The sequence below is a fragment of the Scyliorhinus canicula genome, chromosome 17 (genome assembly GCF_902713615.1).
Source record: "Scyliorhinus canicula chromosome 17, sScyCan1.1, whole genome shotgun sequence".
NCBI classification, from domain to species: Eukaryota; Metazoa; Chordata; class Chondrichthyes; order Carcharhiniformes; family Scyliorhinidae; genus Scyliorhinus; species Scyliorhinus canicula.
The window spans coordinates 82,587,485-82,659,573 of NC_052162.1; the positions used below are offsets into that span (position 1 = coordinate 82,587,485).

Below are 72,089 nucleotides of genomic sequence, written 5' to 3' on the forward strand. Positions count from 1 at the left end.
GCGCAACTGCGGAAAGGGTAAAGGGGTGGGTAAAGGAGCCAGAAGCCGATTGGGTGGAGAGGGAGGAGGGCTCCTGCAGGGGGATCTCCCTCTGGGCCCTGGCCATGGCTGTGCTCCCATCACCACTGAACAAACACTCAACAGCCCAATGGTGATAGCAACACTCTGGTAGTAGAACCAACTGCGACAGCACTTCGGGCTAACCAAAATGTCCGGCAGGGCCCCCCATCTGCAATGACCACAGGTTCACACCCGTGACAACGGACGCTGCCTGAAAAAGATGGAGGCAGGATGGGGGGACGCTGACAGTGAGGGACTTCTACGCTGACAACAGATTGACAACTCTCGAGGACTAACAGAGAAGTTCGAGCTGACAGGGGGAACAAACTAAGATATATTCAGGTCAAAAACCTCCTACCTAGTGAAACAAGAACATACGCATGACCACCACAACAGTGGTTGCTAGAGGATCTACTGGACGCGGACATCTTACGGAAGGAGAACTGCGGCGACCTGTATGGGTGACGACTGGGGAGGGCAAAGACAACTGGATGAGACAAGAGAAAATGGGAGGAGAGCTTGGGGTTTGGAATAGGGTGGGGGCGCTGGAGTGAAGTTGACGTAGGGTCAACTCCACCTCCACTTGCGTAAAGCTAAGCCTCATGCAGCTGAAAGTGGTACACAGAGCCCACTTAACTAGAACCCGAATGAGCAGGTTCTTCCCCGAGGTGGAGGATAAATGCGAACAGTGCCTAGGAGGCTCGTCCAATCACGCTCACATGTTCTGGTCTTGCCCCAGATTTTTGGGTTCTGGACAGCCTTCTTTGAGGCAATGTCCAAGGTGGCGGGGATGAGGGTGGAGCTGTGCACGAGTGGCCATCTTGTATTGCCTTTGCTTTCCATAACTGAAAAATCCTGAATAAAGACACTTTGAAAAAAAGGAAAGCTGCCAAAGCAAAACCTGCCAAAGCATACATACTGTGGAGCCAATGGACCAAAATAATTTGACAGCCTATGCAGGCAGATGATCTCTGACGCCAGCGGATGTACTGGTCTCCTGCCATGGAGTGGAGTGGTGGGGGGAATGGGGGAGGTGGGGCATGCAGATTGACCAGACTATAGATGATGGGTAGCCGATTAGAGCAATTAAATAGCCTATTAACATAGCTCAGCAGAAGTCAACTGGAATTTTATAGTCAGTTGTGGGCCTAAACTGCCAACTGAAACATGGCCGGGAGGTGGGGAAGTGAGGGGGGCGGCCGGGGGAATGTGGCACCAGTGCTCCATCCAGCTTGGCAACTTCTCCACCACTCCACCAGACATGCCAGACCACAGCTGCAGCCTCTGGCTGTCCAGTCGAGAGGTTGCTCCTCCATTAATGAGAGATTGACATCTGTGGCCTTTGAATGAGCAAAACATTTACCATCTCTTCAGAGGGTGCCTCCATCATGAGTTGGCTGGATGGCTAATATATGAATCAAGTTAATGCCAACAGTATAGGTTTGATCCCTCTTCTGGCTGAGATAGGCTTGGGATCTGCCACCCTGGCACTGAGGATGGAAGGCAACAGCAAACCGCCGCTGACAAAGACTGTCAAGAAAATGGCTCTGGGTGAAGCATCAGCAGACAATGAACAAAATGAGTTTTAAAAAGGTATTTATGGGATTTGGGGGTTGCTGGCTAGGGCAGCATTAATGCCCATTTCCAATTGCCCTTAATTGCCTACCTTCAGGCAAGGAAAACAAGAACGATTGGGTACAGATGACCCAATGTCATAATGAGTTAGCTGAATGAGTTACGGGCAGCACGGTAGCACAGTGGTTAGCACAGTAGCTTCACAGATCCAAGGTCCCAGGTTCGATTCCTGCCTTGGGCCATTGCCTGTGGGGAGTCTGCACGTTCTCCCCGTGTCTGCATGGGTTTCCTCCAGGTGCTCCGGTTTCCTCCCGCAGTCCAAAGATGTGCAGGTTAGGTGGATTGGCCATGCAAAATTGCCCTTAGGTGTCCAAACATAAACGGTTAGGTGAGGTTATGGGGATAGGGTGGGGGTGAGGTGATAAGGTGAAGGTAGGGGCTTGGGTAGGGTGCTCTTTCCAAGGGCCGGTGCAGACTCGATGGGTCAAATGGCCTCCTTCTGCACTGTAAACTCTACGATTCTATGAACCAATGTGTAAGGCTCAAGAACATAGGGATATTGTTCACCAAATTAATAAAGAAGCACAGCAGCTTGATCACTTTATTCCGGACCACGGTTAATCTCTTGGCAGTTTACAAAGTGTTTGATACAATCCAGCAATAGTATAGCCCCAGGATGTACAGAGGAAACACTTGCATTTACCATTGCATATTATTATTATTATTATTATTATTATTACACAGTGCCTTTCACAGCCTCTGGTCGTCTCAAAGCATTTTCTTTCCATGGTGGTAATGTGGGAAATTTCGTCCCTCACCCAGCAAAGACCGAATCTTCTCAATTTATTTCCTGCCAAAATGGTGGGGGCGGTCAGCAGGTTGGGAATCCATTTAACTCTTCAGCGGGCTTTTCTCTTTAACTCAACCACAACATTAGCATCCCTAGGTCTCTCACTCTTACCTCATGTTCCTGCTGTGGGATCTGAGGGATTGCCGTGAGGTAATTATCGTAAGGATGAGATCAATCAAATAGTTGGGGTTGAAAGTGAGCAGAAGTGTTTTTCCTCCAACTTGCAGGCCTGGGGTTGGGGTTGGTGGGGGCCAGGGGCAGGTGTTGGCTCGCTATTGATAGGCAGTTTGTTGCTCTGACAATGGGTGTCCACCAGGTCCACTGTGAAGGGGGCCTTGTTCCAAAGGCTGCAGATGCCAGCAACAAATGGTCATGAATGGTGCAAGACAGATGAAGCAGCTTCCAAGAAGCCTGTCATACAGTAAAAGCATTCTCTGAGAAGGGGTACTGCGAGAAGCAAAGAAGCTCTCGCCCCTGAACCTTTGTCCTCAGGTCTTAGTCCTACTTTCTGGACAAAGGTTCTCCACCTTGACCAAGATTTGCCAGATCCCAACAATCTCACATTTTGCTGCTGGCTGTGGTCTTCTGCTGTCAACTTTCTTATCTGTGAGCAAGTAGCCTGTCAATCACGCTGTCTGCCTGCTAGAAAGCCCTCATTCTTCAGCGAATGTTTGTCCCTGGAACTTTCCCATCTGGAAGTTCTTTTCTGTCCCCTCCCTCCTCTTCTCCCGATGAATATTAAGCCCAATATTGCACTTAAAGTGATGTAGTTTGAGGGGTAAATGTTCCGTAGGACAATGTGGAGAAGGCCTCAAAATAGCACCACAGAGGGCGTAATTTTACGACCATGCTGCATCCCAAAAGCAGCTTGTAAGGATATGATTATATATACCAGTGAAGGGTTAATTATTGGGCGGGATTCTCCGACCTCGCGCTGGGTCAGAGGAATCGACGGGGAGGCACGAATCACGCAATGCCGGTCCGGTGATTCTCCGATGACCGGAGTATCGGCACCATTGGCGCCGGCAAGGTCGGCGCGGCACTGGTCAGTGCAGCACCGGTCGGTAGTCGCTCAACACGCCCCCCCCCCCCCCCCCCCCCAGGGATCCTCCCTACGCAATGGGCCGGGTGCCCGCCAAGTTAGGCCGAGTCCCGCCGGCGTCGTTTTCGTGTGATCCTACCCGGCAGGAACTTGGTGTTCATGTTGCGGGGGGCTGGTGGGGAGGGGAGTGGGTATCCAACCCTGCAGGTGGGGGGGGGGGAGGGGTCCTCCACGGTGGCCTGGCACGTGATGATTGGGGCCCACCGATCGGCAGGTGGGCTTATCCCAGTGGGGGACTATGTTCCTCCACGCCGGGCCCCTGTAGCTCTCCGCGATGTTGCATGGGGGCCGGTGCGGAGAAGGCAACTCACGCGCATGCGCGAATTTGCGCCGGCCGTGGCGCCCATCCTGACACCGGTATTGGCAGCTGTAGCTGTGTGAGTCGCTCCAGTGCCGTGCTGGACTCATGTATCGCTGGTCCTAGGGGCCCGATGATGCCGTCATAAAACGCGGAGGCATTTACGACGGCGTCAACACTTAGCCCCAAAACGGAGAATCCCGCCCATTACATCTCAATGTAATACAAACACTGGAGAGCACCACCCAGTTTAAATATCAAGGACGGAATTATTCGACCCCCCGCCGGTTCGGAGAATCGCCGGGTGGTGGGGTGGGGGCAGTGTGAATCCCGCCCCTGCCGGCTGCTGAATTCTCCGGCCCCGGGAATTTGGCGGGAATCGCGTTGTGGCCGCCCCTCCCGCCGATTCTCCGGCCCTCTATGGGTCGATTGCCCGATTGTTTTCGGCCGGTCCCGCCAGCATAAATTAGAGTAGGTACTTACCAGTGGGACATGGCTGCGCAGGCGGGCTCTAGGGTCTTCGTGGGTGGGGGGGGGGGGGGGGGGGGGGCGCAGGGGGATCTGGTGCCGGGAGGTGCCCCCACGGTTGCCTGGCCCGCGATCGGGGTCCACCTATCCACGGGCGGGCCTGTGCCACGGGAGCATTCTATTCCTCCGAGTTGGCTGGTGTAAAAGTCCACGATGGCCAACGCGGAGATGAACCCCCCCTGTGTATGCGCTGGGATGACGCCAGCACACGCGCTGGCGCTCCCATGCATGCGGCAACTAGCACCGGTGGTGGAGGCCCTTCGGCACCGGTCGGCATGACCAAGCCCCTTCCCCGCCAGCCGGTGGGTAGCAAACCACTCCTGTGCTGGCCTAGCCCCTGAAGGTGCAGAGGATGGGACCAGATCGATCAGCGCTTGTGGGGGCTCTCTCAGGGGATCCAAGGCTCCGAGGTGCATGCCCTTTGGGCAGTGTGGTACCCTGGCACTGCTGGTGCCACCTGGATACACTGGCAGAGGCACTGCCAAGGTGCCGAGTTGATGGTACCAAGAAAGCATTTCTTGCTTAATGGTGACCTGGCTGGGGTGGCCTGCATGGGTTTTTACATAGACTTTACAGTGCAGAAGGAGGCCATTTGGCCCATCGAGTCTGCACCGGCTCTTGGAAAGAGCACCCTACCCAAGGTCAGCACCTCCACCCTATCCCCACAACCCAGTAACCCCACCCAACACTAAGGGCACTTTTGGACACTAAGGGCAATTTATCATGGCCAATCCACCTGACCTGCACATCTTTGGACTGTGGGAGGAAACCGGAGCACCCGGAGGAAACCCACGCACACACGGGGAGGATGTGCAGACTCCGCACAGACAGTGACCCAAGCCGGAATCGAACCTGGGACCCTGGAGCTGTGAAGCCATTGTGCTATCCACAATGCTACCCGTTGCTTCAGGGGTTTGAGAGATCGGAAGGCCATTTACAAATGGCATCCCGATCCCGATCTCTCGCTAGCAGTTCTGGTGAGCGGAGCTCCTCCGTGCACAGAATGGAGTTATGTGTGGCCTGAGATGTGTGTTCCCTGCTGGGACCCCCTATCTAACATGAGTGGCGCTTCATAGTGTTGATTTCCACGGCACTGCAAGCGCAGGGAAACATCTAAACTCACTCTCTATGGGACTTTGTTCCCATTTCGTTAAATCCCACCCAGAATCTTTCCATTAATGAAATGAACGAAATGAAAATCGCTTATTGTCACGAGTAGGCTTCAAAGAAGTTACTGTGAAAAGCCCCTAGTCGCCACATTCTGGCGCCTGTCCGGGGAGGCTGTTACGGGAATCGAATCGTGCTGCTGGCCTGCTTTCAAAGCCAGCGATTTAGCCCAGTGTGCTAAACAGCCCCAAGCAGCCTTTGAAAACTGCACAGAACCTCGATGTTGTGCTCAAACATCTAGTGTGGGTCACAAACCTCTCGTCTCCTGATTCAGAGGTGCGAGACCCTTCCATTGAGCCACTGCTGACACTTTGTATCAATGCAGTGACGGGGGTGAAAGAGAGCCAAGTCACCCTTCGCCAGAATCTGGATCAGGCCAATCATAGCAAACAGCACTGACCAATCACCCAGATAGTCTCTCTCAGTCAGGAGAAGTTGCAGTGTGGAAGAAGACCCAACAAGGAGAACAAAAAATCAATTTATTATTTTCCTACTGAAGAAAGCCAACTCTAAAATAAAGATGCATGGTGAAACTTATTTAATTATAAAACATTCTGCACATATAAGGCCATTTAAGAAATATAAAAATAGACCTTCTGGCAGTCAGCATAGCAAAATTATGATTGGTGTTCCTCTAAGGCTATTATACCAACCAAAAAAAACAAACAAATTAGATCACATAAACAGAAATACATGCTTCACATTCTGATGTGTTGAATTTATAGTGAGTGCAAAGTGATGTTATAGAAAAGAGAATTATGATACAGGCTCCTTTACAAAGGAACTTGCTTTGTAATTCTTCCTTTTAACCTTTGGTTTTCATACTTTCCCCCTTTCAGTCCAAAATTATGTTTCTCTGCGCTGTTTATATATCGCACCTTCATGCAGAAGTATCACCACATGCAAGGTGATGTTCTGTGTGGAGTGCAATAAAGACGGAATTGACCAGCACCTCCTGTGACGTCTTAACACAGCATGGGTTCCACCAGTCAAATCTCTGACCTGTATGCACCCTTCCCCCCCTAAATCAAAGGCATCCAGAAATGTAATCATAACTTGACTTGCTGGGTCACCATTGGATGCGTGGCACCCTATCTCATCAGCTTTCCGATAGGGTGTGCTAGTAGGCATAATATGGGTACTATATGATTTTTGAGCATGTCTTAACATATAAAGCCACAGTTGCTTTGGCCCTGTTGCTGATTCTCTGAATCCATTCTGTGTTGTGATAAATGAACTGAGAAGACTAGCTAACCACGTATAAATGTGTCAGCAGTTTACTTTTAATTCAAGTTGGGCTGCTACATCAATTTAAGTCAGAGCATGTTCCTTTTGCAATGTTCTGATTAATTTGTATAAATTCCAGGGTGAGTTTACGAACAGATCTTGTTGTTTCAATTGGAGTTTATTCACCAACGGTGTAACAGTGCTGGGAATAATGATCCTGAAACCCCAAGGCCCACATAATTATAATGAGACAAACCCATGAAAAAGGAGGATGAGTGCAAATAGGACCATGTTGCCTGACTGTCAGGTCTGCAATCCAAGTGTTTGTGGGACAAAGAGGTATGGCAAATTTATAAACTGCTGTCAGTGCCTAGTTCTCTCATTTACAAAGAAACGGGTTAACTTAAATAAAAACAGAAAATGCTGATGAACTCAGCAGGTCTGGCAGCATCAGTGAAGAGAGAAACAGAGTTAACGTCTCAAGTCTGTGAGCCTTTATCACAGCTGACGAGGGGTAGAAATGTAATGGATTATATAGAACAAATAACAAAGAAAAGTACAGCACAGGAACAGGCCCCTCGGCCCTCCAAGCCTGTGCCGACCATGCTGCCCGTCTAAACTAAAATCTTCTACACTTCCTGGGTCCGTATCCCTCTATTCCCATCCTATTCTTGTATTTGTCAAGGTGCCCCTTAAATGCCACTATCGTCCCTGCTTCCACCACCTCCTTTGGCAGCGAGTTCCGGGCACCCACTACCCTCTGTGTAAAAAACTTGCCTCGTACATCTTCTCTAAACTTTGCCCCTCGCACCTTAAACCTATGCCCCCTAGTAATTGACCCCTCTACCCTGGCGAAAAGCCTCTGACTATCCACTCTGTCTATGCCCCTCATAATTTTATAGACCTCTATCAGGTTTCCCCTCACCCTCTGTCGTTCCAGTGAGAACAAACCGAGTTTATTCAACCGCTCCTCATAGCTAATGCCCTCCATACCAGGCAACACCCTGGTAAATCTCTTTTGCACCCTCTCTAAAGCCTCCATCCTTCTGGTAGTGTGGCGACCAGAATTGAACACTATACTCCAAGTGTGGCCTAACTAAGGTTTTATACAGCTGCAACATTACTTGCCAATTCTTATACTCAATGCCCCGGCCAATGAAGGTAAGCATGCCGTATGCCTTCTTGACTACCTTCTCCACCTGTGATGCCCCTTTGAGTGACCTGTGGGCCTCTACACCTAGATCTCTCTGACTGTCAATCCTCTTGAGGGTTCTACCATTCGCTGTATATTCCCTACCTGTATTACACCTTCCAAAATGCATGACCTCACATTTGTCCGGATTTAACTCCATCTGCCATCTCTCCGCCCAAGTCTCCAAATGATCTGACAGTCCTCATCGCTATCCGCAATTCCACCAACCTTTGTGTCATCTGCAAACTTTTTTTTTCTTTCTTTTTTTTTATAAATTTAGATTACCCAATTATTTTTTCCAATTAAGGGGCAATTTAGCGTGGCCAATCCACCTACTCTGCACATTTTTGGGTTGTGGGGGCGAAACCCACGCAGACACGGGGAGAATGTGCAAACTCCACATGGACAGTGACCCAGAGCCGGGATCGAACCTGGGACCTCAGTGCCGTGAGGCGGTTGTGCTAACCACTAGGCCACCGTGCTGCCCTTGTGTCATCTGCAAACTTACTAATCAGGCCAGTTACATTTTCCTCCAAATCATTTATATATACTACGAACAGCAAAAGTCCCAGCACTGATCCCTGTGGAACATCACTAGTCACAGCCCTCCAATTAGAAAAGCACCCTTCCATTGCTACTCTCTGCCTTCCATGACCTATCCAGTTCTGTATCCACCTTGCCAGCTCACCCCTGATCCCGTGTGACTTCACCTTTTGTACCAGTCTACCATGAGGGACCTTGTCAAAGGCCTTACTGAAGTCCATATAGACAACATCCACTTCCCTACCTGCATCAATCATCTTTGTGACCTCTTCGGAAAACTCTATCAAGCTGGGGACAAGAAGAAGTCTTACAACACCAAGTTAAAGTTTAACAGGTTTGTTTGGAATCACTAGCTTTCGGAATGCAGCTCCTTCATCAGGCATTAGTTGGGGAGAGAGGTGGATGGGTGAAATAGAATAGAAAGTCAGGGATAGGTAAGAACTAAGGAGATTGACAAGGATGTCGTGGACACAAGACAAAGGGAGTTCTAATGGTAGCATTAAGGACTAAAGAAAATGCTGATAGTGGCATAAAAATCGCAGAATGTGTTAAAGAGATTAACTTGACTGCTTTTATGTTGCTTATACGAATTAATATCTGGCTGACAGCTGGACAGTGAATGTTATGTTAACAAGTTATGTTGATCATTTATACAAGTTCTGCCAGCAGGTGGCAGAAAGGTGAGCAATTTACTTTACATTTCCTGCAGACCTTTAGAAAAATGCTCCCTGAACTTGAAAAGAAAACACGCCAAGGCACTTGACAGAAGGATAAGATAAAAAAATCAGCCCATCTGAAGGAGCAAGTCAGCTTCATCAATGCTGCAACATATCTGTTATACAAAGAATTTTCAGAATATTGCAATTAGTTCCCCTTCGTAATCCACCCCCCCCCCCCCCCCCCCCCGGTGCCTATTCCCCCACCCCAACAAAGTCTTGGCTTTGGAAAATTTAACTTAATGTGCCCTGAATTGCATACATTCTCAGTAAATTACAACTAGAAATTCGCTTATACATCTAGTACGTTCTTTCCTGTATCATTTGGCAATTGCTTCATGAAAAAGTGTTGAGGCAAATTCTATTTGTTTTTTTTAAAAAGGGTGCGGAAAAGGTGCCATATACATCACAATTACATCATACACTTTTCACTTAATTTTGTAGTTCAACGAAAAAGGACTGAGCATTTGAAAAATCAGGCCCCCTTCTGGCATCAATGATTCTCTTTTCAATTCGGGATGTTTTTTGCTCAGAATGGCTCATCTACTCACTGATCTCATGGGACCTTTATCTTCAGGTTGGCTGCCTGTTGTCGATAGGCGACAAGCAATCCTTTATAATTAGCTCTATAACTTGAATTTCATACGGTCAACTAGGGAGCTCCTAGCATTCTTCATAAAGGGTTTAGTCAATGATTCTGGTAACTGGTCCACCATTTTGAGGAGGAAACAACTCCATTATTATTATTGTTCAAAGGTGTGTTAATCTTAACTGCATTCTCTCTAGTCCCAGCTCAACATCCCCATCAAGCTGAAGTCTCTCAGAGTTTCAAAGGATTGGATTCTCAATCTGTCTCCAAAGAAAGAAAGTTGAAATGGTGGGACATTGTGCACATCAGCCTAATCGATCTCCAAGTCATGGAATCCTTGGCATCAACTGTTTTGAATCAAATTGAAGTCCATTGTGAGCGAGTGCCCTCATACATGTTTTCAGTAATCTACACATAAAATGTTCACTTCAGTTTAGGAGCTTTTCACACACCCTCGACATACACATGTGCTTGTAAACGAAGAAAATGTTTTTTCCCCCCCTTGGTGACAATGCCTCTTTAAAGAAGTGTGAATATTCATCTTTTGAAGACAGCAATGAGTTACAACAAAGGTTTAAAAAAATAATAATAAACACCATAATCAGGAAATGGCCGTTACATTTTGGTTTCTACACATTGAATTTAGGCACTTCAAAATTTTTTTTAAAAAGAGCATCCAATTCTTTTTTTCCAATTGAGGGGCAGTTTAGCGTGGCCAATTCACCTACCCTGCACGTTTGGGTTGTGGGAGCGATACGTACTCAGACACGGGGAGAATGTGCAAACTCCACATGGACAGTGGCCTGAGGCTGGGATGGAACCCAGGACCGTGGTGCCGTGAGGCAGCAGTGCTAACCACTGCGCCACCGTGCTGCCCCTGAATCTAGGCACTTAAGCAATTTTGGTTCACATTTGCTTTGTGCAACACTCTGCTGGCAAAAGGTATTCCACATTTAGAAGGCTCAGTCCTTTCCCTTGTGCCTCGCATTTTCGTTGCTGTTGCTTCCACTTGTCTGAGCAGGGTTGAAAGGGTCTTCATCAGATTTTTCAGGTCCAGCCGGCATTTGTGAGCGCTTCCTTTTGTTCGACAGCTGATTGCTCGAGATGGACGACTTTCTCGCGAAGGAGCTTGCGAGTCGTCGTCTAAAGTTCTCCGCAGAGAAGAAGTACAAGAGTGGATCGAAGCAGGTATTGGCAGCTGCCAGGCAGAGTGTGATCACGACTGACTTCTGCATGTAAACAATGTTTTCACAGCTCTTCTCCTTCTGCTGTATGGAATGCAGGTGTAATGTGCGCTGGAGGTGATACGGCATGAAGCAGATCAGGAAAGTGGCGAGCACGATTATGATCAGATGCACTGCTCTTTGATGCAATGTTTTTTTTTTGTGAATGGAGGCTGTGCTTTTCATTAAGGTCCTTATAATAAATATGTAACAAATAAGAATGACAAAGAACGGCAGGATGAAGCCCAAAATGAGTGAAACATAGTTCATGATCAAAAGACTTTTCAGCCCTCGGTTAACCCTATCATTTGGAGGTTCAAAGCACTTTGTTTTATTGCCATGGACATGCGAGCCTGAAAGCAGGAATGGGCTGCTGGTAACAGTGACAAAAATCCAAATCACGGCACAGACTATCTTTGCCTTCTTAACATTCACTATTTTCATGTTCTTTACAGGGAACACAATGGCCAGGAAACGATTAAAACTCATGGCAGTCATGAAGTAAATGCTGCAGTACAGGTTGACATAGAGAAAGTAAGAGGTGATTCTGCACAAGAAGTCCCCAAACATCCACTTGCCTTTGTTAGAGTAGTAGATGACGCGCAGAGGCAAGGTGCAAACACAAAGCATGTCCGACACCGCCAGGTTCAGCATGTAGACATTGAAGGCTGTCCTCTGTTTGAATGTTTTCACAAGAATAAACAGAGCGAATGCATTTCCAAAGAAGCCTACGAAAAAGACAAGGCTGTACACTGTCGAATAGACTTGATTTCGGAAATCGTCAATCGGTTGACATGAGAAGTTGCTTGGAAAAGTAGTTGGGAGCGACGTTGTACTGCCAGCCATTCTGAAGATTTTGCTGGACGGAAATGTCTTCAGAATCTACACAGGACAAAAAAGATGAAAAACAATTAAAGCAATGGAATCTGCACCACAACTGTGCATCTAACTTAAAGGTTAGCAGGATCGTAGTCCTTGAAAACTTGTCTGTTTGGAATATCTGTTCACAAAGGCAATTTTGAGTTGTCCATCAAATAAATATTATTGCAAAAATTTTTCTTAAACTACACTTGGGTCAGCTCATTGTATTATGGGAGCGTATTATGGGAGTGCAAGCGTTTTTTAAGAATAAGATAACTTGCAGTTGACCACACTTGCATATATGCAACACATTTAAAGTGCAAAATGTCCTAAAGTACTGTTGGAGAGAAGGTGCAAACAGTAAATGAACAGGAATTGGGTGAAAGGTTAGAGGAATTTAATGGAAGGTGTGTTCAAGGAGGTATAGGCTTTTGAAAGATGGGACTAGCATATGGACTGAGAGGATGCACAGTGGCTCAATGTTTAGCATTGCTGCCTCACAGTTCCAGGGACTCAGGTTCATAATAATAAATTATAATAATAATCTTTATTGTCACAAGTAGGCTTACATTAACACTGCAATTAAGTTACTGTGAAAAGTCCCAAGTCTCCACATTCCGGCGACTGTTCGGGTACACAGAGGGAGAATTCAGAATGTCTAAATTACCTAACAGCATGTCTTTCGGGACTTGTGGGAGGAAACCAGAGCACCTGGAGGAAACCCACACAGACACGGGGCCAACGTACAGACTCCACCAGACAGTGACCCAATCCGGAAATCGAACCTGGGACCCTGGAGCTGTGAAGCAACAATGCTACCCACTGTGCTACCGTGTTGCCCACAATTCTGGCCTTCTGTGTGGAGTTTACACATTCCCCTCATGTCTGCATGGGTTTCCTTTGGGTACCCTGGTTTCCTCCTACAGTCCAAAGATGTGCAGGTTAGGTAGATTGGCCATGGTCAATGTGCTCATTGTATTATGGGAGTGTATTATGGGAGTGCAAGCGTATCCCTATGGGGATAGGGCAGGGGATTGGGACTAGTGTGCTCTTTCAGATTGTCGGTGCAGACCCAATGGGCTGAATGACCCCTTTACACACTTGAGAGAATTCCAATTGGTTACTATTACGTTTAGAGACATTGCAAGTTAATTAAAGTTGACTTGCTGTTTCGGGAATTCTGAGGTGTATTAGGTGCTAACAGCAAAGTTGTAACTCCCTCTATTCTGGGATCAGGGGGCAGGAGAATTAGCAAGACCATTGCATTTTGCATACACAAAAAATGAGTTACAATTTCTTGTTGATCATAGGAACAGGAGGAGACCATTCAGCCCCTCAAGCCTGTCCGACCATTTAATGAAATAATGGCTGATCTCTGGTCTGACACCATATACCTGCCGTTGGCCTATATCCCTTAATATCTTTGCTTTACAAAGTCTATTTATCTCAGATTTAAAATTAACAACTAGGGGCAGCATGGTCATGCAGTGGTTAGCACTGCTGTCTCACGGTGCCGAGGACCTGGGTTTGATCCCAGCCTCGGGTCACTGCCCATGTGGAGTTTGCACATTCTCTCCTTGTCTGCGTGGGTCTCATCCCCATAACCCAAAAAAGATGGGCAGGGTAGATCAATTGGCTACGCTAAATTGCCCCTTAATCGGAAAAAATGAATTGGATATTCTAAATATATTTAAAAATATTAATAACTGATCAAGCTTTAAGTGCTGTTTGTGAGAGAGAGTTCAAATCTCTAACACCCTTTGAGTGAAGAAGTCCAAAGATGTGCAGGTTAGGTAGATTGGCCATAGTATGTTGTACCTTAATGTTCAAAAGGTTAGGTGGGGTTTATTGGGTTATGGGGATAGGTTGGGGGTGTGGGCCAAGGTAGGGTGCTTTTTCAGGGGGTTGGTGCAGACTAAATGGGCTGAATGGCCTCCTTCTGCACTGTAGTGATTCTATAATTCTATTATTCTGTGCTTCCCAACATCTCTCCCGAATGGTCCACCCCTTATTTTTAGACGATGACCACTAGTCTTAGAATCGCCAACCAATGGAAATAGCTGACCATGAATATGCCTGAAACAGTTAGGCGCAGGTGTGACACCCCCAGAAAGAGAGATTTGTTTGGAGGAGTTTTATACACACACATATGTGCACACACCAGGCATGTGTCACGTTAGTTTGGCAACAAGCCTCACTGTTTTGTACTACACCATTTTATGAAACCATTTATATGTACTGCACCATGACCTTCACCATTCAGTTACTGATTCAGGATAGAACCTGAAGTTGGGTGAGCGATGCGCTAAGAAAATAGTTAAAATTAATCTGATCAACCAACCCAAGTCAACAGGGTGTGTACACGCGTGGTAAGGAAACTATTTATAAGAGGACCGACCATCACGGTTCAAGGACTGGGTGAATTTGAAACCGCCACTTTTATCTCTTTTGTTGTTTTTACAAGTCTCTCCTATTTTAGGTGACAGCACTTTGTTGGTTTATGCATGAAAGCTTTTCAGTTTAACCACCTTATAACTATCATTCATCACACCTCTGACCACAGTTTATCTGTGATCTGTAATCCATCTATTATTACCAATAAATTCTCTTAAACTTTCCAATTTGTGCAATCCTGAATGATGCTTGTTGGCAGGCATTTCAATTTGTGGGCCCCAAGCCTGATTCTGCAATGTCGACGCATTAACTCAGCTGGAATTAGTGCATACTCACAGGTGAAGAAATTAAAATTAAATTTTTAAAATTCATTTACGGGATGCGGGTGTCGCTGGTTTGTCGCTGGTTGGGCCAGCATTCAATGCCCATTCCTAATTGCCCTTGAGAAGCTGGTGGTGAGCTGCCTTCTTGAACCGCTGCAGTCCCGGAGGTGTAGGTAGACCCACAGTGCTGTTAGGGAAGGAGTTCCAGGATGTTGCTCCAGCGACAGTGAAGGAGTGGTGATATATTTCCAAGTCAGGGTGGTGAGTGACTTGGAGGGAAACCTCCAGGTGGTGGGGTTCCCAGGTATCTACTAGTCTTGTTCTTTTAGATCGTGGTGTCCGTGGGGTTTGGAAAGTGCTGTCTAAGGAACCTTGGGGAGTTCCTGTAGTGCATCTTGTAGATGGTACACACGGCTGCCACTATTCGTCGGTGGTGGAGGGATTGAATGTTTGTGAAAGGGGTAACAATCAAACGGACTGTATTATCCTAGATGGTGTCGAGCGTTTTGAGTGTTGTTGGAGTTGCACTCATCCAGGCGAGTGGAGAGTATACACTCCTGACTTGTGCCTTGCAGATGGTGGACAGGCTTTAGGGGGTCAGGAAGTGAGTTACTTGCCGTAGAATTCCTAGCTTATAACCGGCCATGGTAGCCACAGTATTTCTATGACTCGTTAGTCCTGTTCAATTTTTGATCGATGGTAACCCCCAGGGTGTCGATTGTGGGGGATTCAGCTGTGGCAATGCTATTGAATGTCAAGGGGCAGTGGTTAGATCCTCTCTTGTAGGAGATGGTCATTGCCTGGCACTTGTGTAGCGTGAATGCAACTTCCACTTGTCAGCCCAAGCCTGGACATTTTCCAGGTCTTGTTGTATTTGGACATTAACTGCTTTGTTATCTGGGGCAGAATTCTCCGACCCCCGCAGGGTCGGGGAATCGCCTGGGGCCGGTGTAAATCCCGCCCCCGCCGTGGCCAGAATTCTCCGCCACCCGGGAATCGGCAGGAGCAGGAATCACGCCCCGCCGATCGGCGTGCCCTGACAGGCCAATCCTGCCGACATGGTTTAAACCACCTCTGTGCCGGCGGGATTGGCGACGCGAGCGGGCCCCCGGGGGGCGCACGGGGCAATCCAAGTGGAGCCGTGAATGGTGCTATGCATTGTGTAGTCATCTGCAAACATTCCCATTTCTGACTTTATGATGGAAGGGACGTCATTGATGAAGCACCTGAAGATGGTTGGACCTAGGACACTACCCGTAGGAAGTCCTGCAGTGATGCCCCAGAGCTGAGATGATTGACTTGCAACCACCACAACCATCTTCCTTTGTGCCAGGTATGATTCCAACCAGCGGAGAGTTTTTTCACCGATTCCCATTGACTTCAGTTTAGCTAGGGCTCCTTGATGCCATACTCGGTCAAATGCTGCCTTGATGTCAAGGGCAGTCACTCTCACCTCAGCTCTGGCATTCAGCGCTTTTGTCCATGTTTGAACCAATGCTGTAATGAGGCTGAGTGACCCTGGCGGAACCCAAACTGAGCGTCCGTAAGCAGGTTATTGCTGAGTTAATGACTCCTTTTATCATTTTGCTGATGAGAGTAGACTGATGGGCAATAATTGGTTGGGTTGAATTTGTCCTTTTGTGTACAGGACATACCTGCACAAAGTGGTGCGTGGTCAATTCTAGCCCCACTTTTTTTTAAGAATTAAGGGGCAATTTAACATGGTCAATCCACCGAGCCTGCACACCTTTGGGTTATGGGGGTGAGATTCACGCAGACAGGGGGAGAATGTGCAAACTCTACACAGACAGTGACCGGGACCGGGATTGAATCCGGGTCTACTGCACCGTGAGGCAGCAGTCCTAACCACTGCGCTACCGTGCTGCCCTAATTCAAAGCCCCACTTGAGCTAGAGTTGCGACACAGTTAAAATGAGATTTTATTTAAAATACCCAAGATCCTTGGTTGATCCGAATAAACGGCAGTCACCAGTGGCGGGATTCTCCGTTCTCCGATGCCAAAATCACGTTCGGTGATTGGCCGGATAATCCCCGTTGGCGACGGAATCAGGGGCAGCGGCGCTTTTGCAATGCTCCGCCCCCTCCAAAACAGCGTACTCGCAGAGTATGCTGAATGCCATTGGGGCGGCCTCAGGACGTTGCCCGAGGCCCTCCCCTGACGCTCCGCCTTCGATGGGCCGAGTTCCCGCCACGTGGGGCGCGTATGGTATTTTTCTTTCGGGAACCCGGCGTGGCGGCTGCGGATTAAGTACAGCGCTGCCACAGTCGGGGGGTCAATCCGCAGGCAGGGGGGCTGTGGCGGGGGCTGGGGGCAATGTTGTGGGTCTGGGAGTGGCGAGCCTTGCCAAAGGGGGGCACTATTTGGCAGGCCAGGTCCACGCGCACCAGACGCCATGTTACACAGCGCGGCTGATGGCATGTTGCACAACACAGCTGCTGCAGGCCGCCGTCGTGCGCATGCACAACCACGGTTCTGGCAATTCTCCAGCCGTGTCCGCAGCTAGAGCAGGCGGCTCTACGCTGCATGCCTGCTAGCCCCACACCAGATGGAGGATTGGTGGAGGTTTTGCGTCGGTTTTTCGGACGTAAAATGCCACTGTTCCCACGCCGGCATCAGCACATAGTCTCCCAAACGGAGAATCCAGCGCCAGGTTTTTTAAAATTTTAACACAACTATTCTTTTATAATGTACAGTATTGTAAGTGAACTGACAGAAAAAGTAACTGACTATCTTATGCTCCCTTCCAATCCCACCCTTCCTAACTACCCCCACTCTCTACTTCTCTTCTTGGGAAGTCCTTCAGTGTCGAGGATGACTTGCTTCCACTCTGGGGAGATGGGTTGTGCGGTGACTGAAAACTCTGACCCTGGATCCACTGACTGCTACAGGTTTGGCAAGTGGTGTTTGATGAGGTAGGTGGGACGCTCTGGATTCTGCTCTCTCTACCCACTGTTTACGTTTTACCTCCAAGTGCTTCACCCTGCCGATGCTTTTTTTCCGCATTCTAGGACAAGCGACTCCCACGTTTTGGTGGGGATGTTGCTTTTATTTAAGGAGGTTCGTGAGTGTCCTTATAGCTTTCCCTCTGCATGCCTAATGATCGCTTGCCGTTGCGGAGCTCAGAGTTGAGCCATTGTTTCGGGAGTCATGTGTTAGGCATGCGGGCAATGTGGCCTGTCCATCGCAGCTGGTCGAACGTGACCAGTGCCTCAATATGCGAGAGGATCCTCATGTTGATGCTCTTATCCTGTCAGTGGCCTTGCAGGATTTGGAGGAGGCAGCATTGGTGGTATCGCTCCAAGAATTTTAGGTGTCTGCTGCACATTGTCCATGTTTCTGATACAAACAGGAGGGCAGGGACCACAGCTGTTCTGCAGATGAGCTTGGTGCTGGGTTTTGAGGTCTCAGTCATCGAATACCCTGTTCCTCAGGCGACTGAAGGAAATAAATAGGAAGGACTCTGGGCAGCACGGTAGCCTTGTGGATAGCACAATTGCTTCACAGCTCCAGGGTCCCAGGTTCGATTCCGGCTTGGGTCATTGTCTGTGTCGAGTCTGCACATCCTCCCCGTGTGTGCGTGGGTTTCCTCCGGGTGCTCCGGTTTCCTCCCACAGTCCAAAGATGTGCAGGTTAGGTGGATTGGCCATGATAAATTGTCCTTAGTGTCTAAAATTGCCCTTGGTGTTGGGTGGGGTTACTGGGTTGTGGGGATGGGGTGGAGGTGTTGACCTTGGGTGGGGTGCTCTTTCCAAGATCCGGTGCAGACTCGATGGGCCAAATGGCCTCCTTCTGCACTGTAAATTCTATGATATCTATGATAACTGTCTCTGGGTCCAGTAACACCCCATCGAACAGCACTGAAATAAAATGAAATGAAAGTTCATTGTGGGTTATTACACTGTGGGTGTACCCTCACCATAGGGACTAGTGGTTCAAGGAGGCAGCTCACTACTACCTTTTCAAGGGTAATTAGGGACGGGCAATAAATGCTGGTCTTACCAGCGACACCCATATCCACTGAAACAATTAAAAAAAGTTTGGTGAGAGGAAACTGTTGCTGGAGGGGAGAGTGAATGGCAAATCTCAACCCCAGATATGAAATGCATGACAAATTCGAGATGTGTTTCATTAAGCCCATAATTAGCATTTATCATCTATTTTTAATCAGTAAAATATTCTAAGTTTTCTTTAGGAATCTGCTCCATTATGTTGCATTCACAGTTACCAGTTGCAGACTAATAGCTGCAGTTTCTTGCCACATACTGGACTGGAACTGTCATTCTCCTGCACAGAAGAGGGAGCTGCACTCCACAGCAACGTTACATTGAGTTACATCGAAAGCACAATACAGAAACAGATCATCAGGCCCCACTGGTTAATGACAGCATTTAAGCTCCATGGAATCGTAGAATCACTCCAGTGCAGAAGGAGGCCATTCGGCCCACTGAGTCTGCACCGACCCTCTAAAAGAGCATCCTACATAGGCCCACTCACCCACCCTGTCCCCGTAACCCAACCTAACCTTTGGACACTAAGAGGCAATTCAGGATGGCCGATCCACCTAACCTGCACATTTTTGGACTGTGGGAGGAAACCGGAGCACCCGGAGGAAACCCACGCAGACACGGGGAGAACGTGCAAACTTCACACGTTCAGTCACCCAAGGTTGGAATCAAACCCGGGTCCCTGGTGCTTTGAGGCAACAGTGCTAACCACTGTCCTTCTCCTACCCTTTTTATTTAATCCTACCAGCATATATTCATTTTGTAGGTTCTTTTGCTCCTTCAAGCCCAGTCAGACTTTGGGAGGAACCTTCTGATCTGAAGTCTTAGGTTTGGTGATTTCTGCTCGGAGGGAAGCCTGTGCCAGCCTTTCCACCTCTGCCTGGACACAACTCCGCACATCCCCGCTAACTCTTCCTCGGCTATCCTTCACGTAACATGCACTGCCACCCCCCGGTCTCAAACATCGGCTGGTATGTACAGACAAGAGGACAATGCAGTGTTAACTCACTACTAATCATGGAAGAACTCAACTTCCTGGGCACGCCACTTATGTGCAGTCATAAAAGTGAACACTACGTTTTCACTGGTGGAGAACTTAATTTGGAGAGTGAACTTAATTCTAGCCTGCGTGACATTCTAATGCGTGCAAAAGGTCTTCCCGACATCGTTTGTCGGGAAGCTTGACTGACCTTTAGCTCCCGAGGACAATATTTATACAGTTCATCCCAATGTCTGGAAACAGACTTATGGCCTCTCGCCAAACTAATGTCCCCCACCCGCCAAGCTTTCCACTGCTTGTGGGGCCAGAAGATTCCAGTCACAATATCACAACATTACCTGGCCTCTTTATTCTTCATACTAAAATACGCAACTCCAACACTCAGCAATTTTGAAATTCATTTGGCCGTTGTGCAAGTTTATTAAAGCCATCCTGTATGTTGTCATATCGTCCTTTGCAATAACTACACTTCCTAATTTGTTGCCATCTGATAATATTTAAATTTCGATTCCCTGATCCAAATTGCCAATGTAAACAGTGAAGAACATTGGACCCAGCACCAATTGCCGTGATTAATGTAATTCTGATCTTGCAACCGGATTAGCTACCCTTAACCATTGCTCTCGGTTTTCTATCTATTCTGCTCTTTGACTTAGCAGACTCCCAGCTCATATCCACTGTACCCCCTTATAACCCCATGCTCCGCAATGCCTCTCATAGCCTTCATGCCAGCCTATCCCCCCCCTCAAACCCCCTCTATGTCCCCCCTGTATTCCCAGTATCTTTGAAATGGTCATTAAAAAACTGAATAGATCTATCATGTTCAAAGACACTGAAAAAAACTCTCCTCCATAAAATTTAAATACTTCTAATTAGCAGGAATTCAAACCTAATACTAACTGAATCACTGGTGGTTTAGTACTAATTACGATGAATTTAACTCCCAATTAATTAGGAATTTATTACTGATGTTTAGCAAACATCTATTTGATGCAAATTTAACGTTAGTTTTCATCACTTAGTCTATTGTGTCCTCCTGAGATGCCTTTAGAGTGGGGTCTTGTGGTCCTGTAGGTAGTGTCAATACAAATAGTCAAAAATATTGGGCCCAGCACCAATAACTGTGAAAAATGTAATTCTCATCTGCTTTCAGCCTGAGTAACTACCGGTAACCATTGCTCTCTGTTTGCTATCTATCCTGCTCCTTGTCCTGTGACTCCGCAGACTGCCAGCTCATATCCACCATGCCCTCCATGGCCCCTTATAACCCCCATACCACCCCTCTGAGCCAGAATCTCTGGGCTCAAATCCCACCCTCAGACTTGGTCACCCTGGAAGGTTTCATAATGTGGCCAAACCCCATTGTAGGCTCAGAAGATTGTAAATGACAGGAAGTGAGAGCAGGAGAATCTCCTGGTCAGACATGCTGGATGCAGAGTGGTGTACCATAAGCTCTGGTGATCTGTTCCAGGAAATGCTAGCCATGGAAACGGACAGAAGCATGTGCTTTTTCCACCTCGCGTGTCACTAGGCTTGACACAGTTCTAGGCTACTTAGAACTTGGCTACTTAGCTTTCTCGTTTACCTAAATGATATTGTGCTCTTAATCTTCTCTTCTCGTAAGCTGGCGCCGCTGATGGTGGGAATGTTTGAAGAGGCGATAGGGAACGGGGTGTTACCACAGACTTTGAAGAGGTATCGATCTCCTTGCTGCTCAAGAAGGATAAGGATCCGACAGTGTGGGTCGTATAGGCCCATATCACTCTTGAATCTAGATGCAAAGGTGTTGCCGAAGGTGTCAGCGGGTAGGCTGGAGGAGTGCACCCCGAAGGTGACAGGGGAAGATCAGACGAGGTTTGCAAGAGGGAGGCAGCTTTTTTCAAACAACGGAGGGTTCTGAATGCAGTTATGGCACCGGCGGAGGAGAGGGAGACAGAAGTAGTAGTGGTGCTGGACGCCGAGAAAGTGTTTGACTGGATAGAGTGGAGGTATTATTGGTGGTTTTGGAACGGTTTGGGATTAGGCCACAATTTGTGGATTGAGTAAAATTACTTTACAGGGAGCTGAGGGCGAGTGTCCACTCGAATAAAATGAATTGAGCATCGAGGGACCAGGCAGGGATGTCCTATATCCCCCCCTGTTGTTGCGCTTGCGATCGAAGCTTTGGCTACCGTGTTGAGAAGATCAAGAGCATGGAGCATAGGGTATCTTTTTACGCCAAAGACTTGTTATTGTATGTGTCGGAACCAAGTGTGTCGTCGGTGGTATATCGGAGCTGCTTCGAGTGTTTGGGTCTTTCTCGGGGTATAAACTAAATTTGGACAAAAGTGAATATTTTTTGGTGTCCCAGCCAGGGGTAGGGACAGGGGTGGAGGGAGGGGGGGCTGCCATTCCGGAGGGCAGTGAGCCACTTTAGGTACGTGGGAGGTGCAGGTGGCACAAAATTGGGGGGGAGCTCCGTCGACATAATATCACTGGGGAGGGTTAAGTGGATTTGGCAAGATGGGATTGTCTTCCTCTATCGCTGGCAGGTCGGGTGCAGGCACTTAAGATGAATGAATTGTCATTCATTGATGAATGTACTGTATTATTCCTTGTGTCTGAATAAAGCTCATAGTCTTACAGTTGAAGTAGATGCTTTATTATGTGCGTTCGTTCTCTCTCCTGTCCTTGTACTATGTTACATCTGAGCAGCCTGTCTGTGTCCTGCTCACCAGCTGCTGTTCCTGTGAAGAGTGCTCCTTGACTTCCTGTTTTATACTTGCTTGTTTTATACATCTCTGGTGCTCCCTCTAGTGGTTACTTAGTTGTGGTGTATTTACATTAACCCCTTGTGTATACACAGTGATGCATATCACTACAGCGGTTTTTTTTTTCATTTTACAGTGCCTGCCGATCTTTTTATCAAAGGCATTTTTTAAGGAAGTAGAAAAGATGATTACCTTGTTTATTTGGGGTGGGGGGGGGGGGGAAAGTTGGCCAGGATTAGGAAGGAGCTGTAGCGAACGCTGAGAAGTTGCTGGGCTGGGTAAGAGGGGGGACTCCCACTGGGTTAGAATGGAGGAAAGTCTATCCAGGGGGTCAGGGTTGAGGGCGTTGGCAACAGCGCCGCTCCCGATGGCCCCAGGGAAATACTAAGGGAGTCTGGTGGTATTGGCGACGCTCATCTGGGGGCAGTTATGCCAGCACTTTAGGTTGTGGGCGGGTCAAGGGAAACGCCAATTCGGGGGAATCATAGATTTGAACCTGGGAGGTGAGATGGGAATTTTTGGAGATGGGAGTTAGGGTTTTAAAGGATTTATTTCTGGGAGGTCGGTTTGCGAAGTTGGAGGAGCTGGGGGAGAAATATGGGTTGGAGCAAGGGGAGATGTTTAGATATATGCAAGTCCGAAATTTTGCCAGGAAGGATATACAGAGCTTTCCAATTGCACCGGCCCCCAAACTGTTGGAAGTAATATTGAAGGCGGGGTGATTGGAGAAAGGGGTGGTGCCTGTCAAGGTCTCACCTCCTTTCATAGATGGATGGACAAAGTCCCCGGGTTCTATTTCACAGAACAGTTGTGTTATCCCTGGCCCTGGTGAATATTTATCCTTCAATGTCACTGCAAATGACTATCGTGGCCACCAAGTGCATTGTGACATCCTGAAGTCGTGAATGTCTAAATTAATGTGGGCAGGCTTGAAAGCCTGCGCTGCTGGCAGGGTGATATGGTAGCACAGTGGTTAGCACTGTTGCTTCACAGCACCAGGGACCCGCGTTTGATTCCCGGCTTGGGCCACTGTCCATGTGGAGGCTGCACGTTCTCTCCGTGCCTCCGTGGTTTCCTCTGGGTGCTCCGGTTTCCTCACACAGTCCAAAGATGTGCAGGTTAGGTGGGTGGCCATGATAAATTGTCCTTAGTGTCCAAAAAGGTTAGGTGGGGTTACTGGGTTATGGGGATAGGGTGAAGGTTTGGGCTTAAGTAGGGTGCTATTTCCAAGGGTCGGTGCAGACCTGATGGGTCGAATGGCCTCCTCCTGTACTGTAGATTCTATGATCCTCCCCTGGGACCATTCTCCCAGAGGTGGGATGGGGGTCAGTAATAATGGAAATTAAGGCCTTTTGACAGAAAGGTCACTGAGGACCAGGGCAGCTGCCTGGAGCTGTCTCACAGTGACAGACATGGAGAGCAGCAGCACATCAGGCCCTCTCTCCCTGCCTGGTCATGGTTGGAGCCACAGGGTGACCTGTGGAGGGCATCCCCTCTGCAATGGTGGCCTGGCAGCTGCGACCATTATTGAATTTTAAAATTTCATGAGCTGGAGATGACGCCTCAAGGTGGAGATGCCCCCCCCCCCCCCCCACCCCCGACGCCTCGCCCCCTTCTCTCTCCTCGACCTGAAAAGGCAGCTGGTTCTTCAGTGCTGGAGGGCCTCCAATTGGGCCTCTGGCTTTGACAGCCCATCCGCAATCCTCAATTGTTTGGTGAGCTCACCTTCTGGCCATGAGTTCAGTTATCTGGTGCGTTTTAAAACAAAGGTTATTCACAAAGGCCCACCTTCTCAACCTTGCCCCTCGCCTGAGGTGTGGTGATCCTCAGGTTAAATCACCACCAGTCAGCTCTCCCCCTCAAAAGGGGAAAGCAGCCTCTGGTCATCTGGAACTATGGTGACTTTACCTCACCTTAAACAGAAGTATTAAAGTATTTGAGCAGATGCAGTGCAATACTCAAAGATCTGTGTACATCTTAGTTCTGTACAAATTATGAGCCAACGGAAACATCACAACACACAGTAGCCAATCCTTCCTGCTTAATATTGCTCCAACGTATTTCTAATGGGTTTCTCACCGTTACTTCGTCGAATATTTTAGGCAGGTTAGCCTAAAAGAGCAGAGAGAATAATTTAACATGAATAGGTTGATCATTTGTCTGATCACGTTATGCAATAATGTTTTCTTCCTGTTAAACTGTGCCTTACCTTGAGACACTAGGATGAAGGGAGTTCAGGTAAAAGGTATGCGGATATAGTTGTTCATTTAAAGTAATGTTTAACTGCAAAAAACAATGTAAAAAGTACCCTCCAGGATGCAAGTGAAGGTTTGAATTAGCAAAGAAAGTTTATGGCTTGTGGACTGACTCTGGTCACCACACTATAGGAAGGATGTGGAAGCATTGGAAAGGGTGCAAAGGAGATTTACCAGGATGCTGCCTGGTTGGGAGGATATGCCTTATGAGGAAAGGTTGAGGGAGCTAGGGCTTTTCTCTTTGGAGGAGGATGATAGGCAACTTAATACAGGTTTATAAGATGATGAGGGGGATAGATAGAGTGAATGTTCAGAGACTATTTCCTCGGGTGGATGTAGCTGTTACAAGGGGGCATAACTATAAAGTTCAGGGTGGGAGATATAGGAGGGATGTCCAAGGTAGGTTCTTTACTCAGACAGTGGTTAGGGTGTGGAATAGTCGGACATTTGAGGAACTTCCAAGCTGTTATTGGATAGGCACATGGAGCACAACAGAATGACAGGGAGAGGGATAGTTTGATCTTGGTTTCGGACAATGCTCGGCACAACATCGAGGGCCGAAGGGCCTGTTCTGTGCTGTACTGTTCTATGTTCTATAAAATGAACTGACATTTGCAGAAGGTTCAAACAGCATCCCCCTTAAAGGTTAGGGATAATGGTGTCAATTTTAACAAAAATAACAGGACGTTGAGGAACGTTACTGGAAGCTGGTTACCCCAACCTCTTTGTGCCCTGGGAAACAGGTATCAGAACTCATAGGCACATCGATTAGAGAGAAGGATTCAAAAGTGAAAATATAATCAACTGCCTGACAAGCATTAGTTGAACTCCCTATACCTCCAAACGTCATAACAAAGAGATTACAAACCATACACTTTCTTTGCTGCTTTAAATCTTCACTTGCGTCCTGGAGGGTACTTTTTAAAGTCTGTTTTGCAGTTAAACATTACTTTAAATGAACAACAGGGACTGAGATTAGGAGAAATTTCCTCATTCGATAGGTTGTGAATCTTTGCATCGATGACACAGTAGCACAGTGGTTAGCACTGTTACTTCATAGCGCCTGGGACACAGGTTTGAATCCCGGCTTGGGTCACTGTCTGTGCGGAGTCTGTACATTCTCCCCATGTCAGCGTGGTTTTCCTCCTTTTGCTCCTGTTTCCTCCCACAAGTCCCGAAAGACGCGCTTGTTAGGTGAATTGGACATTCTGAATTCTCCCTCAGTATACCCGAACAGGCGCCGGAGTGTGGTGACTAGGGGATTTTCGCAGTAACTTCATTGTGGTGTTAATGTGAGCCAACTTGTGACAATAATAAAGATTATTATTGGACTTGTATAAGACACTTTTTCAGCATCTGTTGGAGTATTGACTCCAGTTCTGAGTGCCTTACTTTAGGAAGAATGTGAAGACATTGGAGAGAGCTCAGAAAAAATTCGCAACAATTGTTCCCGGAATGAGGAACTTCAGGTACGCAGATAGTTTGGATAATTTGGGACTTTTGACTATTCTGCTTGGGGAATTGAAGACTGGGATGGGATTTGGAAGAGATGTTGAAAATCATGAGGGATCTGGACTGAGTAGATAAAAAGAAAGTACTGGCACAGTCCCATTGGCTGTTTTTTCTTTGAGACTGAGCTGCTTAGTGGTGATTTAACCTGAGGGTCGCCACACCTGAGGCGAACGGCAAGGTTGAGAATGAAAAGCCTTTTACCCATCTGAATGAATGGCCTCAACCGGTATGAGGATTGAACCACTGCTGTTGACGTCACTTTGCATCATGAACCACCTATCCAGCCAACTGGGCGACACAGCAGCACAGTGGGTAGCATTATTGCTTCACAGTGCCAGGGACCTGGTTCGATCCCCGGCTTTCTGAGTCAGCGTGTTCTCCCCTGTCTGCGTGGGTTTCCTCCGGATGCTCTGGTTTACTTCTACAAGTCCCGAAAGAAATGCTTTTTAGATGAATTGGACATTCTGAATTCTCCGTCAGTGTAACCGAACAGGCATCAGAGTGTGGCGACCAGGGGATTTTCACAGTAACTTCATTGCGGTGTTAAGGTAAGTCTACTTGTGACACTAATAAAGATTATAATTTTTTGAGGCCGAGGTAGAAAGATTTTTTTTCAAGAGATGCGAAGATGGGCAAGAAAGTGGAGTTGAAGCCCAAGGTCAGCATTGATCATACTGGATGGTGGAGCAGGCTCGGGGGGGGGGGGGGGGGGGGGGGGGGGGGGGGTCTCGAGTGTGCTCCTGCCCATATGTCTAATGTCCCTCCTCCCATGGCAGGTTGAGAATCTGCATTCTGAAAAATCTGATCATTTGTGGGCTGCAACCAGAAAATAACTAAGGAAGTTGTTGAATTAAAAACTCAACATTGTTCTCTCATGCCCTCCAGCAAAAGAGAATTCGACACGCCTAAGTGGTTATGTGACTCTAGTTTCTCACTATATGGTTGAGTTTTATTGCTCCCAGGACACCTAGGTATGGGTAATAAACACCGTATTGCTGGTGTTGTCCATTTCCCGGGAACATCAATTAAAATGAAACAGCTTGCTTTCCCTCATGGAGTCGAGCTCTTTTGCTTCACGGCAGAATCCAAAGCTCTTCGTCTATATCCGAACTATGTTGCATGATGTGTGCACAGCCGTTTGCCTACTCGTGTCATTGTGCCAATATTTGTAGTATGTGGGCGTACTGGGGCCCTGTTACTCAAGGAAATTGAGCAAATGGACAGTATAACCCAGGGCAATGTTTCCACTGTGTTATCAAGTATGAAGAGGTTGCAAACCAGTAAAAGCAATTTGACGGCAATTGCAGTGTCTACTGGCTGAACATAAATTTATTTCCGTGAATAGGGGGAATTTTACAAACTGTTTGGAAACATGGCCCAAGAAACGAAAACGGCACTCGCAGGAAATAATGAAAGGCAAAGCAGGAACAGACCTTAGAAAAATAATATTCTGACCAGGCTAATTTTAACCAATGGTTTTTTTTTCTGCACTATGTCGATTTTAATTGGTAACTTTGTTGCTCCTCTCTTATGAATTCAAAATGGTTCTGATATGTCAATACTCTTTGTGCTGAATTGGATATATTTGTGAACTCCTTGCATCAGTCAATTAGCAGGATTTGGGACCACAGTGGGGTTGGTCGTGTGTGTGGGAAGCGAGATTAAAAAGAAATGTGACATCCCAAAATCCCGCACTAATGCAATGAATGGGGACCCATGCTACCTTTTATTTCTAGTTTTTCATTGAGCTCCATTTAAAATTTCTAGCTTTCCTATTGAGCTCCATTTAAAATTTTCCGAATTCCCCAACTGCTCCTCTCGCTGGTTTGCTGACACTGTTCAGATCTTCTAGTCCTTAAATTCAGATCCTCACCAAAAGTAAAATGTTTCAGTTATTTCAACTCATTACTGCCATTTCTGACCTGGAACAAATAAGTTCACTGAGCAGCTTTGGAATGCTGCTAAACGTTCTCTTTAATAATCTCACTAAGGCCATTAAAAATAGTCATGATGTGGAGATGCCGGCGTTGGACTGGGGTGGGCACAGTAAGAAGTCTTACAACACCAGGTTGAAGTCCAACAGGTTTGTTTCGAATCACTAGATTTCAGAGCGCAGCTCCTTCCTCAGGTGAATTCAGTAAGAGTTGGACTTTAACCGGGTGTTGTAAGACATCTTACTGATTAAAAATAGTCAATGTTTCCTGATCTCTTGGCTGGTTGTCATTACATTTTGGGAGCGGCAAGAATCTCCATAGCAAAATAAAACTGTTTGAACAACACTTAGTGCTTCTTGAAGACACTTGGCAATTGTTTTTCACTATAATAGGAAACCAAGAGAACATATAGCCTTCAAAGGATACTTTAATATTGATGAGATGTACTTCATACTTAATTATGAGGGCTATGACATAGAAAAGGCAAAGAGAAAGTGATGGAACCATCAATTCACCAGACACGTGTTTCCGATATGAATATAAGCTTTAATCTACTTACTACAGAGCCAGCCTGTTACCCTGTTGAGGGACTCTCGGTGAACTGCAGGCTGACTCTGGACAAGGGTATTTATACAGCAGCACAAGGGGAGGAGTCGTGGGCGGAGCCAAGGGTGGAGCCCTGTACAAGCTCCTGAGCATTCCCAGAGCTACTCCCCGTAGTGGTCGGATAACGCTACTGAATTACCATGTTACATTCACCACAGAAAGACATCAGGATAGGCACTAAATTGAAGGAAAACCTTACGGCCTGAATTTTCATCTTTGAGGCAGGGTGTGGGAGACAGGAAAATACCCGTCTCAGCTCACCCGCCTCGGGAGAAAATCCCCATAGAAGACGGGATTTTCATTACCAGGGAGATTGTGAGGGCTGCGTCTGGTCAGGTAATCCAGGAAGTAGTTTTAGGGCAGCTACAGGGGCTACGCATTATGAGGCGGGCTGTTTGAATGGCCTGTCTTCATTCCAGTTCAAATAAAAACAGAAATGCCCTCCAGCCCTCACAAACTGCGCATGCCATCTTATGCGCCACAGGCCTCGTGCTTGACTGAGAGCCCAGACATCTATTAATATTACAGTGGTTAGCACTGTTGCTTCACAGCCCAGGTTCGATTCTCGGCTTGGGTCACTGTCTGTGCAGAGTTTGCCTGTTCTCCCTGTATCTGCGTGGGTTTCCTCTGGCCGGTCCGGTTTCCTCCCACAAGTCCCAAAAGACGTGCTGCTAGGTGAATTGGTCATTCTGAATTCTCCCTCTGTGTACCCGAATAGGCGCAGGAATGTGGCGACTAGGGGCTTTTCACAATAACTTCATTGCAGTGTTAATGTAAGCCTACTTGTGACAATAAAGATTATTATTATATTGTTAAAATTGCTGTGCCCCAGGAAAAACATTGCTCGACTCACAGTTCAGGCTCTCAATTTTATAATGATTATTTACACAAGATTATGTGGTTTCAACGGCTTGTGTTTTCGATTATTGGTGCTTTAAAGGGTCTGGATGATTGACACTTTTATTGCTTAGCAGTGAAATGAGTCGTATTAACAAAGTGGAAAGTAATGAATTAATTACTTTTTTTACGCTTAAAAAAAAAACACATCCTACTGTGCCTATAGGGTTCAATGGCTCTATAAAGTATGTAGTGGGTCAATGGGCATGGAGTCATGGTATAGAGGTATGGGGGCCAGGGGATCTGTGGTGTAGAGTGCCCTATTTAGCATAGGTGGCATAATAATAACCTTTTATTGTCACAAGTAAGAAGTTACTGTGAAAAGCCACATTCCGGCGCCTGTTCGGGTAAGCTGGTACGGGAATTGAACCCGCACTGCTGGCTGTGTTCTACATCACAAACGTGCTGTCTAGCCAACAGAATTGAACCAGCCCAGCCAAGGGGTTACGTGGGTGAACTGAGGGACATAGCTCGTCATGGAGGACATAAGGGGCCACTGGGTGGGAGGGGAGGGGAATAATGGGTGAGGGGTCTTACCTTGACATAGGGGGCATGAGGAGGACTTTTGGAACATATCTTTTAAAAAAGGACCCCTCATGCAGACCAGGGTTCATGACTCCTCTGAGGGGCCGTGAACCAAGACACTTTGAAATCTGCCCCACCTCTGCACTGGTGCTGGCTGAGTTGGGAGTGCTGGATGCAGACTTTTGACAGGATCCAGCCCACATCTTTAAAGGCTCTCCAGAAAATCAAATAGTCTGGGAATGGGATGGGGAACCTGGAATAGGGACCTGCCCACTATTCTATAAAGGGCTCCTGAGTCACCCATGACTGGGTGAAAATTCAGGAAACTCAAATATATTTATTTGGGTCGGAGAATCGCCGGGGGGCTGCGTGAATACCTTCCCCGCCGGCTGACAAATTTTCCAGCGCCAGGGATTTGGCGGGGTTGGGAATCGCGCCACGCTGGTCGGCGGCCGCTAGCAGCGCCTCCCCCCCCCCCCCCCCCCCCCCGGCTATTCTCCGGCCCATGATGGTCCGAGCGGTCGCCCGTTTTCGGCCGCTGGCATAATTTACCACAGGTACTTACCGGCGGGACCTGGCTGCGCGGACGGCCTCCGGAGTCCTCGGTGGGGGGTGGGGGGGGGGGGGGGGGGCACAAGGGGATCTGGCCCCGGGAGGTGCCCCCACGGTGGCCTGGCCCGCGATCGGGGCCCACCGATCGCGGGTCTGTGCCGTGTGCCTTGCTGTGCTCTTGGCGTAGCATAAGCGGCTTCCTTGATGTGCACTCTGACAAAGGAAGGTTCAGACGTTTATTGAACTATTTACAATTCTCCTACTCGGGTTTGCCACTACTGTTAATCCTTCTACAGCTACTCAGACTGACAAACCAGTCTGCTACAATCCACGTGGTGTCTCCACTAGAAAGAGGAAGATCATGTATGTTATGTCCTTTTTATATGGGTTGGTGTAATCCTCCCTGTGGTAGTGTCACCTCTGTGTGTATCGTGAATGCCCATTGGTCATGTCCTATCTAACTGACGTATTGATTGAGTGTCTATGTGTCATGTCTCTGGTGCTCTCTCTAGTGTCTAGCTAGTCTACATGTATTTACATTAACCTCTTGTGTATTTACAGTGATGCGTATCACCACACTGTGGGGGCACTTTGTTCCTCTGCATCGGCTGCTGTGGTCCTCCGTGACGGCCGACGCGGAGATGACCCCCCCCCCCCCCCGTGCAAGCGCTGGGATGACGCCAGCACATGCTGGTGCTCCCAAGCATGCAGCAACTCGCGCTGGCTGCGGAGGCCCTTCGGCGCCGGTTGGCGTGATGCTAAGCCCCTTCACCGCCGGCCGATGCGGCGCAAACCACTCCGGCGCTGGCCTAGCCCCTGAAGGTGCGGAGGATTCCGCACCTTTGGAGCGGCCCAATGCCGGAGTGGTTCACGCTACTCCTTCGTGCCGGAGTTGCCCGCCCCGCCGATTCCCGCAGAATCCCGCCCGAGATATTCTCTGCAAACAAAAGAAAAACCCACCAGGCAAAAAAATGGATGAGCGATCTTTTAGAGTTGGCACATAAAGTAATCCCACTTGAAGAAGAAGTTTAAAAAAAAAATATTTTGATTAAAGCATTTATAAATAAACATCAAACACAACCAAAACCAAGACCAAAAATATAACAAACAGGAGATTTAAAGAAGTCGTTAAATTGGTGGTAAAGCACTGTCCATTGATTCAATATTATCGTGGTTTTCAGAAGGCATATAGCTGAGTTACAAATCTGGGATTTTAAAAAGATGCTTAAAGGTGATGGAAAGTTAGCTCTTGCTGAAGCTTGCTTTGGCAAGGAGGAGGCTGGTGTTATCAATTCAAAATCAAGTTGAGTTTGGGAGGCATCACATTAGAGCCTATCCTGTCCTAACCTGACATCAAGATGGTGGGCAAGATGTGGGAGGAAGGTGACAGCCGTCATTAGTAATTGTACTTGGGAGATCGCCCCTAACTAATACTGTTGTAATACAAAATTTTCCACACTGGGTTTTACTGAGTTAAACACTCAGTCACAAAATAATGTTGAAAGAATATTATTTTCACAAAAAAAATCTGATGAACTTTTATTCTGTCCATTTGTTTGCAGGTGACAACATGCTAAGGCACACCATGTTTCAACAGAGCACAACCAAACTTATGTATGGGAACATTGTGCCAAAAATGATGCTCTTGCAACAAATGTTTATTTTCCAAATAAAAGACAATTCTCTTTTGAGTGGAAAACAAGTCTTAGCTTATTTACACAAGGTTTAGAATGCCCAATGGGCAAATCACAAGCAAGAACAGGTTAGGCCACATACCTGTGCATGCTAATTTCAAACAATTGACAAAGTTCCCGGGAAAACAAAATGTACAGAATCTAGCTCGAGCCCCTTCAGTGTCTTTGCACATGAACTATGGTGATTAAAATATTTACCCGATTATTTATTTGAAGTTGATTAATCCAAACTTTATGAGACAATGCAAGACAGGAATCCATCGGTCACTAAACCGCAGTGTCCACCACTGTATTGATGATTCTCAGTGGTTTTAGAATTAGGCATAGGGCTGCTAGAATGCTGTGACATCTGGGACAAAATATGTTCTTTTGACTCAGTGTGGTTTGGAGCCCACTGATTACAGAGGTAAGCAGTCAGACAAACATACCACATATCCTCTAAAGATTCAGCTTGATTGAAAGGTTGTGCATTTCAGAATGCAACAGGAAAGATTTGTCCACTTGAATGGAACATTTCAACCAATGATTCTGATGTCAGTGAAGTGACATGTGAGCCTTTCCTATGACAGCGGAGTTGATTTTCTCTTTTGAGAAGGCCTTCCATACACCTTTCCTTAGGCCAGGAGTCTCAATCAGGCATCCAGTGCCTTTGACCGAGCCCCCCCACCCAGTACTCTCCATGCAAACATGACATGGTTTGCTTGTGGTTCTCTCCACGTGGCAAGCACCCGTGCCTACTGCTGGGGTTAATACAGCAGTGATGGGATGAGGCACTTAAGTGGGCATTAATTGCTGTCCGTATGTCTTCCCATCACAGGCGTGATTGAGGTGAATGTGGAAAGGCGGCGGAGTCAGCACCCATCCGACTGATTAAATGCCCCCGCACCATCAAACGCAAAACAGGGGGTTGGGAGGGGGGGGGGGGGGGGCACTGGATTCTGCCCTTGGTGTGGAACTCCCCCTCTGATGCGATATTGGGCTATTCTTCCCCAATGGCATCACAAAGGCCCTGATATTCCATTCCCACCATAGGCAGGTCGCGCTGCAGGGGATGAAATGGGCCAGCCAAAAGGTCATTGACTTCTGGCGCGACCGGATGATCCCGATTGCAGGTGGGGCTGGAATTTCCCATCCAAAGAGAGCGATGGCCTCAGTGCAGATTTTTCATTCATGGTGCCATTGAGCAGCATTTTATAATGTGTACAGATGTATTTTATATCAAAGCAGATAGGCTGTCCCGCCTGATAGAAAATAAATGCGTACGCGTGTGCTGATTGAGGAAGTAGTGGGTCAAGTGGAGATTGGGAAGGAAACATAAATAAGAGTGGTATTCAATGGGGATTTTACAGCCTTACTATTTACTGCTAAATGCTATTGAGTGATACATGGGTAGATCAAAGGCAATCAATTTGAATACCTTTATTCTGGCTTCTTTAACCTTCCCGATTTTAATCTCTCCAGTGATCATGCCTTCAGCTGCCATTGCTCTAAACTCTGGAGCTCTCTCCATAAACCTCCCATCTCTCTTGAATTCCTCTTTTAAGACATTAGGCTTCAGGCCATTTGTCCTAATATCTCCTTCTGTTGCCCACTATCATATTTTGTTTGATAATGATTTTAATTAAGAAACATCTTGGGATGTTTTACTGCATTATAGGTTGCATATAAATACACGTTGCTATTGTCCAGTACCACAAGGTTTTATAATACAAATAAACCAGGTTACAAATCATTCTCAGTAAGAACCTTGTCAATTTAGCTCCGGTAGTCGCACTCTTTTTCCGGAATCATAAAGTGTTGGGTTTGAGCCCCGTTGCAAGTTGGAGGCTCACAGTGTTAGAACATAAGAACTAGGAGCAGGAGTAGGCCATATGGCCCCTCGAGCCTGCTCCACCATTCAATGAGATCATGGCTGATCTTTTGTGGACTCAGCTCCACTTTCCGGCTCGAACACTATAACCCTTAATCACTTTATTCTTCAAAAAACTATCTATCTTTAGCTTAAAAACATTAAATGAAGGAGCCTCAACTGCTTCACTGGGCAAGGAATTCCATAGATTCATAACCCTTTGGGTGAAGAAGTTCCTCCTAAACTCAGTCTTAAATCTACTTCCCCTTATTTTGAGGCTATGCGTCCTCGTTCTGCTTTCACCCGCCAGTGGAAACAACCTGCCCGCATCTATCCTATCTATTCCCTTCATGTTGGCTGACATTTCAGTGCAATACAGAAGAAGTGCTGCATTGGGAGATGTGTCACCTTTTTTGGGTGAGATATTAAAAACAGGAGCTGCTTGCCAGTTCATATGGATATAGAAAATTCCATGGTTTTTGCTCAAGAAAGGACATGGCAAATCTGCTACTATCCTTCAATCAAGATCACCAAATGCAGACTGGATTCGAGCTTCCATAGAATCCTAATAGAACAGTACAGCACAGAACAGGCTCTTTGGCCCTCGATGTTGTGCCGAGCAATGATCACCCTACTCAAACCCACGTATCCACCCTATACCCGTAACCCAACAACCCCCCCCCCCCCCCCCTTAACCTTACTTTTTAGGACACTACAGGCAATTTAGCATGGCCAATCCACCTAACCCGCACATCTTTGGACTAATGTCCTGTAAAAAGTCATCACTGTCAGTGCAGGATTAAAAATTCAGAAGAGAAAAATATTTCTCTTGGTTTGAGTTTACTGTGTGTAAATCCTCCCCTTCTAACCCCCTCTGAAAGGAGTTTCCAGAATCCATCCCTGTCAGTCCAGGAGAGTAATTCACAACATTCTCTCCTCCTGCTGACAGGACGGGGAGCACCGCGCATGCGCACTGTCCCCCCCCCAAACAAATGGGTCCAGTCTCATTATCCTGGCATCTCCACAGTGTGTTTATGGAGCCTCCACATCCATTCCGCCACCTCAATTAGCCCCCCCCCCCCTCCCCTTTAATCAGCCGTTATTTACCGCTTGAGGCATTTCCCATCCATTAGCAGTTTGAGATGAAGATCAACGTGTCAAAGTTTTTCTCTCCTGGTCACTGGGATCCTGAAGCCCCGCCCACTCCAGCTTGGTACACAAAATAGTCCCGCATGTGCACTGCTCCTGCTGAAACAAGATGGTTTTTAACCCTGGGCCTATTCTCAGGAAAAAGCCTCCGACCTACAAACCCCGGACCTGCGGGGTTATATTTGGGCTTAGGGCCTATCCCGGGTGTTTATGAAGCCTCCGCTCCCTCCCCACCCTCACCTCCCGGCTCCATTCCTCCCTCCGCCCCACCCGCTCTCTCCCATTAATCCATAGAATTAACAGTGCCGAAGAAAGCTAGTCAGCCCATCTCGTCTGCACCGATCCTCTGACCATACTTAGCGTCAATCCCCCACCCTATTGTCTGGTTTAGCTCACTCAGCTAAATCGCTGGCTTTTAAAGCAGACCAAGCAGGCCAGCAGCATGGTTCGATTCCCGTACCAGCCTCCCCGGACAGGCGCCGTAATGTGGCGACTAGGGGCTTTTCACAGTAACTTCATTGAAGCCTACTCGTGACAATAAGCCATTTTCATTTCATTTCATTTCATTTCATTAACTCCACCTAACCTGACATTTTTGGACACTAAGAGGCAATTTCAGCAGGGCCAATCCACCTAACCTGCACATCTTTGGACTGTGGGAGGAAACCGATGCACCTGGAGGAAACCCATGCAGACACGGAGAGAACGTGCAGACTCCACACAGACAGTCACCCTAGGCCGAAATTGAACCCTGGTCCCTGGTGCTGCGAGGCAGCAGTGCTAACCACTGTGCCACCCTGTAGATGTGCCCAGAGGCACATAAAATTGTTGCTTGGAGAAAATACCAGATAGAAAAGATCGAACACATCTCACACATGTCCAAACCCATGACCATTACCACATAAAAGGACAAGAGCAGCAGATACATGGGAACACCACGATCTACAAGCTCCCCTCCAAGCCACTCACTGTACAATTTTCTCTTTTAATTCATTTATAGGATATGGCTAGACCAGCACTTATTGCCCATCCCCAATTGCCCCTGAGAAGGTGGCGTGAGCTATGCTGCATTCCATTTCATTCTTTTATTTTGAGTAATTACTGATACTTGTTAAGAGTTTGTGTGAACATCAGACCTACCACATGTTATGCTGAAAATAGATTCAGGGACTTCTGATTGCTTGTGAAGCATCTAATTAAATAAAAAAGTGTGCCGCCCACATATTGTATGTTGTTCTTTTGCATGCTTGAAATACTGGAAAATCCCTTCCTTGGGGGCAACACGGTAGCATGGTGGTTAGCATAAATGCTTCACAGCTCCAGGGTCTCAGGTTCGATTCCCAGCTGGGTCACTGTCTGTGCGGAGTCTGCACGTCCTCCCCGTGTGTGCGTGGGTTTCCTCCGGGTGCTCCGGTTTCCTCCCACAGTCCAAAGATGTGCGGGTTAGGTGGATTGGCTATGCTAAATTGCCCGTAGTGTCCTAAAAAGTGAAAGGTTGGTTGGGGTTGGGGGGGGGGGGGGGGGGGGGGGGGGGGAGTTGTTGGGTTACGGGTATAGGGTGGATACGTGGGTTTGAGTAGGGTGATCATTGTTCGGCACAACATTGAGGGCCGAAGGGCCTGTTCTGTGCTGTACTGTTCTACTTCTACTTCTACTTATATCCACTGGGATATAGGAAACTATGGGTCACAGTGGTTAGCACTGCTGCCTAACTTCGAGATTAGCAACAGTATCATTTACATTGTGTTACACGATCCAATGTTCCTCATCTTCTAAAATAATGCGTCTCAGACTGGGGTCCATGGAACCTAAAGGGGCTGTCTAGACTTTCCAGGAAATCTGCTACGTGGAGCTAGCCTTATGGATGTGCAATGTGAATAACTGTCTTGAAATGAAATGAAAAATGAAATGAAAATCGCTTATTGTCACAAGTAGGCTTCAAATGAAGTTACTGTGAAAAGCCCCTAGTCGCCACATTCCGGCGCCTGTTCGGGGAGGCTGGGACGGGAATTGAACTGTGCTGCTGGCCTGCCTTGGTCTGCTTTCAAAGCCAGCGATTTAGCCCTGTGCTAAACCAGCCCCTTCTTCGATGCCATGGTCAAGAGTAAGAGAAGGTGTGGCGAATAGAGGAATGCTCCGGTTCTCCCTGGGCCCCTACTCTCTCCATGCTCCTCCCCCTACTCTCCTAGTGCCCTGTGATGTTCCTCCTCTCTATGCCAAGGTTTGACAGACCCTGCAATGAGCAGCAAATGCACCCATTTTACCGATATTTGTAAGTAAATACACAGTTTCTTAAAAATATTATTGAAACACACTTATTGTAGCCCATTCATATCATGAACCGCTGTTCTATAATGCCATATCCTCAGGTTTTATGTCATAGGGCCAAAGAATCCTACAGCACAGAAAAAGCCCTTCGGCCCATTACGCCTGCACCGGTCAAAAACACCCACTTAACTCTTCTAATCCCATTTCCCAGCATGCGGCCCATAACTTGGTATGCCTTGGGATCGCAAGTGCACATCTAAATACTTCATGCATTTCATGAGGTCTCTGCCTCCACCACTCTCTCAGGCAGCAAGTTCCAAACTCCCACCAACCCCTGGGTAAAAATGTTTTGCCTCACATCCCCTCTTAATCTCCTGCCACTGACCTTAATTCTATGCGCCCACCCCCCCCCCCCCCCCACCCCCTCGGTCATTGATCCCTCCACCAAGGGGAATGGTTTCTTTCTCTCTACTCTGTCTATGCCCCCCATAATTTTATACATCTCAATTATGTCCCCCCCCTTAAGCGTCCTCTGTTCCAAGCAAAACAACCCAAGTCTAACAATTCCTCTTCATAACTAAAACTCTCCAGCCCAGGCAACATACTGGTAAATCTCCTCTGCACCCGTTCCAGTACTATCACATCCCTCCTATAATGTGGATTGCAGAATTACACACAATACTCTAGCTGTGAACTAACCAACGTTTTATACAATTCCAGTATAACCCTCTTGCTCTTAAACTCTGTGCCTCGGCTAATAAAGGCAAGCATAACATAAGCCATCTTACTGTATCCACCAGCTCTACTATTAAGGGACCAGTCTATATGCACACCAATGTCCCTCTGATCCTCGATGCTTCCTAGGGACCTGCCATTTATCATGCATTCCCTTGCCTTGTTTGTTCTGCCCAAGTGCATCACCTCACACTTATCTGGATTGAATTACATTTGGCATTGATCAGTCCATGTGACCAGCCCATCAATATCCTCCTGTAATCTAAGGCTATTCTCCTCACATACTTACCAGCCCACCAATTCCCATACCATCCGCAAACTTATTGATCAACACTCCTACATTCATGTCTAAATCATTTATATAAACCACAAACAGCAAAGGCCCCAACACTGATCCCTGTGGGACGTCACTGGACACAGTGAGAAACTCCATGGGCTTTCCTCCTGTAACTAATAGCATAGCACATTAAAAAGGTGAATCAGTTAAGAGCCCACATTTAAGTACATAAGAGAGAGCCAATTAAGGGAAGGTGATTTGTTCCTCTCGTGTGTCCCTTGTGCAGATTATTTTCACTTTTCCCTATTATTAAAAACTCCAGCTTTCTGAGAGTTTAAATTGTTCTGTGGTAAACCTCATATGGTTATTTAGTTTCAAACCTGCATTCCGAAGGGCCTGTTCTGTGCTGTACTGTTCTATGTTCTATGTTCAGTTTGTGACATCCAGGCTCCAACACTAAAATTGCTCTGGAGAAATGTCGGCAGCCATGGAGATGAGCCAACGACGGTTATCTCATCTTTTCAGTTCATGTCATTGTTTCAAGATTAACTGCATCGAATAACTAATCACAAAGCTGACTATTTACCAATTAGCTGAGCTGAGGTCGAATTCTGATGTTATCGTGCAAATTCTTTGAAATTTGTTGCTAGCAGTAATTAGTTGGAATTTTACAACACTTCAGCTGAAAAATGTATTTTATTCATTAATGCTTCAAGAGTTTAAAGAAAGAACAAACTTGCAATTCATAGAGCCTTTCGTTACCTTGGGATATTCCATTTTAAAAAAAATTTCCAACTAAGGGGCAATTTAGCGTGGCCAATCCACCTACCTTACACATCTTTGGGTTGTGGGGGTGAGACCCATGCAGACACGGGGAGAATGTGCAAACTCTACACAAGCAGTGACCCAGGGTCAGGATCGAACCTGGGCCCTCGGTGCCATCAGGCAGCAGTGCTAACCACTGAACCCCCATGCCGCCCTGCTTAGGATATTCCAAACTACAGCCAAAGAAGTACATTTGTAAAAATGGATGTTGGAATCTGAAACAAAAACAGAAAATCTTAGCAGTTCTGACAGCATCTGTGGGGAGAGAAGACAGCTAATGTTTCGAATCTGGATGACTCTTTGTTAAAAGCTTTTGACAAAGAGTCATCCAAACTTGAAACGTTAGCTCCCTTCTCTCTCCACAGATGTTGTCAGAAGTACTTTTATAAATATAGTTACTATTGTCATGCAAGAAATGTGGCAGTCAATTAATTTGCGCATAGCAGGGTTCCATGAACAGGAATCCAATAATGACCAGATCATCTGTTTAGGGATTGAATATTGGCAAAGACACTGGGGAGAACCTAGCTCCTCCTCTTCAAAATATGGGGATCTTATAAATCGACTTGCAACGTCTAATCTGAAAGATGGCACATCCGACAGTGCAATGCTCTGTATTGCAATGGAGTGCATGCCAGCCTAAGGCTCTGTAATTTTGAACCCTTGGCCTTCTGACGTAGAGTGGAGTGTATTTCTCACTGAACCACAACTGGTGCAATCAAAAGCAGGGCGGCATGGGGGTTCAGTGGTTAGCACTGCTGCCTGATGGTGTTACAGCTCGCAGACTGGCATGAGCTAAACCCACAAGATGGCATGTGGTCAGGCCATAGGAATTAGTCAGCATGGCTTTGTCAAGGGGAGGTCATGTCTGGCAAATCTGTTAGAATTCTTTGAGGAGGTGACAAGGAAGTTAGACAAAGGAGAACCACTAAACGTGACCTCTTTAGATTTCCAGAAGGCAATTACAGTATGGGAGACTGTTAAATAAGTTAAGAGCCCACGGTGTTAAGGATAGGATACTGGCATGTATAGAGAATTGGTAGAAGGCAGATAATGGGGGAAAAAGGTTTTTTTTTTTTAGGATGGCAGCCGGTGACTCAGTGGTCGGTATTGGGACCACAACTTTTCTCAATATGCATTAACGATCTGGAAGAAGGAACTGAGGGCACTGTTGTTAATTTTGCAGATGATAGAGAGTTATGCAGATGGCTGCAGAAGGACTTGGGCAGGCTAAGAGAGTGGGCAAAGAAGTGGCAGATACAATGTGGAAAAGTGTGAGGTTATGCACTTTGGTGGGGAGCATGGAGGCATAGACCATTTTCTAAATGAGAAAAGGCGGAGGAATTTATTTATTTTATTCTTTCATGGGAATTGGGTGTCACTGGTTGTGCCTGCATTTATTGCCCATGCCTAATTGTCCTTGAGGGGGCAGTTAAGAGTCAACCACGTTGCTGTGGGTCTGGAGTCACATGTAGGCCAGACCAGGTAAGGACAACAGATTTCCTTCCCTAAAGGGCATTAGTAAACCAGATGAGTTTTGCGACAATTGACAATGATTTCATGGTCGTCATTTGACTTTTAATTCCAGATTTTTTTTATTGAATTAAAATTTCACCATCTGCAGTGGCGGTATTGGAATCTGGATCCCCAGAGCATTACTCTGGGTCTCTGGTTTACTAGTCCAGTGACAATACTACTACATCACTGCTTCCCCTATCAGAGGCAGGTGACTCCTGGGTGACAGAGATCGTCGTGCAGGGTCCGGAGTCGGTCCGCTTGTGTGCTGGCACATATACCTCGGGACAGGGCATCGGGAGGCTCGTTGAGCTTACCGGGGCGATACAAAATCTCGGAATTAATGGTGGAGAGCTCGATCCTCCACCTCAAGATTTTATCATTTTTCACCTTGCCCCGCTGTGTGTTGTTAAACATGAAGGCAACCGACCGTTGGTCAGTGAGAAGAATGAATCTCCTGCCGGCCAGACTCCGCACAGACAGTGACCCAAGCCGGAATCGAACCTGGGACCCTGGAGCTGTTGAGTGTCATAATATCCCATCTGCTTCATTAATGTCCTTTAGGGGAGAAAATCTACCATTCTTCCCTAGCCTGGTCTGTCCTACAGATGATGTGACTTCAGATCCACAGCAATGTGGTTGACTGTGAAACGCCCCAGCATGCCACTCAGTTCATGGGCAATTAGGCTTGGGCAATAAATGTTAGCCCAGCCACTGATGCCCGCATCAAATGAAGAAAAAATAAATGAAAGCGAAAGTAATGGTGATAATCTGACAAGTGCTTGAATCCCCAAGGTTACGAATTTTTAATGACCCTTCTCCGGGGTGAAACAACTCGGGAAATACTGGGCACAATTCTACTGAAACTCGGGCTCCAGCTCCGAGAAGAACCCCACTATCCAACAGCACTTGACCGTTTTTTTGGCCTCGGTGAGGAACACCCTGTTGAGGCCGGACTGACATCATTTCCTGCACTGGTGAGCTCAGCTTGTCAGAGCACGAAGACAACTCGCGGATCGCAGAGTCGTTTCCAAAGGCAACCCAATCTTTCCACCCAACTTCAGCGACCCCACTGGGGCCTCCAGACACCTCCCCCACCACCACTTCACACAACTTACCTCTTCTGGGGTCTTCGAGCACCCCCTCACCCCATCTCTTATGGACAAGGGAGCCCTGGGTCTGACCCCTGGAACAGGTACTTGGCACCCAGACACTGCCATCCTGGTGCATCTAGGCATCTCACCAGTTAAAATGAAAAAGCAATTGCTGTAATTGGTAATATATTGTGCTCTTTTTCTTGACACCTTTCTGAGTCACAGGCTTTATTCACTTAATAGTCAACGTGAAAGTGTCAAAATAAACATGTTTTTTTAACTGAAGTGCTATATTCAGCATTAGAGCATTATCACAATGGTGTAATCATGATCACTTCCGTAAGTTATAATGGTCGATCTTTAAGACCCTGAAGCACTCATGCATAGACATTGCTTTCGCTAATAATTTAATAAAGCATATTGTCAGCTTGGAAATTTCAAATCGATGAAAATTTAAAAAACAGCCAAAATCATGATTTTGGTCATTCTTATTCCCTGTCAAGAGATGCTGTCTTTTAAATGAGATATTAATCTGAGGCCACATCTGCCTCAGCACCTGCATGCAAAAGATCCGATGCCACTATTTCAAGAACCGTGAGATGTCTAGGCCAACAACTAATAATCTTTATTGTCAAAAGTAGGCGTACATCAACCCTGCAATGAAGTTACTGTGAAAAGCCCCGAAGGGCCACATTCCGGCGCCTGTTCGGGTACACGGAGAATTCAGAATGTCCAAATGACCGAACAGCACATTCCGCCCTTGTGGGAGGAAACCGGAGCACCCGGAGGAAGCACACGCAGATAAGGGGAGAACGTGCAGACTCCACACAGCCAGTGACCCAAGCCAGGAATCGAACCTGGAATCCTGGAGTTGTGAAGCAACAGTGCTACCCACTCTGCTACCATGCCACCCATGAGCTACCGTGCAGCCCAAATATCCTCAAGCAAAAACAGATTAATGCATGATTTAGGTCACCTGCTGTTTGTGAAAATTGGTAGCCTTCCTTGCCTCCACTTAACAAAAAAGATTTAGAGTGCCCAATTCATTTTTTACAATTAAGGGGCAATTTAACGTGGCCAATCACCTAACCTGCACATCTTTGAGTGGTGGGGGCGGAACCCATGCAAACACAGGGAGAATGTGGAAACTCCACACGGATAGTGACCCAGAGCCGGGATCGAACCTGGGACCTCGGCGCCGTGAGGCAGCAGTGCTATCCACTGCGCCACCGTGCTTCCCCTTCCTTGCCTCCATAACTACAAAGTTTGACAGGAAAGAAAATGTATTGGGCGGAATTTTCCCAAAATGCGTCAGAGTGACTCTGATTGAAAACTGATGTGCTTGTCTCCGGCACAATCCAGTAACACAAGCTGGATTTTTGGGCCAGATTTTCTGGCACTGACTGCACAGAATATCTCGGGGGTTTGGGGAGGGGTGTCACTCTGGTGGGGCCTGATTGGAGCCAGCAAGTCCGGCTCTAATGAGAACGGGTGCCACCTTCAAAGGATGCCCCGACCTGCATTTAAAACAAGTTCTCATAACCCCCCACGCACATGGAGGACCACCCCTTACCACAGATGTATTGGGGGGCACTCTCATATTCCCCCCACACCGCACCAGGCAAGTATTGTGGGCACCCCTCCTCCCCCACCACCGTGTCAAGCACTCTCCCCCTTCACAGCCATGCCACTCCCTCTCACAGGCATTGGCACTCTCACCCCAACCACAAAAGGGGAACACCCCCCCCCCCATGGAAGACGGTCACTACCCCTCTGCCAGAGTCACATGCTCTGCAGTGCCTCAGCCATGCCCACCTGAGACTGGGACAAGCACCGCAGCGTCTCTGCCAACCTCATCAAGGTCAGCCTGGTACTGGTGACATTCCCCAGCGAGGCGGTCATAAGACCATAAGACATAGGAGCAGAATTAGGCACTTGGCCCATCGAATCTGCTCCGCCATTCAATAGCCATCACCGACAGCATGATGCCTTGGACACCTTCATCATGGTGCCGATGTCGTGTACCAGGCTTTCCACTGCGGTCGCCACCCTAGCAGTGTTGGCCTTGGTGCTACTCATTGCCAATGCCATCTCCTGCACTCGTAGCCTCCAAGCAGCTGTGGCTCTGCTGGAGCAATGCTGACACTGACGTCTCCCTCTGAACGTCCCGGCCGATCCCCATCAGCTCTGGGTAACCCACTTCCAGAGGCTCAGCATCAGCCTGGGACTCAGCTGGGAGAGGGGCCGCCCGGGATGGGTTGGCTCCGTCGGCTGCAGGAGAATGGACATGTGGTCAGTGGGAGGGATGGGTCAGTCAGTAAGGCAATAACAACTCAGATTTGCCAGATCCCCCGGTGGGGCCTGGTGGTTCCTCACCTCTGCGGCATCTGCCCGCCTCCTCGTGGGTGACCTCCCTGTTCTCGGCCACACCGGTTACCTCCAGGGCCCGCTCCTCAAAAGAGGTGAGGATTCTTAAGTCCAGCACCCCACCGCCAGTCTGGGCCCTCTCCCGTCGATTGTGGGAGAGCTTTTCTTGAGGAGACACAGAGGGCCTTGTTAGCCACACGCGTGGTTCACTGTGGTGGGAGAGGAGGTGTGAAGGATGGGTTGGGGGGGGGGATTGAGGGGAATGGATGCCTCCCATGGTGTTTGGCGGGAGGGTGGGCGCGGTTGCGGTAAGCATTGGTATTTACTCGCTCATGCTGCCCAGTGTAGGTGGTTGACCTTTTTCCAGCACTGGAGGCCAGTTCTCCTGGTCACACACCCCGAAGCTGGCCTTCACTGCGTCTAAGAGCCTCCCTAGGTCAGTGTCCCCAAATCTTGGAGCCGGTCTCCTACGTGCCATTATTGTGAGCTGGCTGGATTTGGTTGAGCAAGTGTTGTTTAAGTGTTGCTCAAATGTGTTCGGGGGGGTGAGGGGGTGTTGGGGGGAGGGGGGTGGCGTCTCCTGCCAGGAGAAGCCTGCAGCAATTCCCACCCGTTACCACACTTCAAAATCTTTCCGGAGATTCACGCCAGCAATGTCAAAAGCTTGGTTATTGAATGTGTATTCTGCAAATTACTTGCATAAAAATAAACTAATTAATGATCAGCTGAAGGATAGGAATCTTTCTTTTATGTACTGCCCATGTTCTTTTTGCTACACATCTTCTGGGAAACCTCAACTGTTAATTCTTGCACAACTCATTAATAGTAACTCTATGCTGAGTCACTTATTGATATAAACCGAAGTGTGTAACGGGCCACTCAACTTGCAGTGTTACTGTGAACTTCAAACTGTGGCAATCTAATTAATTCCCATTTACCTTACCTTTTACACCCATGCCTTTTAATATTTGGCCAGCAGATTTGGATGGAGCATATTACCTGTTTCTCTCACACTTCAATGTTATACTCCACGGAGAAAAATCACCAAAAGTGAACAAAACAAACTCACCCCACAAAAGGAAAATGAGCCGGTATGGCAGGCAGATTTATGTTATTCCCCTTTCTTCAAAATGAATATTGGGCCAAGATGAATGGGCTGAATGGCTTTTTCCAGTTACTGCATCAAGATCAAAATCTAGTATATGGATGAATTCCTGCTGTGTATGTTAGGTTTGAGTTTTTTCTGTGGAAATTCTGTATTGCCAATATTCGCAGGATGTTTTTCTGAGACTTTAGATTGCTGCCTAAGATAAGAACCAGGTGGCAAGATCAGTAAAGGTAGAGGTTTTTAAATCACTATTCTCACTGATAGCACATTTCCTGATAGCTGGGATAGTATGTAGAAGGTGGTGATGTTAACGATTATGAAAGATTAATTACAGTCATGGACAAGATAGCAATTTCTAATTGCTTGCACATGGCTGAAGCAATTAATTGTAAATTTGAACAAATACTTCAGGAAAGTTGTAGAAACCTGTATAAATGTATGATTTGTCTCTGACATCAGAACACATAAGCCACCTTTCTTGAGTCAGTAAGCCGGGGACGGGGAAAATATTCGGAGAGAGAAAGAAAGTTTTGAGCCGTATGTAAAAGTGGACAAAAGGAAGAATTATCGAGAAATTAAGGCCCAAAGTTTCTGTCAGCAGCAGAAACTCCAGGAAAGACTCAGAAACATTTAAAAAGCTTCAAAAAGGGAAAGTAATCGAGATAGTACAACAGATGAACAATAAAGCGCATTTCAATAAAGAGAAACCAAAACATACGTTAAGAAAGCAAATGGAATGGAAACGTGCAGGATTACGATGCCAATGCAATGAATTCACTGGCAGGTATAAATCTGGAGAATGAGCACAGATCCAATTATTACTTAACAAATACCTAATTTAAACTAATTGCAGAAAGGGCCTCTGAAAGAATCTGAAAATTGACTATTGTAACAACTTGCATTTTTAAAGTGCCTTTAATGTAGCATAGCATCCCAAGTGGGCACAGTAGCACAGTGGGTAGCACTGTTGCTTCACAGCTCCAGGATCCCAGGTTCCATTCCCTGCTTGGGACACTCTCTGTGTGGTGTCTGCGTGGGTTTCCTCCGGGTGCTCCGGCTACCTGCCACAAGTCCTGAAAGACGTGCTTCTGAGGTGAATTTGACATTCTATATTCTCCCTCTGTGTACCCGAACAGGCGCTGGAATGTGGCGACTAGGGGCACAGTAACTTCATTGCAGTGTTAGTGTAAGCCAACTTGTGACAATAAAGATTATTAAAAAAGTCACTTCACTGAAGCATTATCAAAAACAATTTGATATCAAATCACAAAGGGAGATTGGACAAATGACAAAATGCTTTGTCAAAGAGTTAGGTTTTGAGGAAGGAGAGAGAAGCTGAAAGGACTAAGGGGGGGGGGGGGGGGGATCCGACGCCTGATTCACCTGAGGAAGGAGCTATGCTCTGAAAGCTAGTGATTCGAAACAAACCTGTTGTTGTAAGACTTCTTATTGAGAAACTGAGGGCATGACCGCAAATGGGAGGAGCAGTTCAAATCAGGAACATGCAAAAAGCCAGAATTGGAGAAGTTCAGATTTCTCGGAGCAATGTCGGGCTGAAGGAGGTTACAGAAATAGGGAAGGGTGAGGCAATAGGAATTTGAGGACAAGGGTGAGAATTTAACAATGATGGGGGCGGGGGAAGGCAATATAAGTCGTCGAAGAGAGAGGTGGGCGGGTTAAGGTGACTTGGTGTAATTCAAGAAGTAAACTTGAAGCTAGTTGTGCAAAAATAAGGCAAACGACCAGCACAACGGTGAAAAAAGTATTGTTACAAATAGTAGATGTAATTCTATTGCTGACGCTGAAATAAAAATGCCAAAAGGAGATTCAGTTGGACAGAAAGGGGCATTAGGTAGGAACCAAGTTTCTGACTGAGGTTCATTTGTAGGGAAACAGCTGGAACATTGACAGCGCAACTGTCCAACTATGGTGGTCCCTATGAGATTACAATGTTGCTCCCAGAAACAAAATACTGTTCCTCATTTCCTCCACTTCAATAAGGTTCAACACCTTCAAGCAATTGCACACCATTTTGCATAATATTAATTCCTGGGCTGTGAACCCAGGTAGAACGTAAGTCAGATCATTTCAATAGTTAAGATAGTTTGAGGAGTACTGTGGCAGCATCTGAATGCTTGTAGTACACCTAGTTATTTAAACTACTTCATACTTTTAGGCTTTCTTTTAGTATTTTCAAAAATTCAATTCTGGGTAAGTGCCTCAAGTCTGAGTATCTATGTTGATATTTTTGTTGACTTCACTGTGGAGAGAGATGGGAGCTAATGTTTCGAGTCTGGATGACTCTTTGTCAAAGCTCCAGACTCGAATCATTAGCTCCCTTCTCTCACCACCGATGCTGTCGACCTGCTGAAATGGTCCAGCATTTTCTGTTTTTGCTTCAGGCTCCAGCATCCGTGGTAATTCGCTTTTATATTGACGTTACTTTCTTCCTTTGGTGGCATCTAAAGCCTGAGCAGGAAAACAAGTAAAACTAACTATAATTGAATCAGTGCATCATAACCACGATGTTTGCCCTGGCCAGAGATCTGCTCCCCATTATGATCTGGGTACATTGTGTCGCCACCCCTGGGTAAGTGAAAAAAAAAACAACCAGACTTCCTCGCCCTGTTTGTCATTCTGATAGGGGGCAAGTGCAAGTGTTAACATTCACCAAGCGCCAGATCAAGTTTAACTTCCACATTATCCAAGATTGATCGAAGCAGAGATGGAAGCACCTCTGTAAGTTGGTGGGCAGGCAACGTGGCAACTGGCAAAACAAAAACATACTGTAGAAGGCAAAATCTTCGGGGAGGGGGGAATCGAACGCCCCCGTAAAAGAGGACTACGTAAAAGAAACGTGAATAAAGATACATATAGAAAATATATTTTATGACTGTATTAATTCAATTCTCTTTGCCTTTCCAATCCATCAGAATTTCTCTAACCCCCCCCCCATACTCTCTTATATTGCTATTTTTTTCCTTCCATTAAGAGTCCGCACCACAAGGTCTTGAGGTAGTAGCTGGGCAACCAAGTGTTTTGTTTCAGTCATTAAGTGGTGTGCCTGGGCAGGGCCCAATTTGACTCAGTCTTTCAATTCTCTTCCTTTTCTGTGGGGAGATTTCCCCACTTTCATTTAACATTTTCCTTGCTCATCCAGCTAAGAGAGCAAATTCTCTGCCACCACAACACTGCAATGTGAGTTGTAGGGTGACTGTACTCTATTAGATTATTCCACTCTCATGTTCAAACTGTGGATCTTCCATGAATACAGACAGCAACATTTGGGCCGAATGGCCTCCCTCTGCACTGTAGAATTCTAAGAACATTTAATGCCCCAAAAGCTAAAATTGTCCAAAAAAAAAGGTGTTACTGGTGTAGATCATATTTCACTTACTAAAACTGAGTGATTTCTCCATTAGTAAATTTTGAAATCAGAATAAACATTGCGAGCTCTGAATACAGAGATACACTTGATATAATAATGCGCACTGTAAAAGATTCGGCTGAAGAAGACTGTTGGACGTCTATGACTTAGACACAACTAATTCTGTAACTTGTAAATGAGGCCGGCGGCTCAGTTTACTGGTTTACACGTTTTAGTTCCAAAGAGATGCACGAAATTCTAACCCTATCTTTAAGAGCATAACCACCCTTCCCACCCCTGAGATTCTTACCTTTTCACCAAGTCTCAATTGACTAGCTTCCTCCTCACCATTTTCAGCTGAAATTCGGGAAGAGACAAGGCTGAGAGGAGAGACAGCTCCCCCGTTTCTCCTCCTCTTTCGGCTGTGCAACGTGAAGATAAAGGTGCCTGGACACACCAGCAGGAAACCCCTCCAATCTGCCTTCTTTAAACAGACTGTAACATGTAGTCAACTGCTGGCCAATATTGAGAGAGAGAGAGAGAGACACGCCCTTTTTGGGTAATAGTGGATAGGATTGGCGAAATGTCAGATCGCAGGGACGATTACAAAACAAGATCTGAGGCAGCCTTCTCCAGCACACCAAAAAAAAAGTCACACAAACAAGCAAATCATTCCCTTTACTATGAGAAGCACTGTCAAACCCCCCCCCCCCCCCCCGCCGCCAAGCAATCTCACTAACCACAGATATGCAAACTGGGGCATTTAAATTCAAAGGGGGCTGAGAAAGGATATTTCACAGGATCATAGAATTGGCAGTGCAGAAGGAGGCCATTCAGCCCATCAAGTCTGCACAGTCCTACCCAGGGCCGGCTCAAGGCACCGGCAACTCGGGCAGTCGCCCGGGGCGCCATGTGCGAGGGGGCGCCAGAGACTCGGGTCCCGCGCATGCGCAGTTGGGCCGGTGCCAACCAGCGCATGCGCGGTGGCTGCCCTCCCCAGGGCTGCCCCCCCCGGTCCGCCCCCCCGCTCGGTCCGCTCCCCCTCTCGGTCCGCTCCCCCCGCCCCCCCCCCCTCGGTCCGCCCCCCCCCCCGGGCCCGCCCCCCCCGCCCCCCCCTCGGGTCCGCCCCCCCCCGCCCCCCCCTCGGGTCCGCCCCCCCGCCCCGCCCTCGGGTCCGCCCCCCCCGCCCCGCCCTTGGGTCCGCCCCCACCGCGGGTCCGCCCCCCCTCGGGTCTGCCCCCACCCCGGGTCCGCCCCCCCCTCGGGTCCGCCCCCACCGCGGGTCCGCCCCCCCCGCCCCCCCCCTCGGGTCCGCCCCCCCGCCCCGCCCTCGGGTCCGCCCCCCCCGCCCCGCCCTTGGGTCCACCCCCACCGCGGGTCCGCCCCCCCTCGGGTCTGCCCCCACCCCGGGTCCGCCCCCCCCTCGGGTCCGCCCCCACCGCGGGTCCGCCCCCCCCTCGGGTCCGCCCCCCCTCGGGTCCGCCCCCCCCTCGGGTCCGCACCCCGCCCCCCCCCTCGGGTCCGCCCCCCGCCCCCCCCTCGGGTCCGCCCCTCCTCGGCCCCGCCCCCCTCCCCGGCCCCGGCCCCCCCCCCCCCCAAGGGCGCCGAAGTTCAGCTTGCCCGGGGCGCCAGCAACCCTAGGGCCGGCGCTGGTCCTACCCTATCCTCGTAACCCAGTAACCCGACCCAACCTAATGGACACTTTTGGGGCAATTTATCAAGGCCAATGCACCTGACCTGCACATGTTTGCACTGTGGGAGGAAACTCACGCAGACAGGGGGAGAAACTGCCAACCCCACACACTCACCCGAGGCCAGAATTGAACCTGGGACCCTGGAGCTGTGAGGCAGCCGTGCTAACCACTGTGCCACCGTGCCGCCCAATTTATGAGATGTCTCTCATGTGTTCTTTATTACTCACTGTATGTTGAACTGTCAGCATCATTATTTATGTTGCTGTTTGCGCACCACACATACTTCTGCAAAGATAGCGCTGTTGTCCTTTGCTTCGATGAGACAATCTTTTAGGCGATAGCACGCAGAATCCTCAGGACTGGGCTAAATTTACCGAGAACTGAGTCAGAGCTCCCAAGGGCCCCCTGCAAGGCTACAGGCATGGAGAGTGCATCCTGAGGAGTTACTTCTTGGCTGCTGAAAATGTGTCAGCACTTGCCCGATGACAATGCAGCTGGGGAGGACTTTGAAGAAGGGGAAAGGGTGTGAGGCTTTTACACTTAAACACATCTAGTGGTGGCCCACATTTAACACCTTTCCTGCCAGCTTTCTCACTCTGGATTACTATCCCTATTGCTGCTCGCTCCCCTCATAACTTCACTGCTCCTGTACCAATTACGCAGAGGGTGACTAACCTCTTTAAAAAAATATGTATTTTGTGGAATGTGAATGTTGCTGGCAAGGCCAGTGTTTATTGTCCATGCCTAATTGCCCTGGAACTGAGTGGCCATTTTGAGAGCAGTTAAGCTTCAACCACAACGACATGTAGGCCAGACCAGGTCATCATGTAGGTCGCCATGAAGCTACTGAGGCTAGTTTTCAATTCTACATTTTAAAAATTAATCATAGAATTGGAAACTTAGAACCCCTACAGTGCAAAAGGAGGCCATTCGGCCCATTGAGTCTGAACCGACTCTCCGAAAGTGCCAACCCCCCGCCATAACCCCGCCTAACATGTCCCCACCCTGGACACAAAGGGGCAATTTTAGCATGGTCAGTCCGCCTAATATTTGAAGGAAACCAGAGCACCCGAAGGAAACCCATGGTGCTGTCCATGAAGACTAGTTGGGCATGGAGGTGGGGGTCAGGATCCTCCCAAACCCCTGCTGCCTCTCAGCACTTTATGGATTTTGACCATTACGCCCTAGGCCTGCATTTCGTGTCCATCCCTAATTGTCGTTGAACCGAATGCCTTGCTTAGCCATTTCAGGGAGGGGGGTGGGTGGTTAAGAGTCAGCCACATTGCTTTGAATCTGCAGCCATGCATAGGTCAGCCAAGGTAAGGATGGCAGATTTCCTCTGTGAACCAGATGGATTTTTACGGCAATCGATTCATGGTCATCATGAGACTGTTATTTCCAGATTTTAAAATATCAAATTCAAATTTCACCATGTGCCATGATTTCAGTAATAGCATTAATGGGCCTCCTGACTATGAGCCCACTGACAACACCATTGCACCACCCAGTGCCTGAATTTCCTGCATGACGTACACCGTCACAGCTTTTCTGGAGCTTCTCAGTTGCACCCAGTTTCTGTTAGCTATCTGCCACTGCACCTAGTATCACCCATTTAACCTTTCTCTTAGAAAAGTTAGGTCTTTCTCCCTTGCAATAGCTCCTACCTTTTCTGCTTTGCAGAAGTGACTACACTTGAAAACAAAAAGTACTCATAGACCATGAGGTGCGGAAGGAGGCCATTTGGCCCATTGAGTCTGCACCGACCACTTAAGCCCTCACTTCCACCCTATACCCATAACCCAATAATCCCGCTAACATTTTTGGTCACTAAGGGCAATTTAGCATGGCTAATCACCTAACCTGCACATCTTTGGACTGTGGGAGGAAACCGGAGCACCCGGAGGAAATCCACACAGAAACGGGGAGAACATGCAGACTCCGCACAGACAGTGACCCAGCAGGGAATCGAACCTGGGACCCTGGCGCTGTGAGGCCACAGTTCTATCCGCTTGTGCTACCGTGCTGCCCTACCCGCTGTGAAAGCTTTGGGTGCTCTGATACTCTGGAAGGAATGGGGAGGATTCCACTGCTGGGGACCTGAATGCTTCCATTTGCAATGCCCAGTGTCACGATCAGTGTCAGATACTCTTGCGTCAGTTAGCAGCAGATTAAGGTTTCCTCAACTCTGTTATATGCTGAGAAACATGCACTCTATGATTGTGCCACTGTTCCTCATCTCACATCCTGTGGCCTCTCACAGTGGCACTTTGCCCCAAATTAGATGTAATTCTCCGTGTGGACCTGGATTATGATTAAGAAAGTTAACTTATTGTTTACTTCAATCAATGTACGTAAAATATTGTTAGAGTTCGTCACTAAAATAGATGCCTGAGGAACGCTGGAATTCAGAGCTGTCAGAAACAGAATGGAGTAACGTAAACTAGCCAGACACTTTGTTTTATTTTTTCATACTTTAGCCACTGCTGGGGTGTGTCTCAATGTAGACTTGACAGTTTCCAATCAATGCCCTTCCTGACAACTTCCTTTCCCTTCTGGCTTTTTCAATGTGACGAAACCAGGTAATGATGTACAACAGCAACAAAAGAAACTGCTTGCACGATATAAGCTCCATCAATGCAATAAAATGTCCCAAGGCACTTCACAGGGTGTTGTGAAACAAAGGTTGGCAGTGAGCCACATAAATCTATGTCGATTTCAATTTTACCAGTTGCCTGGTGACGGGTAGGAGGGAAGAAAAGGGCGGGCCACATGGAATGTTGAATGAAGGCAGGGCTTGCTTGGACTGTGCATTGCTCTTCTGCTGCTGTGCCAATTGACCACCATGACCAATAACAAAAACCAGTTCAGACTAATATTCTTATTTCCCTGGTTTTACTAGTCCACCACCCTCACCACTCTAGCTGGCATGGGGGGGGGGGGGGGGGGGGGGTGATTGGCAGGAGGTCAGTGCCTGTGGATCTCATGAAAGGACCTCCTTCCAGCACCGGAAAATGACAAATGGTCTCATCCACTCCACCAGGGAAAGTTAACCTTCTCCTCACTCTCAACTCGCACTCTCATAACGCCGTCAGAAATTCACAGGGTTACAGTGCACAGGGATCTCACATACACTATTGGTAGAAGGGCCATCGCCACTGATTTGCTCATATACGTTTTAGCATCTCTTGTGGCATTCTGCACAATCACGTCTTCAGTCCCGACGGAGAACCACTCAGCACATCATCTGCACTTGCATCTGTCCTGCTCACAGTTTGCCCATCTGTCTTTATGCAGGACAAGGTAACTCACAACAAGAGGGGGAAATCCCAGACCAGAGAGGGATGCCGGAGCTCAGGCCACTCACCCACCTTTAGGAGCATGCTGCAGAGCTGGTGAAAAAAGGGAGCATTCCTGTACTCAAGGTGAGGTTACCCCACCGGCCCCAGCATCCAGAGCACCTCTGATGAGGAGGCTGAGGAACCATCTCCGGAAGGCCTGTCACTGCGTTCACCTGCACCTTCCAATTCCTCAGGCACTCACAGGGATGAGGAAGACCATGAGCTGGACACCCCGGGGGCACCCACCCAAGCCTCTCCAAGGGTGTCCACTGGCTCCAAATCCCCTCTGCCCATGACACCAGCAGCTCCAGCTGCTCAGGTCAAGGAGAGTGCACCTGCCCCACAGCAGGACACCCTAAGCAGACAGGGGCCCTCAAAGCCTTGGGCCTCCAGAGGGCATCCACCGAGATAATCTCAGACTACAGGGTATAGTGACCAACAGGCTGCCTCCACCCCAACTGCGGATGTTGTGGATGCACCTAGATGTAACGGTACAGTTAGGAAAATTGAGAAGTTCAGAGGACACAGTGGTGGCATGGGTGGTCACTCAATGTAGATACTTTGCACATCTGTAAATATATTTTGCTTTTCTGTCTCAGTATCTCATCTAATGAATGACTGTTCCAGCTGACTCAGTGCTCCAAGGTCATCCAAACTTCCCGACCCACCCCCCACCTCCTCATTTATCTCCCATTGTGTCCCTCGGGCGTGTCGTGACTCAGTCAATCTCAGTTGAGTAAGTCACCCTTGTGCCCACATGAACGACGGGCGCGATTTAAACAAATGGGAACAGAGTCCCACAGTGAGCATGTTCAGCCGCATTTTTCATGCTGCTCGCAGCAACCGGAAACATAATTTGGGATAGATATGGGGCCTCAGCGGGCAACGCGATGTCGAGGTTGCACCTTAGTCCCGTTTCCTGCACTGACGTGCCCCGCTTGCCAAAACTCCTCAATGCAGGGAGAGATACGTATGCCATCTTTAAATGGCGCTCTGATCTCGAGCAACAGACGTGACCCCTGACCCATCCCCAAGCCCCAACTTATTGTAAGGCGGTCCCCAGGTTCACATCACTCACCTCCCCACACCCCTCTTCTGATTATACCGTGCATGAAATTCCAGCTTGGCCCTGCCAGCCTGGTGCCCAGGCAGTGCCCCTGCCAGCTGGCAGTGCCACCTGGGCAACTTGGCAGAGCCAGGCTGGCACCCAGGTGACACTGCCAGGGTGCAGACTGGCACTGTGAGTGCCATTGTGCCCAGGTGGCACCAGCAATACCAATATACCACCCTGCTCAGAGGGCATGCATTGGGGGGGGGCCTCTAATCCCCTGGAAAACCCCCATGGGCAGCAGGGTAGCACAAGTGGATAGCACTGTGCCTTCACAGCGCCAGGGTCCCAGGTTCGATTCCCCACTGGGTCACTATCTGTGCGGAGTCTGCACATTCTCCCCGTGTCTGCGTGGGTTTCCTCCGGGTGCTCCAGTTTCCTCCCACCGTCCAAAGACGGGCAGGTTAGATGGATTGGCCATAAATTGCCCTTAGTGACCAAAAAGGTGAGGAGGGGCTATTGGGTTACGGGGATAGGGGGGAAATGAGAGCTTAAGTGGGTGGGTGCAGACTCGATGGGCCGAATGGCCTCTTTCTGCACTGTATGTTCTGTGTTCTATGATTACGTTCTGCTGGTCCATGTTTGTGGAGACGAGTACTGAAGGGCGCTCGTTTGAGTTCTCCAAGGCGAATGGCTCCCAACACCTTGGTTACCTCACGGAACTGCATAATAAAGTGAGAATAGCTGTCTCGCTCTAATATCCAGATTTGCCACAATGGACAGGCTTCATATTGCGATGTCTCGAGCCGGGCAGATTCCGGGAGCGGCGTCTCCTGCCATTTACCAGCCACATTGTGCCATGGCACAATGGACAGCGCGGTAACACAGTGGTTAGCACTGTTGCTTCACTTCGCCAGGCACCCGGATTCGATTCCCGGCTTGGACACTGCCTGTTCCGAGTCTGCAGGTCCTCCCCATTTCTGCGTGAGGTTCCTCCAGGTACTCCGGCTTCCTCCCACAAGTCCCGAAAGACGTGCTTGTTAGTTTAATTGGACATTCTGAATCCTCCCTCAGTGTACCCAAACAGGCATCATAGTGGGGCGGATAGGGGATTTTCACAGTAACTTCAGTGCAATGTTAATGTAAGCTTACTTGTGACACTAATAAAGATTATTATTACTGTTTTTCGTGGGCAGTATGGTGGGAAAACACGCCCGAAATGAACAAAGTCAGTTGTTTTATTAACATGGTTTTTGGAGGGCAGCACGGTGGCGCAGTGGTAGCACTGCAGCCTCACGGCGCCGAGGTCCCAGGTTCGATCCCGGCTCTGGGTCACTGTTCGTGTGGAGTTTGCACATTCTCCCCGTGACTGCGTGGGTTTCACCCCCACAACCCAAAGATGTGCAGGGTAGGTGGATTGAACATGCTAAATTGCCCCTTAATTGGAAAAAATGAATTGGGTACTCTAAATTTATAAAAGAAAACAAAAAAAAAACATGGTTTTTGGCACAAATCCCATGTAAGACATGAGTCAGAGGATAACATGAATAAAAATTGAAAATCGCTTATTGTCACAAGTAGGTTCAAATGAAGATACTGTGAAAAGTCCCCAGTCGCCACATTCCGCCACTTGTTCAGGGAGGCTGTCACGGGAATTGAACCGTGCTGCTGTCCTGTCTTGGTCTGCTTTAAAAGCCAGCAATTTAACCCTGTGCTAAACCAGCCCCCGTGTGGCTCATAATGTGGCCACATGAGATTGGGTTTTAGAGGTTTTTTTATTATACTGCTGCTGCTGAACTGAAGTCTGTTTTCTGTGAATATTATAGTTTTTAAAGGCATTGGAGTCATTCCACTCAAGTGCACTTTCCAATGGCTTCCATGTAATATCTGTCAGGTTTGGGTGTGGATTACAGTTTAAGTAATTCTGTGGCCACTGAATGGGCACCATTAGCCACATCGTTTTGGGATAGCCTTTATCACTGATCAACCAACCTTGAGTACACTGAGGACCCTTGAAGGTTTGTGGAACTTGCTGGTGACTCACAATGTAAGAGTCGTGTGAGCAGCCAGAGTACCTCGCACAGACCTGCATAATCTGCTTCCCATTATCACAGATCAACTGCAAGAGTGGAAGCCATTTTTATTAACAAATCATACAGGCTGCTGTCAGGGAGCTCTTCAAGGCCATCTGATCGCACCCTGCACCTGTGGGAAGCTGGAGATACGTCCAAAGATGTGCAGGTTAGGTGGATTGGCCATAATAAATTACCCTTTAGTGTCAAAAAAGGTTAGCTGGGATTACTGGGTTATGGGGATAGGGAGGAGGTGTAACCTTAAGTCGGGTGCTCTTTCCAAGAGCTGGTGCAGATTCGATGGGTTGACTGGCCTCCTACTGCACTGTAAATTCTAGGATTCTATGATTCAGTGCAGACTTATCTAAGGACAAAGGAGAAGCTGAAACAAACCAGCTGAAACAGCTTTACGAAGACATCCAGCCAAAATCGACAAGGGTTTATTTTTTAAAATTTAGAGTACCCAATTTTTTTTTTCCAATCAAGGGGCAATTGAGCATGGCCAATCCACCTAACCTGCACATCTTTGGGTTGTGGGGGTGAATCCCACGCAGACACGGTGGCCGGGATTCTCCGACATCGTGGCCAAGTGTTGACGCCGGTGACAAAACTGGCGCGAGCGACGCCGGTGTCAATGGGTCGCCAGGCCCAGTAATTCTCCTGTTCTTCGGGGGCTAGATGGCGCCGAAGTGCAGTGCGCTTCTCCGGCGCCGAAAGACGTCCCTGCACGGCCGGCGTGGGTCCACGTATGCATGCGACGGTCGTCTCCATGCCAGCGCATGCACGTGTTTGCTGTCTCCGTGCCGGCCCCTGCGCAACATGGCGGAGCCCTACAGGGGCCTGGCACGGAGGAACATAAGCCCCTGCACGGAATGAACGTGTCCGCCAATCGGTAGCCCCCAATTGCAGGCCTGGCCACCGTGGAGGCTTCCCTGGAGTTGGATCCCCCTGCTCCCCCCCCACCAAGACGGCCCCCGCAGCCAGAACACCGAGGTCCCGCCAGGTGGGACCATATGTAAACCATGACGGCGGGACTCAGCCTATCAAACGCGGAGAATCGCAACCCCCGACTGGCGCCGTGGCGACCGCGCGGACACGGTTGGCGCCTATTCTTGGGTCACTGGAGAATCGGCTACCCAGCGTTGGAGAAGCGTGGCAGGATTCTCGCACCTCCCCTGGCGATTTTCCGACCCAGCGCGTCCTCGGGGAATCCTGGCCGGGGTCTACAGGGGTTCAATAGGTGCCAAATCTGTTCTGGAAAGCAAGTATTAACCTGTGCCATAGGGATATAGGATGGATTGGGAACTTTTTTTTTCTTTCTCATTGTTTAACTGGGAATAGAGATAGTACTTAAGGGTAAAAGCAAATTAATGCGGATGCTGGAATCTGAAACAAAAACAGAAAATACCGGACAATCTCAGCAGTCTGAGGAGAGAGAAGGGAGCTAACGTTTCGAGGCTGGATGGCAGCTTTAACAAATAGTCACCAAAATGTTAGCTCCATTTTCTCTCCACAGATGCTGTCAGACTGCTGAGATTGTCCAGTATTTTCTGCTTTTGTCAGCAATTAAGGGTGTTGTATTTACTCTATTGATTTAAGGGGTAATTGTAAGCTATTTTCAAGTGTGATGTTAAAGAGTTTAATATTGTGTTAATACTAAAGGTTTGTTTTAAAATGTCAAATCCATATTTTTTCAAGCAAAGTATTCTTTCTGCACTGTCTTACAAAATAGACTAAAGTATTCGGATTTTGGTCCAGTATCTAAGCCAGTGTTGGGGTCTGGTCTGGGATTGTTATACTGTGCACAGTTATCGGACAACACCCCCAGGCCCCATCCCCACCCCCATGGGACCATCGAATGCCCCCTCTTATTTACCATCTCCCCATTCACAAGATGCAGATCCCGATCTGTGACTGCACCATCTGCCGTCCAGTATGAAACCACTAACCCCGAGGATCCCAATGTGTGAGACTGACCATGCCCTGCACACCATGCTGTGCACGGCCAACATAGCACAGACAGGCCGTCCTCTCTCTGGACTGGGACCTGTGTGTCAGGCACGGCCTTGTAGTATGGTCTGCACCTCCCCAGTACTGCCTCTAATTTCTGTCACTGACGACATGGTGTGCAAATCCCTGACTGTCTCCGACTCCCCCCTTCCTTTAAACCTCCTCACCAGTAATGTGACGCTGTTCACCCCTTCTCTCCTGTGCTTCAGTCAACAGCCCCACCTCCTTCCACCCGTCCCTCGCCAGTCATGTTAATCTCTCCACCCTTTCCTTCCCAGGCTCCCCCTCCCCAGTCAAGCATGTGCCTTCCTCGCCTTCCCTTGCCCTGTCCAGTCACTCCCCCCCCCCCACCCCACAATCAAACATGTGCATCCACCCCTCCCCTCCCCACTGAGCAGCCTTTGAGCAGAGTTGAAGCACCTATGGGAGCAATGCAGTGTGTCCTGTTAATCACCCTGGGGTAACATGGACTGCAACTGGATGCAGTTGTACTGGAAAGTAGACTCCGAACGCTGATGTTAGTTCAATACGTTTTATTGAACCTGTTAAGCAGCGCACACAGTTCGCTGTGGGTTTGTCACTCTACTAACCTAAGTGTGCTTACTATAACTAACTAGACCAGATTAGCTCTGAGCTGCGTGTAAAAGGTGCTAACTGATATATACACCCTGACTGTCACTACAGTTGTCACCAGTGGAAAGAGGCAGGGTGCTGATGGCTCATGTGTTTTATAGTGTGAAACCACCTTCTAGTGTTCTGCCTGGTGATTGGTTGTGTTTTGTCCTGTGTGTTGATTGGCTGTACTGGGTGTCTGTCACTGCCTGTCTGTATCTCATTATGTGCATGAGTGCATATCATGACACAGTGAAAGATAGATGAATGCTACGGATACAAACTTTGATGTTACAAGTGAAGTGCAGTTTGCCAGGGGCACGCCACTTCATCTGGCTGTGAATCAGATTGGTCTAATTATCGACTGGTGAGTCAATTAGATTTGAAGTGTGAACATGATTCCAATGAGCTGGGATTTTAATGAGCATTCGCAATGCAAAGGTATGCAAATACTATTCCCGACATGGAGCAGTGGGAAACCCGACACGCTAATGAAAGTGCTGAGGGAGGAAAACTGACTTTTGGCCTCACTCATTTTCTGTTCCTGTCTGCCATGATCGCAACTGTCAGCATGCCCAGAACATCCCGTGCTCACATTTATGGGGGAAACATTATGTGAAGGAATAAACCTTTTCTTTTAACCTCACAACGGTTTCTCCACTGTGTGTAGATGGATCAAAAAATATTGAATTTGCAATAGTTCTTACTTCAGAATATCATGTATTAAATGGAACTGTATTAGTGTCAACAACAATTCACTGCTGAGTTTTACATTTTTATTTTGTTAACACTTTTAGTTTCGATTGGAAGTATAAACATGTAGTTTAATGTTTACATTTCTCATACAATTGTGATGATTTATTTTCTCCTCCTTTGCCTGACCTTTCGTACACTCTTCAACTAATTTGGACTCTTATTTTTTTGAAGTCTTCTGTTCCCTCTCTCTGATTATTTTCCATAGCGTCAGTCTGGAGATCATTGAAGCTAATGGAATTAAAATGGGGGGGGTGATGTAATACTGGTTTCCAACTCGCTATTGTCAATTTTACACTGTCGTATGAAGTCAAAATCTACTTCAAGGGAGGGAGGGGGGGGGGGGGGGGGGTATCAAACACATGAGCACTGAAATGTGACATTATTACAGAGGTGACTAGGAATGACAATATTTGCAAAGCGGCCCAGCGCCAAAGCCGACAATTGAGGGTGATCTCACTGAGTGTGCCAAAATAGGGCTGTTTGGAGTGTAAGATATATTCCGAGGGTGTAGTCATTCAGGAGATCACAAAGGCATGGTAGCACAGTGGTTAGCACTGTTGCTTCACAGCATCACGGTTCCGGGTTCAATTCCCGCTTGGGTCACTGTCTGTGGGGAGTCTGCACGTTCTCCCCGTGTCTGCATGGGTTTTCTCCGGGTGCTCCGGTTTCCTCTCACAAGTCCCGAAAGACTGGTTAGGTGAATTGGGCATTCTGAATTTTCTCTCTGTTAACCCAAACAGGTGCCGGAATGTGGCGACTGGTGGACTTTCACAGTAACTTCATTGCCGTGTTAATGTAAGCCTACTTGTGACAATAATAAATATTATTGTTACAAAGAAAGACGGCTAATCAGGTTTATTACCACTCAAAAGACAAAGCTGCTGCCAATACATACAACACGATGTCCCAGCCTGGTGGCTTTGAACTCATTGCCCGGGTTTGGGGGAAACGTTTAAAGGGATCATTTATTGAGTTCCAGCAGCGCGTGCATCTGCCCACTACCACAGCAACTTGTACTCTACAAGCTCCACAGGCCCAGAAATCTGTGCAGCTCCCCACATTTGGGGCTTTTGAGATGCTGGCTTGCCACTTCAGGAAATGAATAATGTGCTACAGAAGGGTATTGTTTGCCAGTTTTTTCATCAGGAACACACCTTAATTGCAGAGATGTGCTCCTCTATCAGCTACATTCCACAATACAAATGATCTCAGGTTCTGGAAAGCAATTGCATTATAATTCATCAAAATGTGCACCGACAACTTTGCAGTCAGATCTCCTTTCAACAATAGAAACACATAAATTGGCTTCTCCCATATTTGCCCTCTGGGTTTCTGGATCAGCCGCAAGCTCAGTGCATGTATGAAATTTCTTCAAATGTCTGACCTTTCAATGACGGCAGTCGCTGATCCCTGCACTAAGCGGTAAGAGTTTCAGGGGTACGCAGTGCTATTTGCCCTGAAGATCAGTGTGACTCTGATTGACACAGGGGCCGTGGGAAAGAAGTGCACCCCTGTCCCTGTAGCCATCTAAGATGGCCACCTGCAAAGGGCCATGGGAATTATGGCCAACCCAGGACTCAGTCACATATAGAGCCTATGTGTATTTAAACACAGGTAACCAGGCCTGATCGAAACCCCTGCTTGTTTGCATTTCAATGGCCCATTTTCCCAGGACTATAGAACACCAATCAAGCAATCGGTATAGCCACAGACTGATCTGTGCCACTCCCTTTACTCAGAAAGCCCAACTGCCAAGGTCAATGACCACTAAGGATCCACCCAGCCACCAAGGCACCCGCCCCTTTATTGGCCGAAATCGAAGACAGTTATCAGAGCCCTGTCGAGCTATTGGGTCAAAGGTTAAGGACTCCCCCAAAGAGCGCGAAATCCCAGAGGGATAAAAGAGAGCACAGCCATGTGTTCTGTCTCTTTTGGATCCGGCCTGTGCCAGCCCAATTGCAGCAGGAACAGCCAGTTAAGTTCAAGGTCCACAATCGCTACCTGATGGATGAGCCCAGCAGAGACAGAGCCACTTTCTTCGAACCAGCCAAGTGAAATCCAGATAAAGGTCTTATCCATTTGCACAGTGCCGGTCGCCCTGAAGTTAAGTATAGGTTATTGTAGCTGATCGGTGTAGTTTAACTCATAGTAGATATTGTGTTTGCATGTCAACATAACTCTTGTGTATGTAAATAAACCATCTTTTGAACTAACTAACTGGTTGTGTGTGATGTGTTAAATGAGTTGGTATAACAGGAGATGGTTCAACACTGTTTTCTTGAACCTGTTGATTGCTGTACATAATCTGCTGTGGGTTGACACTCTATTAATCTAAACTGATGACCTCTGTCTGGCTTGACCAGATTGGCTCCCTGTCACATGGAGACGGTACTCACTGCCTTGTGCACTCTAACAATCTCTGTAGCTGTATCCAGTGAGAAGAGGGAGAGTCTTGATGCCTTGTGTGTTTTATAGTGGTAGTGTCCTGTCTGGTGATTGGTTGTTCTGTGTCCTGTGTGTTTATTGGTTATCCTGAGTGTCAATCACTGCCTCACAGCATCTCATTATATACATGATTGGATATTATGACATCTCCCCTTTTGGAAATAAATTTTGGAATGGGGCTGTATATACATGTGTGACTATGTACAAGTGGTGAGTGAATGAACATATGTACATGGGAAGGTGTCTAGCCTGCAGATACAGAGCAAACTGAACAAAATTTACAGGATTTAAGTCTATAGATTCAGTCTTTGTGGTGGGCGGTGAATTCTTGTCGACCACCTCAGAGGTGGAGGGGCGGACGCCGGCACCTGGACAGGTGGGATTGCTGCCAGATCGGTGGCCTCATGGACAGGTGGGATTGCTGCCAGATCGGTGGCCATGTGATGCGAGATGTCCGGAGGAGGCACGATGACATGCGGAGAGGTGCGGTCAGGTGGTGGGAAGATAACTTTGCACAGTGCCCTCCTGTTGCGCCGTAGAATGGAGCCATGAGCCATTTGAATAACGAAAGACCTGGGGGCAGCCTGTCTGATGACCAGAGCTGGGGGTGACCAACCTCCCTCAGGCAACTGGATGCGAACAACATCTTCTGGAGCCAGCGCAGGAAAAGGATGAGCATCATACGTGATGTTCTGCTGCTCCCTGGATCACTGCACTTTCTGCAGCACCGTGAGGTGGTCAAGGTCTTGATCATGGATGGCTGGAACAGTCGTCATGAGCAGCTGAGCCGGAGATAAACCAGTCGACAGAGGGGTTGCCCTGTATGCCAACAGCGCCAGGTTAAAATCAAATGTTGAGTCTGCAGCCTTGCAAAGCAGCCGCTTGACAATATGGACCCCTTTCTCGGCCTTCCCGTTTGATTGGGGGTCGTGGTGACATGATGTGATATGCCTGAAGTGGTAGGATCGTGCAAAGTTGGACCACTCTTGGCTGTAGAAACATGGACCGTTCTCACTCATTACTGTGAGGGGTAAATCGTGCCTGGCAACGTCTCTTTGCAGGCCTTGATGGCTGACTTTGACGTGAGGTCCGACAGTTTCACCACTTCCGGGTCGCTGGAGAGGTATCGATTAAAAACACGTAATCATGCCCATTTGCATGAAAGTCTATCCCCACCTTTGACCATGGAGAGGTCACAATCTCATGCTGTTGCAGTCTTTCCTTGGGCTGGGATGGTTGGAATTTCTGGCAAGTTGTGCAGTTGAGGACCATGTTGGCAATGTCCTAGCTGATGCCAGGCCAGTAGAGCAGGGACAGGAATGGTTGTTGCATGTTCCGAGGTTTAGATATTTCAGTAAGCTCAGGGAAGGTGGTAAAAGAGGGGGAGGGGTGGCATGTTAGTCAAGGACAGTATTACGGTGGCAGAAAGGACATTTGATGAGGACTCGTCCACTGAGGTAGTATGGCTGAGGTTAGAAACAGGAAAGGAGAGGTCACCCTGTTGGGAGTTTTCTATAGGCCTCTGAAAAGTTCCAGAGATGTAGAGGAAAGGATTGCAAAGATGATTCTGGGTAGGAGCGAAAGTAACAGGGTTGTTGTTATGGGGGACTTTAACTTTCCAAATATTGACTGGAAACACTATAGATCGAGTACTTTAGATAGGTCCGTTTTTGTCTAATGTGTGCAGGAGGGTTTCCTGACACAGTATCTAGATAGGCCAACAAGAGGCGAGGCCACATTGGATTTGGTACTGGGTAATGAACCAGGACAGGTGCTAGATTTGGAGGTAGGTGAGCACTTTGGTGATAGTGACCACAATTCTGTTACGATTACTTTAGCGATGGAAAGGGATAGGTATATACCGCAGGGCAAGAGTTATAGCTGGGGGAAAGGCAATTATGATGCGATGAGGCAAGACTTAGGATGCATAGGATGGGGAAGGAAACTGCAGGAAATGAGCACAATTGAAATGTGGAGCTCGTTCAAGGAACAGCTACTGTGTGTCCTCGATAAGTATGTACCTGTCAGGCAGGGAGGAAGTGGTCGAGCGAGGGAATCGTGCTTTACTAAAGTAGTTGAATCACTTGTCAAGAGGAAGAAGGAGGCTTATGTAAAGATGAGACGTGAAGGTTCAGTTGGAGCGCTCGAGAGTTACAAGTTAGCTAAGAAGGACCTAAAGAGAGAGCTAAAAAGAGCCAGGAGGGGACATGAGAAGTCTTTGGCAGGTAGGATCAAGGATAACCCTAAAGCTTTCTATAGGTATGTCAGGAATAAAAGAATGACTAGGGTAAGAGTAGGGCCAGTCAAGGACAGTAGTGGGAAGTTGTGCGTGGAGTCCGAGGAGATAGGAGAGGTGCTAAATGAATACTTTTCGTCAGTATTCACGCAAGAAATGTTGTTGAGGAGAATACTGAGATACAGGCTACTAGACTAGAAGGGCTTGAGGTTCATAAGGAGGAGGTGTTAGCAATTCTGGAAAGTGTGAAAATGGATAAGTCCCCTGGGCCAGATGGGATTTATCCTAGGATTCTCTGGGAAGCTAGGGAGGAGATTGCTGAGCCTTTGGCTTTGATCTTTATGTCGTCATTGTCTACAGGAATAGTGCCAGAAGACTGGAGGTTAGCAAATGTTGTCCTGTTGTTCAAGAAGGGGAGTAGAGACTACCCCGGTAACTATAGACCAGTGAGCCTTACTTCTGTTGTGGGAAAAGTCTTGGAAAGGTTTATATGAAATAGGATTTATATTAATCTGGAAAGGAATAATTTGATTAGGGATAGCCAACACAGTTAGGTGAAGGGTAGGCCGTGCCTCACAAACCTTATTGAGTTCTTTGAGAAGGTGACCAAACAGGTGGACGAGGGTAAAGAGGGTAAAGCAGTTGATGTGGTGTATATGGATTTCAGTAAAGTGTTTGATAAGGTTCCCCATGGTAGGCTATAGCAGAAAATACGGAGGCATGGGATTCAGGGTGATTTAGCAGTTTGGATCAGAAATTGGCTCGCTGTAAGAAGACAGAGGGTGGTGGTTGATGGAAAATGTTCAGCCTGGAGTTCAGTTACTAGTGGTGTACCACAAGGATCTGTTTTGGGGCCACTGCTGTTTGTCATTTTTATAAATGACCTGGAGGAGGGCGTAGAAGGATGGGTGAGTAAATTTGCAGATGACACTAAAGTCGGTGAAGTTGTGGACAGTGCGGAAGGATGTTGCAGGTTACAGAGGGACATTGATAAGCTGCAGAGCTGGGCTGAGAGGTGGCAAATGGAGTTTAATGCAGAAAAGTGTGAGGTGATTCTTTTTGGAAGGAGTAACAGGAAGACAGAGTACTGGGCTAATGGTAAGATTCTTGGTAGTGTGGATGAGCAGAGAGATCTTGGTGTCCATGTACTTAGATCCCTGAAAGTTGCCACCCAGGTTGATAGGGTTGTTAAGAAGGCATATGGTGTGTTAGCTTTTATTGGTAGAGGGATTGAGTTTTGGAGCCATGAGGTCATTGCAGTTGTACAAAACTCTGGTGCGGCTGCATTTGGAGTATTGCGTGCAGTTCTGGTCGCCGCATTGTAGGAAGGATGTGGAAGCATTGGAAAGGGTGCAGAGGAGATTTACCAGGATGTTGCCTGGTATGGAGGGAAGATCTTATGAGGAAAGGCTGATGGACTTGAGGTTGTTTTCGTTAGAGAGAAGAAGGTTAAGAGGTGACTTAATAGAGGCATACAAAATGATCAGAGGATTAGATAGGGTGGACAGTGAGAGCCTTTTTCCTCGGATGATGATGGCTAGCACAAGGGGACAGAGCTTTAAATTGAGGGGAGATAGATATAGGACAGATGTCAGAGGTAGGTTCTTTACTCAGAGAGTAGTAAGGGCGTGGAACGCCCAGCCTGCAACAGTAGTGGACTCACCAACATTAAGGGCATTTAAATGGTCATTGGATAAACATATGGATGATAAGGGAATAGTGTAGATGGACTTTAGGGTGGTTTCACAGGTTGGCGCAACATCGTGGGCCGAAGGGCCTGTACTGCGCTGTAATGTTCTATGTTTAAAAGTAAACTGCCTGCTGCGCTCTGTGTTGACATTTCTTGACCCAAAGGTGACCCTCATGGATCTGTCTGAGCACCATGGTTTGCATGCTTTGGGGAATGACAATTCTATCCAGTTTAAGAAGGACCGCCTCAACAACCGTTAACTCGTCCTTAACGTTGAAGAACTGGGGGCACTGCCCCTTTTGCCAGCCATGAGCGAGGTGCTTCATCATGTGCTGCAGTAGAGGATCCTTGGAGGTTTCTTTGCATATTTAGACAACTCGTTCATCAGTGGCTAGGAGGTTGCTGGCACACAACTGTACCTGTGCCTCAATGTGGTGAATGAAGTCGACCTGTTCACATGGCGTGGTGATGGATCGGGATAGGGCATCCGCGATTATCAGCTCCTTACCCAGTGTGTAGACGAGTTCGAAGTCATATCGGCGGAGACGAAGAAGAATTCGCTACAGCCGAGGTATCAGATCATTTAAATCCTTCTGGATTATGTGGACTAAGGGCCTGTGGTCTGTTTCCACCGTGAACTTTGGCAGGCCATATACATAGTCATGAAACTTGACTATTCCTGTCAGGCAACCCAAGCACTCCTTTTCGATCTGGGCATACCGTTGTTCGGTCGGAGTCATTGCCCTGGATGCATATGCCACTGGAGCTCAGGACGAGGAGTCGTCTTTCTGGAGGAGCACCGCCCCAATGCCTTCCTGGCTTGCGTCTGTGGATATTTTGGTATCCTTGGTCGGGTCAAAGAATACCAGTACTGGGGCTGTGGTGAGCTTTGCCTTCAGTTCAAGCCACTCCGCTTGATGTGCGGGAAGCCACTGGAACACTGTGGACTTTTTTACGAGATGTCGGAGGGCTGTGGTGTGGGATGCCATGTTAGGAATGAATTTTCCAACAAAATTTTTCATCCCAAGGAAACGTAGGACCGCGTTTTTGTCCTCTGGGGTCTTCATGGCATTGATTGCCAGTACCTTGTCAGCATCAGGTTGCACACCCTGCTGGGAAATGTGGTCACCCAGAAACTTGATAGCGGACCGACCAAATGAGCATTTGGCCCTGTTTAGCTGGAGGCCATTCTCGTGGACCCTCTGGAAAATCTCTCTGAGGCAAGCTATATGATCCTCGGGCGTCGTAGGAAACCCACACAGACACGGGGAGAAAGTACAAACTCTACACAGACAGTCACCAGAGGCCGGAATTGAACCCAGTCCCTGGAGCTGTGAGGCAGCAGTGCTAACCACTGTGCTACCGTGCCACCCCAGGCGTCTTTCTTTGTGAGATGAACAAAGGATAAATACAAGTGTATGATTCAAACAAATTTATTGATCAAAAAGTAAAAACAGTTACCCTTCTTAAATTATCCCTAGCAATACTAAATGATCTCAAGATTCTTAATACTACCTGAGCCGATGGACTTGGCTGAGCTGAGGGTCCGATTCTTTGAGACCCGGTACCTCAGGGCCTTTGTCCACGGAGGTGGATCTCGCACATTGCTTCTTTCGTCCTCTGGTCAGTCATCCAGTCTTCTCTGCTACCTCTGCAAGTCTTTGCTGGGGATGGTCTTTATTGTCAATCTTTATACCCCTTTTCTCGCATTGCCAGAAAGTTCTCTGGCCCTCAGCCAATGAGGTCTCAGGGTGGGGGTTGCAGTACCCAATGGTGTTGCCGATTGCAACTCTGCAGGACACCAGGAGCCCAACCCCAGGGGTCCATTCCTAGGTGTATTGTTTGCACGTGACCTCTCTCCATATATGGTAACGGTGGGAAAACTGGGTGCTGTAAAGTCTAACTTTATCTGGGCAACCCAAAGCAATCGATCCATATGAGTAGGACTAATTATCTAATGATGGGTGATTGACAGGGCCAGTCCAGACATGTCCTGGCAGTTTGTCTGTGTCTAGTGTGTTCGAACTTAGCCAAGTTCGAATTCCAATCAGGTCAGTTTAGGAGCTGATTACGATTTGATTTCAAAAGCCCAATTTTTAAGTTAGAGTGTCCAATTTTAAATCGGGCCCAGAATTCAGACCGCTGTCCATTTTACCACAAAGCACAGGAGCAGGGATGCATATCTGAAATTATACAGGGCCTTGGTGAGGCCACACATGGAATACTGTGAGCAGTTTTTGTCTCCTTATCTGAGGGCAGATGTTCTTCCTGTAGAGGGATTGCAGAAAGGTTTACCATATTGATTCCTGGGATGGCAGAACTGACCTACGAGGAGAGATTGAGTTGGTTTGGATTATATTCGCTGGAGTTTAGAAAAATGAGGGGGTTGTCATAGAAAATTCCAACAGGACTAGACAGGGTAGATACTGGAAGGATGTTCTCAATGGCAGGGGAATCCAGATCCAGGGGTCACAGTCTAAAGATACCGGATAAACCATTTAGAACTGAGATGAGGAGAAATCTCTTCACCCAGAGATTGGTGAGCCTCTGAATTCTCTATCACAGAAAGCAATTGCGGCCGAAATATATTGGGTGGGATTCTTCGGCCCGCCAGCCGCGTTTTCTAGCGCAGCTCATCTCCGCCTACAGTGGGATTCTCCATTCCCACTGCCGGCCAATGGGGTTTCCCACTGTGGCCACCCCATGCCTGTTGGTGCGCTACCTGCGGACTGGAGGATCCCGCTGACAGCGAATTCCACTGTGTATGTTTTCAAAAAGGAGTTAGCTAAAGGGATCAAAGAATATGGTGGGGGGGGGGGTGAGGGGAGGGGGGAGGGGGGAGGGGGGAAGGGGGGAGGGTGAGGGTGGAAACACGTAACTGAGTTGTATGATCAGCCATGATCCTAATGAATGGCGGTGCAGGCTTGAAGGGTTGAATGGCCTACTTCTGATCCTGTTTTCTTAGGGGCAGCACGGTAGCATGGTGGTTAGCATAAATGCTTCACAGCTCCAGGGTCCCAGGTTCGATTCCCGGCTGGGTCACTGTCTGTGTGGAGTCTGCACGTCCTCCCCGTGTGTGCGTGGGTTTTCTCCGGGTGCTCCGGTTTCCTCCCACAGTCCAAAGATGTGCGGGTTAGGTGGATTGGCCATGCTAAATTGCCCGTAGTGTCCTAAAAAGTAAGGTTAAGGGGGGGGTTGTTTGTGTTACGGCTATAGGGGGGATACATGGGTTTGAGTAGGGTGATCATTGCTCGGCACAACATCGAGGGCCGAAGGGCCTGTTCTGTGCTGTACTGTTCTATGTTCTATGTTCTATGTTTCTAGCTGGTTGTTCATGCCAGGTGGCATTTCCAAGGTTCCAGAAGAGTATCAAAGCAGATGGCATGCGATAGTCAGTGATCGTCCTGGAGCGGAAGCCAGAGCGATGAGCTATCTGGTCTATGGATGTGGAGACTCAATGGAAGACGCCACAGCTGACCATGACAGAATTCGACATGACTGCTAGAGAGAGCTCGCCGGTTGAATCTGAAGCTAATCAACAAAAAAATGGAATTGAAGATGCGTGAAGTATGGACGTCATGTACCGAGAGCAAAAGATCTTTGCCTGGATCGTGAAAAGGGCTGTAGCAGTGATGTAGCGGCCAACAATTGTGAAAACGGTGCCATTTGCTTTTTCATCCAGGTCATTAAAAAAAACTGAAAGATGCTGCATTTGGGTCGAAAAAGGGTGCCTATCGTTTGTGCTTGTGATTATTTTCATCAATTCTTGCTTGGGAGAGAAACGGTAACAGTGGAGTCCAACCCCAAGCCACTTCAAAGCATTTTTCTCAAACTGCTACTATCTGCTGCAAAGTGTCTACTAAGAATGTTATTTTATTTACAGAGACATCATCTGGACGTGATATACTAGCAAAGGAGATGGATGTACATCACAGACAAGCTGTCGAGAGCAATATTCCCCATGATGAAAGTTGAGGAGGCTAAAATAGTATGTGAAATCTGCCAGATTCAATGTGAAGCACAGCCTGATATGCTCTGGAAGCCACCAATCCAGAGAGGTTGAATGTGACAGATGTCTTGCTCAAATCAAGCGAACTACGCAACACAATTCAACCCACCAAGTGCTGCGAGAAGCAGGGACGAAAGGATGGTTTAAGTGCATCAAGGACATACCTGTAGTCAGAAGAGCATATTGGGCATACCGAGATGAATTGACAGCCCAAGATGGCATCTTGTACAAAGGAAATAAATTTAGCATCCCTAAGGAGATGAGAGGAGGGATGCTGAAGCACATCCATGCAAACCATCAAGTCTGAGGAAGGCAAGAGAAGTCTGCTACTGGTCAAACATTTTTTTATCTACGGGGCAATTTAGCATGGCCTACCCTGCACATTTTTGGGTTTTGGGGGTGAGACCTACGCAGACAAGGGAGAATGTGAAACCCCACACTGACAGTGACCCGGGTCCTCGATACCATGAGGTAGCAGTGCTAACCAAATTAGGGTTAGGGTTAGGGTTAGGGTTAGGGTACCGTGCTACCCTTGGGCAAACAGGAACAATGGAATTAAAGCCTACATGAGCCACTGTGGTCCTTGTAATGAATATCAAGGTAAACAAGCTAGAGAGCCATTGATGATGCATGACATCCCGGACAGGCCATGGGTGAAGCTGGGGGTAAGCCTCTTTAATATAACAGGAACTGATTATCTTGTCACTATAGGCAACTATTCTGGTTACTTGCATTTTCATCCAGGGCATTAAAGAAAATTGAAAGATGCTACATTTGGATGAGAAAGAGTGCCTGGTTATTCTTTGTGCCTGTGATGATTTTCATCAATTCTTGCATGGGAGAGAAAAAGTAACAGTAGAGTTCAAACCCCAAGCTACTTTAAAGCATTTTTCTCAAACTGCTACTATCTGCTCCAAAGTGTCTGCAAAGAATGTTATTTTATTTATAGAGACATCGTCTGGGCGTGACAGACCAGCTGACTTTAACAATAGCAGGAGAGATGGTTGAATGCTTGAAAGCACTCTTCAGTCATTACAACATTCCAGACATTGTGATGAGTGACAATGACCCACAGTTCATGAGTGAAGAATTCAGACACTTCACAAAGGATTTGAAAATTCAAAGCTGTATATCATCTCCACCCTATCCCCAGTCGAATGGAAAGGCTGAGGTGCAGTGAAAATCATCAAAGGAATCATCAAGGAATCGAACAAATCTAGGATAGAC

The 72,089-nt window shown here is 47.7% G+C and overlaps 1 protein-coding gene across 2 annotated transcripts; it reads right to left on the minus strand.

Annotated features, from left to right (window-relative positions):
- Window positions 1–10,467: 10,467 nt before the first annotated feature.
- cysltr1 (cysteinyl leukotriene receptor 1) lies at window positions 10,468–49,526 on the minus strand. 2 transcript variants are annotated; one of them, XM_038775900.1, is made up of 2 exons: window positions 49,266–49,526; window positions 10,468–11,954 (listed from the first exon to the last, which is right to left on the minus strand). In XM_038775900.1, the coding sequence occupies exon 2, from the start codon at window positions 11,914–11,916 to the stop codon at window positions 10,810–10,812; it is 1,107 nt and encodes a 368-aa protein (XP_038631828.1). In that variant the 5' UTR covers window positions 11,917–11,954; window positions 49,266–49,526; the 3' UTR covers window positions 10,468–10,809. The 2 variants fall into 2 exon arrangements, with proteins under 2 accessions (XP_038631828.1, XP_038631827.1); XM_038775899.1 differs by having other exon boundaries at window positions 10,468–11,952; window positions 49,263–49,517.
- Between the last annotated feature and the right edge of the window lie 22,563 nt (window positions 49,527–72,089).

Excerpts from the sequence above, each read along its gene's own strand:
- cysltr1 (XM_038775900.1), bottom strand. The coding sequence starts at position 11,916 with ATGGCTGGCAGTACAACGTCGCTCCCAACTACTTTTCCAAGCAACTTC.